The sequence below is a fragment of the Mytilus galloprovincialis genome, chromosome 6 (assembly GCF_965363235.1).
Source record: "Mytilus galloprovincialis chromosome 6, xbMytGall1.hap1.1, whole genome shotgun sequence".
Classification (NCBI taxonomy): domain Eukaryota; kingdom Metazoa; phylum Mollusca; class Bivalvia; order Mytilida; family Mytilidae; genus Mytilus; species Mytilus galloprovincialis.
In genome coordinates, this window is record NC_134843.1 from 64,117,509 (window position 1) to 64,189,597 (window position 72,089).

General features: G+C 31.5%; 3 protein-coding genes and 2 long non-coding RNA genes across 5 annotated transcripts in view; 3 read left to right on the plus strand and 2 right to left on the minus strand.

Annotated features, from left to right (window-relative positions):
• Positions 1-783: 783 nt before the first annotated feature.
• On the minus strand, positions 784-1,685 carry LOC143081001 (uncharacterized). The gene has a single exon (XM_076257233.1). The coding sequence runs from the start codon at positions 1,588-1,590 to the stop codon at positions 784-786; it is 807 nt and encodes a 268-aa protein (XP_076113348.1). The 5' UTR covers positions 1,591-1,685.
• A 21,093-nt stretch (positions 1,686-22,778) lies between these two features.
• Positions 22,779-25,338, minus strand: LOC143080090 (uncharacterized). The gene has a single exon (XM_076255772.1). The coding sequence runs from the start codon at positions 25,264-25,266 to the stop codon at positions 24,091-24,093; it is 1,176 nt and encodes a 391-aa protein (XP_076111887.1). The 5' UTR covers positions 25,267-25,338; the 3' UTR covers positions 22,779-24,090.
• A 22,733-nt stretch (positions 25,339-48,071) lies between these two features.
• LOC143080093 (uncharacterized) lies at positions 48,072-50,300 on the plus strand. Its single transcript, XR_012979614.1, has 2 exons — positions 48,072-48,165; positions 48,989-50,300. It is a non-coding gene; the product is annotated as an uncharacterized LOC143080093 (long non-coding RNA).
• A 5,865-nt stretch (positions 50,301-56,165) lies between these two features.
• Positions 56,166-60,833, plus strand: LOC143080091 (uncharacterized). The gene is made up of 3 exons (XM_076255773.1): positions 56,166-56,299; positions 57,739-57,806; positions 58,179-60,833. The coding sequence occupies exon 3, from the start codon at positions 58,185-58,187 to the stop codon at positions 59,073-59,075; it is 891 nt and encodes a 296-aa protein (XP_076111888.1). The 5' UTR covers positions 56,166-56,299; positions 57,739-57,806; positions 58,179-58,184; the 3' UTR covers positions 59,076-60,833.
• Positions 60,834-68,872: 8,039 nt separating this feature from the next.
• Positions 68,873-72,089, plus strand: part of LOC143080092 (uncharacterized) — a 3,416-nt gene continuing 199 nt past the window's right edge. The window contains exons 1-3 of the long non-coding RNA XR_012979613.1: positions 68,873-68,997; positions 70,182-70,249; positions 70,752-72,089. The exon at positions 70,752-72,089 is cut by the window's right edge and continues 199 nt beyond it. This is a non-coding gene — a long non-coding RNA (uncharacterized LOC143080092). The remainder of the gene's footprint in view (positions 68,998-70,181; positions 70,250-70,751) is intronic.

The window sequence follows — 72,089 nt, forward strand, 5'->3', positions numbered from 1 at the left end:
GTTTACCAATCAACACTACTGCACTTTCTTCAATGATAGGTAAAGTAATTTGAGTAAAAAAATACTTATGTTTTAAGTGTCTGCTTAAGTTATGTAATCGCAATTAATCAAGATGACTTATTGTAGATATAAATAAGATGAATAATGAAAGTACTGCATGCATTAATGATTTTCTATAGAAGTTATACTTTTCATTACATTCGAAAGAATTTTGAAAAAATCATTTGTAAAATACCGGAAAATTGACTATAAAATCCTTTACGTACGTATATACCCAGACAGTGTTATTATGAACATGCATGAACATTAATTGAATTAAACCTTGCATTTCAATTTACATTTTATAGTGTGTCTTTCTATGTAGTTTATATAGATTATACCTGTTGGTTTTTCTGTTTGAATGGTTTACTCTAGTCATTTGTGGGACCCATTATAGCTTGCTGTTCTGTGCTAAACAAGGTTCAGTGTTGAATACCGTACTTTGACTTATGATATTTAATTTTACAAATTGTGACTTGGATTTAGAGTTGTCTCATTGGCACTCAAAAACATCTTCTTATATCTATGTAATATGTTTTTGGAAGAGCTTTGTTGAACACTGCTTACTTTCTATTTCATGATATTTATGCTAACCTGAATGTTGGTTTAGATAAGTAAACAACAACGGCTCAATACTGCAGTTTTTTTTTATGTCACTGAAACCTTTACTTTTTATCATTGATATTGTACTTTAATCGTGAATGAATGATTAAATTTTCATTTACATAAATGACACATTTGATATCACAGTTGAATCTCGCTAGAGCAAATACACGGCTTTATGAACAAACGCTTAAATACTAAAGCTGCATCTTGGCGAAACTCGATGTCAAAAAAAGCGTAAACTATAGGGTTTACTATATTATGAAGAATGAAGATATGGTATAGGAACGTCACACCAGGTCTTTGTGAAGCTGATAGTGTTTCCCAAAAATCATTGATTCCTTCAAGGAATAATAATACCACTTTCGGAATATAACTAAGTAAAAATACTGTAGTTATGATCAAGAACATTACCGTAAGTTTATAGGTCAATCGACGATTTGTTGTTCTTCTTTGTTTTGTTGCAGCTGATTCGATATTATGTCGTGTAAGATTTGTTTTAGTTTGTAGTGCTGTTGAATGTTTTATTGTTTTGTCTGTTATGTTTACCATTTCTATACCCTTAAAACCATCAACGACCGGATTGTTTTCTCCCCTATCAGTCGTTTCGCTTCTTTTTTCATTACTTCGTAAATCTTTTTTATTAACTTGTAATCGACGAAACACTGTGCCTATAATTCTACCGTAAATAACAATAAGAGATGTTACTATTACAAATACGAACAAACCAGCTACAACTGAGTATACAGTCCTGACCAAAGGATGCCCATCTTTCAACCTTCCACATCTCATTCCGTAGATTCCAAAGTCAATGTTGTGGAAAGGAACGGTTCCAAATACAAATGGTAACGGTAAAGCGCAAATCAAGGACATTAAAAGTGCCAGAAACAATGCAATTCTTTTCACAGAAATCGACATGGGTTGTTTCCGTGGCCTACATACTTTCATATATCTTTGAATTGCAATGATGAACAGTATAAAGACCGAGTTATATGTAGTATTTCCTGCAAAAAACACGAGTGTCTTGCATAAAATGTTGTTTGAAAATATCGTCTGATTGCAACTCTGAAAAATATAATATCCTCCGACGTAAATAACTGCTATCATATCAAAGAAAGCTAAAATTGGTATAAAATATCTTTCTTCTGATGCTCCCCTCATTTGAAATGTATAAACCATTATAACAAGGACGTTTCCTATTGTACCAAGAGCAATATGAACGGCGAGAATGACAATGTTCGGCATTAGGTTGTTAGTTATGTATTCGTTCCATTCTGATAATGTAATATTATTGAGCATACTATTGATATCCATATCTAATCACTCTTGTTTGATATCCAAAAACAGAAATGTATTGACTATTTCCTCAACGGCAAAACCCAAAGGTTAAAGTTAATTTTGTACTAAAACCTTACTCCGGGAAGTCTTGCCTTTGTTTAAAAAACATTAACATGAAAATATTGCCATATGTCATTATTTCCGCAAATAGTAGAACTGTTAAAATTTGAAAAAAATCACGTAATTAAAAAATGAAACAGAAAAGGCGTACATGCCTGTAATATACTAATATAATATTCAAACCTACCTCCAATTTAGAAGAAATAAAAAGATAGAAAAGATCTTTCACTTGATTAGAGACCAACGCAAAACCCACCACATATTGTAATCGTCGGTTTGGAATTGAATATCATGGTAATGAATCAAAGTTAGAAACATGATATGGGGAAGTTTTTTCATTCCATAAAAAAAAAATGCAAACTAAAAATGTCCTTATTTTATTATCATTTGTACAAACAGATGAACAATTATAATCAATGAATTTGAATAAACAACAGTGAAATGAAAGTTTTAAAACTAAACAAGTTGATAACTAATTGATACACTTGCATAATGAAAATTCTGTATTGAGGTTAACAAAAACTACACCAAAATCACACAACATTGTATTGAGACTATTACTTGGAAAATAGCGCATCATACGGCTGAATTTGGATGACTCACTCGACTACAATATAACGAACACAAGCACAACACCCCGGACAAAGAAAGTGGTAATACCTTTTACTGCGAATAATAAAAAAATTGGGGTTTATTTCAATTAGATATCAACTCAGCGAAGCTAAAATCTTAAAAGTAAAATCACAAAAATACTAATCCCTAATCAAATGGCAAAATCAAATGATAAAATACATCAAACGAATGGATATCAACTGTCATATTCCTGACTTTTTACAAAAGTTTTCAAATGAGGAAAATGGTGGATTGAAACTAGTTTTATAGCGCTAAACCTCTCACTTGTATGACAGTCGCATCAAATTCCATTATATTTACAACGATGCGTTAACAAAACCGACATAATAGGTAAAATTGTCAAAATAGGGGCACAGCAGTCATCATTGTGTCATAATCTCAATTTAAAACAAAAAACAGACAAATATCCAAAGAATCACAAAAAGCATCTATCAAGTCTATCAACCACATCCATTGCTAAGAGTCGCGTGTTTGGCGTCAGAATTTAAACGTCAATTTTTTTCGTTCAAAGTATTATCAAAATTAAAATTTCACATGTGGAATGGTGGTAAACAGGGTTGAAAGATCAAAAGTTCTGTTAGAACTAATTTCAGGAAAAGACCGAGATTTGAAAATATCCAGAAGTTCTTTAGAATTTTTAAGAATCGAATGGTCAATACCACTACGCGGGTAAACGGTTTTACAGTATTTCTGAAGACCCTCTTTCACTGCGGACAGAATTTTAGTCAATCTAATGGACAATTCTTTAGTGGAACATGCAGATGAGCCGGCAATGTACTGTTGTTTGTAAAGAATTTTGTGAAGCGTAGGTATCCAATATAAACAAGGTAAGTCCTCCGATTTGTGGTTCAATACAATGTTCATTGAAGCCATGAAGGACTTATGATTCGCCAAAATCTCATCCTTGTCAAATGATATATTTTTGTATGTAAGATTACTCGAATGCTCATTTATTCCTGATACTTTTACAAGACAATTGTAGTAATACGATTAACATACAAAGACAATATTATTTGAAGCTTTTTCCGCAAGAACAACAACATAATTATCATGAAGAGATGAAAGACATGTCACAACCTCTTTGACTCTGAAAACGGACTTTGGTCGATCATTCACACATTTGTTCAACTTATGAATGCGACGTTTTATCAGAAACCTGATTGTTTTGACCCATTTTGACAAATTGTCCAGTTCAACTTCTACTAGCCCATGCTCTGGCGTAGTCCTCATTGGAATCCATAATTATTTAAAAGTTATGTTAGCTAAATCTACAAATTTTATTAGATATTATGAATTTGTATTACAATAGATTAACATGCTACAAGTTGGTACTATGTAAAAACTTATGAATTTGATCGACTCCTTTGTATTCAATAGAGCGAATGAAAATATCTACACACTAAAAAAGAAACAAAGTGACATTACAATTTTCTATGAATATTAGTGAATATTGGGTTTTCTACAATGAAAATCGCCGAAAATATTTTTAATTATTACAGTTTTTTCTTATTTCTGTAGTTATTTAAAATTGAGTTGTTAGTTTTCTCAATTGAATTGTTTCATATTTTTTTAAGGTCAATGACTTTCTTAGCCGACTATAAGGTATGCTTTTTTCCTCATTGTTGAAGGCCATACGGTTATCTATGACGGCCTAATCCACTTCATTTGAACTTTGGTTGATAAAAATCCTTCAGATGCTATCATATTCCTTATATCATTTAGAATAAGTTAACAAAAAAAGGATGTTGTATGATTTCGAATGAGGTAAAAATCAATCGGAGACCAAAAGAAAAGAATGAGCTCAAATGCGGGTAATTGTTTGTCCTACAATAATATTTAAAATGTAAAGTAAAAAATGTCATATGCATGCAAGATGTGAAACCAGGAGAATAACGAAAGACCATGAACTTTTTTTGCTTATCTTTTAATTGTTTTTCAATAGTCAGGATTTTACAATACCCCTTCAATCACCATCTGACTATGGTTTTGGGGTAAACATTGAAAGTTATATATAAGACTATCCATTTTGTTTTTTAAATTTATATTCATAATACAAGAATATAGTTATTAAAGAAAAAAAATAAATATAGCTGCTCACACTCACACTTTCTCTCACACAGTCACTGCAATCTTACCATAAGTATGCATGCATGTCTATATATAAAGTAAAAATCAAAATACCACTGCTCACTATAGTATAATTTAAAGTATAAAAGATATCATGAAAAAATTGTATGTAGTTTGGACCAGAATCTTCCATAAGATGGTGCTCTATTATTTTTGTTTGCAATATGAAATTCATTAGATTGGTATCGTTTTAATCTTGATTTAAGTCCTATAACACTAGGAGCTATATTTCTTAACTTACATCTGAATATGTAGTTTTTAGCTATTATAATTAACAAATTTATAAACAAACTCTTGGTTATAAATCCCAATAAAATTTCCGTCTTACTGATGCTGAATTGCTCATCAAATAATTTAATTTTCTGTAAAAATGACAACCAAAAATTGTATGTAACATTAAATAAATTCCTTATTACTGAAGGTACATAGACTTGTTTCCTTTTGCTTAATTCTATATAAAAATGTATTAGTAGGTATAATTCTATGTTTTATTTTATATTAAAAATTCTTTAAATATGTACCCCTACAACACCTTTTCAAAAGAGAAAAATACTTAAGACCATTCTGAGATTTCAGAATTTGTTACATCCTCCCATTTCAAAAATTTCTCATATGGGAGTTTGCATATTTTATCTACAAGATCTCTGTATACAAATTTTAACTTTTTATTTTCCAAGATCCTTTAAGAAAATGCACCAAAAGGAACAAAATTTTATAAGTCTAAATCACAATAATCTTTGATGTATTTTTGGATATATTTTGAATGTTAGATAATAAACTATATTATTTCAATTTTTTTTCCAAATTAAGTTTTTGTCTTACTTGTTCGAATGTTAATAGTGATTTACTTTGACTATCTACAATGTCCCTTATAAACTTTATACCATATAAAATCCATTTCATATAAACAGGGTATTCAGATATTGGTATAAAGTTTAAAATATCCAATGAAAAAAATTCTGGAACACATAACTTTATATAAGGCTTTGCCATGTGTAGACATGCAAATATGTATTTCCGAAATGGAGTTTTTAAGCAATTAGAAATTTCTTTAATCTTATCGTTTTGTAATGTAAAGACTCTGTCACCACCTAACTGTTTTAGTTCTGCTAGTAATAAATTCTGCCAAGTACCCTCTGAATTTAATAAAAATCTCTTTACCCAAGATAATTTAAGAGATGTACAAAAAGACTGCAAATGCACCATATTTAATCCTACTAGTATATACACAATTCAATTATTCAAATATACAAATGGTAATAAATGGCAATATTTGATATAGTTTGGTTAAAGGAAAACAATTTATTTGACTTGCATATAATTTTCAAGAAAATGATTATAACAATATTTCTTGAATAATTGCACATTACGACATTTATTTTTAATTTCGAGTGGTAAATTATTCCATACTTTGGTTGCAGAATAATGAAAAGATTTTTTATAAAAAATTGTATTTGGTCTTGGAACAAAAAGATCATTATTAGAGACAGATCGTAAGTTGTGGTGTTGCACATCATCAATATTTAGCATTGCTAAGTAATCAGGTGTTAGTCCATTTACAATTTTATACATTGGAATTAATTGTTGGTATTTTATTTACCATTTCATATATGGATAAAGCAATCTCTATTTAGAAAATAAACGTGGATGTGTATTTATAAAAGGAATGTTCGAAAATAATACAAATTTTGTTATGTTATAATTTGTTGATGACAATATTGATCTTTTAGCCAATGTTTAAAGGTTCGACGAGTTGAAACGGATCACATAGTGATTTCCGTGCTTTTAGAACAATATAATGTATATAGCCGTCAATATAGCTATTCAAGTGTTCTGGTACTTATACATCATTGGCTTTCAAATATCTGGCTCTGAGTGTTAATCTAGAAAAGCGCTTATGGTGCAGTAAAGAGTTGTTTTTACTTCTGTAAGTGCTCTAACATTACCAAACGTAGAAGAAGGGTGCTACATTACAATGAAACACTTGAAAAGATATATAATAACAAAAGCATCAAACAATAATATCACCAGAGATAAAATAAATTGCTTGAATAATTTTGCGGAAGTTCTATCCCTGAAAACGGAATACTAACCACACTAGTTATAGTTTTGATTGAATTGGAAAATCTCGATGTTTGGCAAGATAATATGGTATGACAAAGTAGATACAGGAACATCTTGATACAAATCAAAACCGCTCATCAACGACGTCAAAGGATTTTGTACAATTGAAATTGTTATTTCGCTATATTAATGACGTCTAGATAAGCACCATTAATATTTGTATTGTCGGTTAATTTAAGATAAAAAGAGAACAATCAATTTACCAAAATGATAGGTAAAAGAAAACAGACAACTTTATGGTAAAATAAGAATAACCATGATACAGAAACATTAAGGTTGATCAACGCAAAAAAAAAACAAACCCAGAGGGCACTACTATACATCGAAAGGGTTGGCAGTGTTTGCACTACAAGTGACATTATTAGTGAGTATCTGACGTAAAATGAATTTTAACGGGTGATTTGCTATTATACAAATTGAATTATCTCCAGTTTACCCTAAAATAAATCAGAAATAGAAAATAAAAATAAATATGTTCGTGTGTATTGGTTGGTCGTTGTATAATGCCGTACGGTGACATGTGTTTGTTAACATTCTTGTGCTTTGATCTTTAGCTGATAGGTGTCTAATTGGATTACAAATTACAAATGGGTACAACCTTAGTCTGGTTGGTTACTAGGCACTTAAGTAAAGTATTATCATTTGTCCGGACAATGTTGATATTTGAAAACGAGTCTCTTAATGCTTGTAAGAACACAAATCAGAAGAACTGAAATATGTGTACAGTAGCTGTATTCATAACTATTGAGTGGGTGCAGGTATAGAATGAAATTTATAAGTTTTCTTGTAGATTAGTACAATACAATACAAAGAAGTTCAGTCTTTTTTTTTAGACAAATATTCAAATACTTCGGTAGAAGTTGTCGATATGAACGTACTAGACTTTGTTATTTCAAGTTTAAGCATTCAAATATATTCGAGCATATATTCAAGTCAAACAAACTCATTCACGTTTTTAAAACAGGTACCGGATATTATATTTGAACTCATGTTTTCGAAGTCAAGATGCAATTTGGTCTAAATTGATGAGATTTCTTATTTCCACTACAACTTCTGAATCAACAGATAATTATATTATATTTATTATGATTCCAATACCTTCAAGTGAAAATGTCCCCTGCTTTCGATAAGTTAATATATAATCTATGATTTGCCAAATGTCTGTTGGCGAAAACGGTTTGTTTTCTCTATTGTAGGTTTTGAAGAAGTTTTGAAAATATACGATGAGGTTTATAGCTCCATTAAACTGCCATTCCACCTTTAGAATGGGAAATCCCATCCTTTTCCTATAAATACTTTTTTTCTTGTTTTGATAATTCTGTTGCTGAGGCAGAATGTTATTATGAAATATTGGTCAATAAAATATTAGATAGATTAAAGGCGGTACTTTAATTTCTAGAGAACCGATTTTCACTTTGGATTTGTGTGGAAGTTCCAGTTTGTTTGTGTTGTGATGTGTTTGAAGTTTTGAATGTTCTATTATATTTTACATTTCTGTTGTACACATTTTGTCTATACTCCTAGCTGTACTTTGAATACTGATTCTAATATGGGTACCTTACGTTTTTTCTTAGACAGGTGCACTTGATGGAAGCCATCTAGCAAAACAAGACCATATTGTTTTCACTTTTATTCATTCCTATTTTAATTTCACAAGGAACAAACAATATTAAAAATATGAATAAACGAGATAATTCTTCATATGAACACCTATTGTGTTTGATTTAATAAAATTGTTGAAACTGAAGAAGTCCATTTGTTGTGCAGAACTGATTCTCTAAAGGATTGTGTTACATCCTTGTTTTTTATTATATAATTTGTAAGCGTATTTTATATCCTTTAACTCTACTTTCCGATATATAGATGATGTTCTTTCACTAAATAATTCACAATTTGGTGATTATGTTGAACGCATCTATCCCATCGAACTAGAGATAAAGGATACTACAGATAGAGTTAATTCGGCCTCATATCTTGACTATCATCTAGAAATTGACAATAAGAGTCGGTTGAAAACAAAACTTAACGACAAAAGAGATGATTTCAGCTTTCAATTGTGAACTTTCCATTCCAAATTAGCAACATTCCAGCAGCACCTGCATATGGAGTATATATCTCATCCTTCTATAGATACTTTTGTTCTTGTTTTATCAATTATATAGCTAAGGAAGAATAATTTTATGAAATGTTGGTCAATAACAAATTAGATAAACTACAGACGGTACTTTCATTCCATGAGAACCGGTTTTCACCTAGGATTTTTAGTGTTTCAAGTTTTGAATGTTCTATTATTATTTACATTTCTGTTGTACACATTTTGTCTTGTATAATTCTTGCTCTATTTTGAGTAGTGATTCTGATATAGGTACTTTACTTTTTGCCTTAGACATGTGTCCTTGATAGAAGCCAACAAGCAAAACAAGGGGTTGCATGGGATCCCGCTAACATGTTTAACCCCGCCACACTATGTATGTATGTGCCTGTCCCATGTCAGGTGCCTGTAATTCAGTGGTTGTCCTTTGTTTCCAGTACATATTTATTTTTTGTTCATTTGTTTTCATTTAAATAAGGCCGTTAGTTCTCTCATTTGAGTTGTTTTACATTGTAATTTCGGGGCCTTTCATAGCTGACTATGCGGTATGGGCTTTGCTCATTGTTGAAGACCTACGGTGACCTATAATTGATAATTTCTGTGGTATTTTGGTCACTTGTGGAGAGTTGTCTCATTGGCAATCATACCACATCTTCCTTTTTATAAAGTTTTCTTCACTTTTACTCATTTCTATTCAAATTTCACAAGGAACAGAAATTATTAAAATTTGAATTTACCAGATTATTTTTCATATAAACACCTATTGTGTGCAATTCAATAAAATTCAATAAAATCGTTGCAACTGAAGAAGTCCATTTGTTGAGCAGAAATGTTTCTCTATAGGATTGTATTACATCCTGATCTTTTATTTTATACTTAACAGATAAAAGAAGTAAATTGTTTGTGTATTTCAATCAATTACAATTGTGCCGTATCAGCCATCCGTGATTATTCCAATATCAGGCACATTTGAAAAGGCTTAATTAAACCCCTAATCTGTATGTTATCATGTCATGGATAGCAGTCACGGTTGGAAAGGCTTTATAACCCTTATTAAGTATGATATCATGTCACAGATATCTCCCTCTCTATATATATATATTACTGTAGAATCTTTTCGTTGAAATACATTGAACAGAAACTTAATATAGTATTTGTTTTCCAAATCGAAGCTTTATTCATTCCAATGACCTAAACATATATTATAAATACAAATCTGTTCGAATGTTTGGTTAGGATCTTCAAATATGATTCAGGGAAGAACTTTAAAACTGTTAACTCGACCTTACTTTATTTTCATAATATAAATGGATAAACCGTTTGAAAAAAGCATCGATGATATGCATGATTTTACTTTTGGTCCTCCATTCGCTCGCATTTTGGTTAATAAGTCTTCCGAGTATGTCAATTTTTCACATTTATGTGATAAGCAAACAATCAAAGTTCACGACTGTACTTTATTGTGCAAACATAAAACGATCAGACGTTTTATACATGATTTTGAACTATATGATTGTACTTTGAATTAAACAACTAAATGAATCAAACAAACTATGAATTTGGGTCCATGAATTAAAAAAAAACACCTTGTTCAGTCCGCTTGATAGATACCCTGTTCCCACAATTTGTTGCGGACGGTTAGATTGGGAAAAATCAATCCATAACAAATTAAATTTATTTTAGTTTTTTCATATATTACACATTCGATTGAATTCTTTCAATGCAAAAACAAGTTTTAATGAACATGCGTTTCAACAGAATGGCTGCATTACCGCGAAACTCGATGTCCATAAAAGCGTAAACTATTGGGTTCACTATATTATTGATAATGAAGATATGGTATAGGAACGTCACAGCAGGTCTTTGCGAGTTGGAGAGATTTTCCCAAAAATCTTTGTGGATTCCCTCAAGACACAGGACTATCACCTTTGGTATGTAACTAAGTATAAATACGGTAGTGATAGTAAACAACATAAACGTGAGTTTATTGGTTATTCGACGATTAATGATTCTTCGATTTCTGGATACAGCAGATTCCGGACGACTTTTAATGTCCTGTTGCCCTACTGAGGAGTCTGGCTTAGTTTCTGACATCTCAATGTCACTACAACCAATATCACGACAATTTGCGTCTTCTTCATTTATTTCGATATCTGTTTTATCGCCACTTCTGTCATTTTTGTATATTTTTAAGCTACGAAACACCTTTTTCATAATTCTGCAATAAAGGATAACAAGTAATGCTACTGCGACAAAGACCAGCGTCCCAGTACCTACGGAATATAAAGTACTGATAAATGCGTTTCCATCTTTCAATCTTCCACATCTCTTTCCCACGATTCCATGCTTAATGCTGTGGTATGGAATTGTACCATATACAAATGGTAAAATTAAAGCAAAAAGCAATGATAAGATAATTGCCAGAAACAATGCAGTTCTTTTCATCGGAATCGACATGGATGGTTTCAAAGGCTTGCATACTTTCATGTATCTCTGAATTGCAATCAAGGATAATATTAAAACTGACGTATAAGTTGTATTTCCAACAAAAAACACAAGTGTTTTGCATAGAATGTTGTTTGAAAATGTCGTTTGATTGAAACACTGAAATATATAATGAACTCCAAGATATATTGTTGCTATCATAACAAAGAAAGCTAAAATTGGTATGAAATATCTCTCATCTGATTGCTTCTTCATCTGAAATGCATAAACCATCAACACAAAGAAATTTCCACAGGTACCAAGAGCAAGATAAACGGAAAGCATGACAATGTTTGGCAATAGGATGTTTGTAATTTCCATGTTCCATTCCGACAAAGTTATATTATTCGGAATAGTGTTATTATTCATTTTAATCCCTTTTTCCTGATATTCAAAACACTTGTAATAACAAATGAAGACGTATAATGTATTAACGGTTTAATGATTTAGTTTAAGTTTGTTTTTCGTAAAACAATATCCAGGATGTAGTTTCCTTTCTTAATAGAATTCATATTAAAATATCCATATCCGTTATTATCATTTCGACACGAAGTTAAACCATTATTATCAAATATTTAAATGATCAGTTATATGAAACCACACATACACAAAAACATGGCAAACATAGAAGTAATTATACTTTATTCTATTAATAAATTAAGATGGGGTACACTTCAATGAGACACTAAAAATCAAAGGACATCTACAGAATTATCATAATACACTTCAAATGATATCGGTGGTTAACACAAATGAAACACACAATAATATCACCAGGTTAATATCAAATTGCTTTTTAAATTCAAGATTTCATTTCTTGTCCACGTACAATTTTTTATAACTTTTATTATTAGATATTCGAAAGATACCAACAGAAGTCAATTTAGGAATACGATATACCAGATAAAAGATAACCCAAATTCGTTGAAATCCCTCGTAATATTTCCAACGACTCCAGATTACCTTCGTTATACAAATGTGAACAAATTGTAAGACAAACTAATATATGATCATAATAAAAAACAACAAATAGTAAGTTTGAATTTTGGCAATTTTTTTGTCACGGATTTATTAGGACAGTTCAACTATGTATCAACCGGCCAACGAATTTGCATTCATCGACAATTTCTCATTAATGTCCAAGATAAAAACATTGAAGGGCAACCATCATATGTTTTCTCCAAATGGCAACTGGGCTACCAGACGCCAACTGTGATAAATTCAGCCCTTCAGTAAAAGTATGTATTCAGTAAAAATTCTGTCCAATCCATGACGCTTCTTTTGGCAATATCTGAAAATATACAACAAACAGCAGAAAAAATATTCTAAAGGGTGGGATAGGGAGGGTTTTTGTGTTCCTTCAGAGTTCCAATCACGCAATGAACAAATCACGAAAAGCATGCAATTTTATACCAAATAAAAGCGGAAAACCCGCTTATGAAAAATGTAGGTTAACAAAAGACGCTTAAGTCCATCAAAATTAAAGAAAAGTTAACTCTAGTTTAGCAGACGATACTCTCAATTTATTAAATTGATTTAATGCTGAATGATTAAATCTTATTACTGAGGAAGGAATGGTAAGGAATTCAAATATACTTACGCCTACATTCATTATAAGACAATTTCATTGCTAAGATAATGTGGTAGTGTTTTACACAGAGTAGATATACCATAACTCACATTGGAGAAAATTGATATAAGGGAAGGACGCTTATGCAATATAAAACTAAAAATATGAAGTATGATTGCCGATGAGACAATTCTCTACCAGAGACCAAATAAAATAGAAGTTTACAACTGTAGGTTATAGTATGGCCTTCAACAATGAACAAAGCCATACCGCATAGTCAGCTATAAAAGACCCCGGAATGACACGTATAAAACAATTCAAATTGTAAAGCCCATCCATACCCTCATGCACTTTGAATTATCTCAAGTTAATTGTATACAAGAAATGAAGAAAAACAAATGAAATAATCTCAATTAAAAGATATGTTCGATACGTATAGGTTACTTATTGTCAAGTTATATCGAAGATTTACATACAAAAACTTGTTCTTTGAGTAAGTCAAAATTACAAACACCTTTATATATACATAAAAGATAAAGTCGTTTCAACCACATGAAAATATGGAACACGTAATAGGATTTGGGATGAGCTCGGCTCAATCCTGGTATCTTTTATTTTATTATATCAATACTAACGATAAATCGACTGACAATAGCATCGAGGATATGTAAATTTACGATTGGCCTTCCATACGTCCGCATTTTGATTAATTAAAATAAAGCTTAAAACAATTTTCCATATTTCTATGGTAACTTGTCATTCACATAACATAAGTAGATGTGATATAAGTGAAATGACACAACTACATGTATCCTCAAGAGATTGAATAATCAATTACAGGTCACTGTACACGGCGTTCAACAATGAGAAAAACTAACATATGTATAGTGTGCTATAGAAGATGCCGACATGAAAACTGTAAACATTTTTAAAGAAAAACTAACGGCCTAATTTATGACGATACAATTTACGAAAAAAAGTATGGCATAATTGAACAATGCGAAGTTTAATCTATGGTTTTTAAATGTTTGATGATTTTGCTTTGAACGTGTTAAACGAAGGTTCTTAATAAATTAAACGAACCACCAATCCAATGCATTAAATTAAACATCGATTTTGAAAAGTCTGTTTTGTATAATCAATTTCCCCTTCAAAGCATTGTTGGCAATTAGATTTTACTAAAAGCGATCCGTAACAAATTAATTACAGATTGTATTGTCATATTACATATTACTTAATATGTCTTCTCATACAAATACAAGAATGTATGATTACGCGTTTCAATAATGTTGCTGCCTCACTGCGAAACTCGATGTCCAAAAAGGCGTTAATTATAGGGTTTACTATGTTATAGATAATGAATATATGGTCTTTGGAAGGATGACAGTTTTTCCCAAAAATCTTTGTAAATTCCTTCAAGAAACAGTACAGTCAACTTTGGTATATAGAAAAATAAAAATACCGTAGTGATTATAAAAAAAACCAATCACTGTGAGTTTATGGATTATTCGACGATTGATTTATCCGTTTTGTAAATGCAGATGATTCTAATTCATTTTCTGTAGGACGAATTTTATTGGCCCGCTTTTTCGCTCGTGTCTAGCATAGTATCTTGTGTCCTTGATTGTTTTGCTGTTTGTCTGCTATGGGTGTCATCTTAAAATCGTTAAAGCCAATATCAGAACACTTGCATGTTTTCTTCATATGTTTTTTCGTTTTTTTTTCTTATCACCCGTTCTTTAACATTTGTTAACTTTCAAGCTACGGTACTCCTTTTTTTTAGAATTTTGCCATAAATGATGATTAATGATATTATAATGAAAAAGACGACAATTCCAGCTCCAATCGAATATAAAAAAGGGACGATAGATACCAGAGGGACAGTCAAACTCATAAATCGACAATAAACTGACAACGCCATGGCTAAAAATGAAAAGGACAAACAGACTAACAATATTACACAGAACACAACATAGGCAACTAAAAAAAATAAACAACACGAACCCCACCAAAAACTAGGGGTGATCTCAGGTGATCCGGAAGGATCAAGTCCTCATAAAAACATGGCCTTCTTTCAATCTTCCACATTTCATTCCCAGGATACCATAATTAGTGCTATGGTATGGAATAGTGCTTTACACAAACGGTAACGGTAAAGCGAGCATCAATGAAATGATAATTGCTAGCAACAATGCAGTTTTCTTCATCGATATCGACATGGGTTGTTTATGAGGCACACATTCTTTCATGTATCTCTGAATAGCGTTGACACTACAAGCACTTTGGAAATAAATATAAAGACATTTACTATAGTCCATTATTTCCTTATTAAAAAAAGCGTTTGGGTTTGTGACACAATATCCGGGAATTTTTTTTCCTTCTTGAACAAAACCCCGATCTATTAAAATGTCCGTATTATATAATTTTTTTACAGACAGGTGAACTATTTCATATAAAAGAACTAAAATAACAACCAATATGACATTATGAAAAAGAACAAATTCAATAACTATATATCATGTTCCTTTGATACTTGGAAACCACAAAATTGAGTTTAAAAAACCAAGTCAAAACCCGCACGCTCAAATATTGTATTCGGTGATGTATACTTGACTATCTTGATTTTGAATCATACGGCATTTTATTAGTCCTTCGCATTCAATAGAGCGAACACATACACAAATTGAGAATGTATCTGATTATGGATAAAAAGAGACGTTTCAATACTTCAAAGACCGGACAAAATGTTTGAACAGCTACAGTATATTCCTTTATAAATAAGCATATTTATTAAAACGAAAGATTGAAAGACAACTCATAAACCCATGACATACGAAAAATAGATGCATTGTCGCCATCATGCATAAATCAAACAAAACAGTAAAGACTCTTCCATATATGATAAGAACTAGATACACGGAAACTATGTTTGGCATTAAGCTGTTTTATTTTCTATTTCGATCGTTATTTCCTCAGCCTATTTATTTTATAAATGAGTCTACTGATTTGTTTTGGGAAAATAATATATATTCGCTGATTTACAGTGTGCAATTTGAAAGTAGGTGCTTGTTTTTTTCTGGCAAAAATAAGGACATGGTCAAAGAAATGAAATAAATAATCGTATTAAAGTTGATATAATGATATCTTGTTTGCCTAAAATCCAAACACTTGAAAAAACAAAATGAAAATTATATTCATTAACTATTTCTCATTTTCCTCGAAATCAAAGAGAACAGTTTTATTTATAGCAGAGTATTCGGGAAGTTGTTTTTTGCGTCTTTAAACTTGCAATATGAAAAGATGACCATGTGTTATTGTTTCTATATGTATACAGGTGAACAATTATAATCCCCATAGTCAAAGAATTGAAATAAACAGTTTAATGACATCATGAAACAGAAAAAGTTAAGAACTAGTTGAGGCATCAGTAATATATGGAAACCCTATTTTAGTTTGAAAAACTATATTAACAACCACACATTAACATATCCACAAAGAAGTGATAATTTAAATAACAAAAAAACATATAATGATAAGAAATCGATCAAACCACAAAAGGACATCGTATCTTGATATGGACGTTTCAATAGTTTTTCAAAAGCCCTTGATGTTGAATTAATGGGGCACAATTCTCAGCTTATAAGTATTTATTAATTTGTGTTATTTAGTGTTTAAGTATATAACTATTTTTGTTTACTATTTCTTAATTGTTGTAACCCTAACGTCAAAATAACATTTATATTATACACAATACACAATAACACGGTCTTGTGGAATGACTTTAACAAACTCGCAAACAGTTTGATAGATGAAAATCAAAACATTTTTTTCTATGACAATAAGACTGAATGAGGATTGGAAGTTAAAATTGAGATTTGATAAATTCTAGATAGGCAATACAAATAAACACTGCAATTTAGTCTTCTAAAGTATTTGTAAATATCACATGTATAAGTTTTTAGATTACGATGAAATAACTAGAATGAAGAGACACTTTTATTGACTGTTTTTAGAAAATGTGTTTTTAGTTAAATGCACATGATGTTATATAGCTGGTGATGGATTATTTATAACATTGTGGTGGATGTATACATTAACTATACTTTAAGATGTTTGCGAAACAGCTGTATTTACAAAGTGCAACCTATAAGGTCCCGACATGAAAAATATGAAACAATTCAATCGAGACCAACGACGTTCTCAAAATTGGTACAGCATGCATGTTCAAATGTTAAGTAAAATAGGAAGCTCTTTTTACCTTCATCAGGAATAATCATATCCAAATTATAAAAAAACAAGAATGTATAAATACCTAAAAATATGTATGTCTATATGGTCATAATAAAGACATAATAGTGTGACCAAAGTATGATTGAAGTTTTCATGTATCAGAACCTCGGTTGAATATTAAAATTTGATTAGATTCTTAGTGTCCTTAGATAGGCTATGTTTATCCACAACTTGTTTAGAAGTGAAGAATATTAAGGCTAGACGTGACGACGTTTTGCATGATTTAAGGACATTTCTGCATTCAATATCTATTCTTGGTTTAGTATCTTGTTTGTGTTTTGTCCCTGCGAAACCTATTTGATATTTCGTTTTATTCATATCAAAGAAAAAATGCAACTGCCAAAGTGGTTTCCAGTTCTTCTCAGGAGAGGATCAAAGTATATGGGGTTAGAATTGTCCTTTCAATATGTAATTTAGGCAGACTTTTAGTATTAATATTCTTTGGCTGTCCATGACGTTAAAATATTAAATCGCTGGGATGTGTTTTAGTTGATTTTAGTCTCTGATGCCTGCCTTTTGATTATTAACTGTTTTTGGATTTTGACCTGCTGTCAGTAACTGCGAGTACTCCTAAATCGTACCTTTTTGAAATTTGACCTGTTGATACTATTTGTAAGCTTTTTTTGTTATTTGATGTTTTCTTATTCAAGGCTATATCTCATCTATATAACAAATTTGATAAGTGTTTGATATGACTATAAATTTTCACTAATTCGTTCTATGAACAATAATATTATCGTAAAAAATATTTCCGTTTTTCATATAAAATGACATGAATTATCATTGATATGGTTAAATTTATAAATAAACTGTTTACAAATTTTTGAATTTTTGAAATACCTCAGGCATAGATTACCTAAGCTGGATTTGGCAAAACTTTTAGAAATTTTGGTCATCAATGCTCTTTAACTTCGTACTTTTTTTGGCCTTTTTAACTTTATTGGATTCGAGCGTCACTGATGAGTCTTTTGTAGACGAAACGCGCGTCTGGCGTATATAAACAAAAATAGTCCTGGTATCTATATTCATATCTTACAACACAATTATTTTTTTTCATTTATCTGTGTATATTATGTTATATGGCGGCTTTTTGTTCAAGGCTATTGCTGTTTTTTTTTTTAACATCTCACAGCATTTTACTACTGTAGCCTTTATCTATTCCTCCTTTTGTTATTAATTTTGAATTTACATTGTATCATTGATCGAATTTATTTGATTGAAACACTGAAAAATATAATATGGTCCAATGTATATAGTTGCTATCATATCAAAAAGCGCTAAAATTGGTATCAATTATCTTTCATCGGATGCTTCCTTCATGTGAAATGCATACATCAATAAAACAATGACGTTTCAAATTGTACCAAGAGCAATATACACGGAGAGAATGACAATGTTCGGCATTAGGATGTGAATAATTTCTGCGATCTATTATGATAATGAAATATTATTGAGGGTTATATTGATATCCATATTTAATCCCTCTTTAAAATTCAAAACAGTATTGCATTTACTATTTTTTCAATGATTAAAATCAATCATTAGAGTAAAAATTAACTAAAAATTCACTCCAAGTCTTGTTTTTATTTAAAAAAACAATTGACATGAAATACGTTCCATATGCTTTTATTTCCGCAAACAGTTGAACTGTTAGAATTTAAATAAACAGGTAAATGACATAATAAAACAAAACAAAAAAGCTCGAAGTGTTTGTAAAAAAAACTAAAACCTACCTTAAGTTTATACAAAAAGACACAAAAATCTACCAATTGCAAAGTTTATAACAATCAAGTTGATTATTAAATCATAACAAGGATATCGTGGTATTGTAAATATATATCAATTTTGAATAAATGCCCTATAGTATAGAACTACACAGCTTTATAGATAAAATAAGTTCAAAAATGATGTTGATTGATTTCAGACCACACCAACAACAAACCACATACTAAATGGGGATATCGACTCGCATAGGATGGTACTGAATCATATATAGTTGATGTTATCATTTGTACAAACAGCAACATTCCAGCAGTGCCTGCATACGGTCTATATATCCCAGTTTATACGATATTCCCTGTGTTTCCTTTCAAGATTTCTTGGATAGAGGGTTGCTGCTCACAAGAAAGCTTTTAAACAACGAGTTTCAAGTGGTGAAGTTGAAATCATTCATTCGTAAATTTTACAGACGCCATCACGAGTTTGTTGACCGGTATGGAATATCCGTTTAATAGATGATAGCAGATATGTTCTTATGTCGTAAATACAATCCCGTCCCTTCTGGTTAACACAAGGTCACTTCCGGTTGGCTTTTTTTTGTGGTCAAGTTTCTTGCAACGTAATGCAAAAAGTCCCTTGGCTTTATTATGTATACATATGAGGTAAAAGCAAAGGTCAAAATCTAGAACGTCAATTTAACCTATGATAATTTTCTGAGGTGCTTTGCTATTTTAATCGACAGATATATTTATAGTATATTTATTAGGATTACAATACCTTTAAGTGGATACATATTCCAATTGATACGATATTCCCGTTCTTGTTTTTCCGATCATGATTTCCTTGATAGAGGGTTCCGCTCGAAGGAAGCTTTAAACCAAGAGTTCCAAATGGTCAAGTTGAAATCATCCCTTCGTTATTTTTACGGACGCCATCACGAGTTGGTTGATCGTTATGGAATAACGGTTTCACAGATGATATCGGCTATGTTCCTTACGTCGTAAATAATCCCTTCCCCTTTCATGAATGTGACCTACCGAATTAGAGTATTTACCGGGTTTATTATAACATGAGCAACACTACGGGTGCCACATGTGGAGCAGGATCTGCTTACCCTTCCAGAGCATCTGAGTTCACCCTCAGTTTTTGGTGGGGTTCATGTTGCTTAGTCTGTAGTTTTCTATGTTGTGTCATGTGTACTTTTATTTGACTGTTTGTCTTTTTCATTTTTAACCATTGCGTTGTCAGTTCATTTTTGATCTATGAGTTTGACTCTCCCTCTGGTATCTTTTGTTCCTCTTGCCCTGCTTCCGATTAGTTAATATTTATCTGTGATCTAGCCGAAAACGGATTGTTTTTGTTGTTGTAAGTTTTGATAATACACAATAAGGTTCATAGCTTCATGAAACTGCCATTTCACCTTTAGAATGGGACACCCATTCTTCTATATATACTTTATTACTTTCTTGTTTTTTCAATTATGTTGCTAATGCAGAATATTTTTATGAAATGTTGGTATAAGCAAAATTAAATTAACTAGAGAACCGGTTCTGACTTTGGATTTGTGTAGAAGTTCCTAATTGTTTGTGTTATGTCGTATTTGAAGTTTTGAAATTTCTATTATTGTTTACATTTCTGTTGTACACATTTTGTCTTGTATAATACAATGTACCAGCTCTATTTTGAATCCTGATTCTTATATGGGTACCTTACGTTTTGCCTTAGACAGGTATACTTGGTAGAAGCCAACTAGCAAAACAAGACCATATTTGTATTCACTTTTATTCATTCCAAATGAAATTTCACAAGGAACAGAAATTTTTAAAATTTGAATATACGAGATAATTCTTAATATAAACACCTATTGTGTGAAATTTAATAAAATCGTTGAAACTGAAGAAGTCCATTTGTTGAGCAGAACTGTCTTTCTATAGGATTGTGTTGCATCCTAGTCTTTTATTTTATACTAAAAGTAGTTAATTGTTAGCGTATTTCAATCAATTACAATTGTGCTGTGTCATCCATCCGTGATAATTTCGATATCGGGCACGTTTGAAAAGGCTTAATCAAAACCCTAATCTGTATGGCATCATGTCACGGATGGCAGTCACGGTTGGAAAGACGTTATAACCCTTAATATGTATGACATCATGTCACTGATATCTATATATATATTTATGTAGAAATTTTTCGTTGAAATACATTGAAAAGAACTTAATATATTATTATTTTTCCAAATTGAAGCTTTCGTCATTCTAATTACCTAAACATATATATCACATACAAATTTGTTCCCACGTTTGGTAAGAAATCTTTAAATGTGATTCAGGGAGGAATTTTTTAACTGTTAAATCGAGTTTCTTTTTCATATTATTAATGAATAAACCGATTGATGTAAACATCGTTGATATGTAGATTAAATTTTGGTCCTACATATGTGCGGATTTAGGTTAATCAGTTTTTCGCGTATGTCAAATTTTCATATTTCTGTGATAATCAAACAATCACAGTCATGATTGCAGCTTGAATGTGCAAAAAATTAAACACGATCAGACGTTTTATATATGATTTCAAAATCTAGGATTTTGCATTGAATCAAGTAACTCAGTGGTTCAAACGAACTTTCACTTCGGGTCCATGATGTTCAAAACATATTTTCGTGGATTCCTTTAAGACACATGACTATCACCTTTGGTATATAACTAAGAATAAATACGGTCGTGATAATGAAAAACATAAATATGAGCTTATTGGTTATTTGACGATTGATGATTCTCCGGCTGCTGGATACAGCTGATTCTGAAGCATTAGATACAGGGTGACTTTTAATGTCCTGCTGTTTTACTGAGTCTGGCTCAGTTTCTGACATCTCAATATCACTACAACCAATATCACGACAATTTTCGTCTTCAACAATTTTTTTGATATCTTTTTTATCGCCACTTTTGTCATTTTTGTGTATTTTTAAGCTACGAAACACTTTTTGTTTTAGAATTTTACAATAAAGGATAACAAGTAATGTCACTACGACACAGACCAGCGTACCAATACCTACCGAATATACAGTACTCGTAAAAGCGTTTCCTCCTTTCAATCGTCCACATCTCATTCCAAAGATTCCATAGTTAATTCTGTGGTATGAAATGGTATCATATACAAATGGTAAAATTAAAGCAAAAAGCAATAATAAGAGAATTGCCAGAACAATGCTGTTCTTTTCATCGAAATCGACATGGATGGTTTCATAGGCATGCATACTTTCATGTTTCTCTGAATTGCAATAATGGATAAAATGAAAACTAACATATAAGTAGAATTTGCAGCAAGAAAAAACACCGAATGTCTTGCACAGAATGTTTTTTGAAAATGTCGTTTGATTGAAACACTGAAATTATATAATGAACTCCAAGATATATTGTTGCTATCAAATCAAAGAAAGCTAAAACTGGTATAAAATATCTCTCATCTGATCGCGTCTTTATCTGAAATGCAAACCATCAACACGAGAAAGTTTCCACAGGTACCAAGAGCAAGATAAACAGAAAGTATGATGATGTTTGGAAATAAGCTGTATGTAATTTCCACATTCCATTCTGAAAAAGTTATATTATTGGGAAAAGTGTTATTCTTCATATCAATCCCTTTTTCTGATATTCAAAGTACTTGTAATAAAAAATCAAAACGTGTAATGTATAAAGGTTTAATGATTTCTATGTTAAACAAAATGTAAGTTTGTTTTTTGTAACACAATATTCAGGATGTAGAAAAGAATGCTTTATTAAAACATCCGTATCCAATATTATCATTTCTACACAATGGTAAACAATTATTTTTAAAGAATTTAAATGATAACTCAAATAACATCACACATACACAAAAAGCCCGGCAAACCAAAATGTGGTTATACTTTTATCCTATTGATAAATGGATATGAGAGTAAACTTAAATGAGACAGCAACTCATCGACACTAAAATCCAAAAGACATATCTTCACAATTATCATAATACACTACACATTATATCGGTAGTAAACACAATTGCAACACACACTAATATCATCAAGTTAGATATAAATTGCTTTGATGATCTCTCTGCATGTCCTGGTATAATGTTTTAAAAGTTTAATACTGGAACAGAAATGAATGGTTACTACAACAAATATACTAAGCCTAGTTTCAGTTCAAGACAATTTCATTGCTAAGATAATGTGGTAGAGTTTTACACAGAGTCGATATATTATAAATTTCATTGAGGGAAATTGATACAAGGGAAGGACGCTTATCCAATAAAAAACTAAGAATATAAAGTATGATAGCCAAAAGAAACAACTCTCTAGAGACCAAGTGAAGAAGAGGTTAAGAACTATAGGTTTCCGTACGTCCTTCAATGATGAGCAAAACCATACCGCATAGTCAGCTGTATACGGCCCCGAAATGACACGTATAAAATAATTCAAAATGTAAACCCCACCCAGACCCTCGTGATACATTATGCAGTTTGAATTATCTCCTCCAGTATACTAGAAATGAATCAGAAATAAAGAAAAATAAAATAAAGTCATAGATATGTTCGATACGTATATGCTGTTCATTGTCAAAGGCCCTGCAGTGAACTGCATTTGTTTTCATTCTTGTGCTTTGATCTTTGATGGGTCGTTGTCTCATTGGCAATCGGACAAAACCTCCACATTGATATATTACTCGCCCATAACAAATGCATTATACAGGTTTCTTCAAGTATTTTAATGAACCATAGTTCACCACTACAGCTTTATTGTACAAAATCAAAGGATCAAAAGTTTATTTTATGATCTATAAATCAATAATTATGCTTTGAATAAAAAAAAAAAAAAAAAAAACGAAATGGAAATAGAAATTAAAAAATGTCCAGTTCAGGAATAGAAAATATTTTGTGTTTTGTACACTAAAATCCATCTTCCCCACAATTCGTTCTGAACGGTGAGATTAAAACAAACCCTGTAACAATGTTATTTTTTTTGCATCTATTTATTTTATTTTATGCACGAATTAAACATGCGTTTCAATAAAGTTAATGCATTATCGCGAAACTCGATGTCCATAAAAGCGTAAATCAGAGGGTTTACTATATTATTGATAATGAAGATATGATATAGGAACGTCACAGCAGGTCTTAGCGAGGAGGACAGATTTTCCCAAAACCCATCGTAGATTCCTTCAAGACACAGAATTGTAACCTTTGGTATATAACAAAGTACAAATACTGTCGTGATGATACAAAACATAATTGTGACTTTGCGAGTTATTTCATTTCGTGTTCTTCGTTTTCCAGATAGAGCTGATTCCACAGTATTTGCTACAGCGCTTTTACTGACGTGCTGTCCGACAGAATCTGACGTAGTTTCCGGAATCATTGCCTGTTTAGCTGCTTTTGCTGATGTGATGCTCACCTCTGTTTCTTTACAACTGCTATCAGGACGACTTTCGTTTTCATCTGTCTTTTCGATTTCTTTCTTAGAACCAGTGGTGTCACTTTTGTGTTCCTTTAAGTTACGAAACACAGTTTTTAGAATTTTGCTGTAAATGATGATAAGTGTTGTTACTAAGGCGAAAACGTACATACCAAATCCAATCGAATATAAAATCATGAAAACACCATTTCCCTCTTTCAATCTTCCACACCTCATTCCTGAGATACCATACTCAGTGCTTTGGTATTTAACAGTGCCGTATATAAATGGTAACGGTAAAGCGAACATAATGGATAAGAGAATGGCCAGAAACAATGCAGTTTTTCTCATCGAAATCGACATGGATGGTTTTTGAAGCATACAAAGTTTCATATATCTCTGAATTGCAATAATAAATAATATGAAAACTGAGTAATAAGTAGTATTTGCAACAAAAAACACAAGTGTCTTGCACAGAATGTTGTTTGAAAATGTCGTCTGATAAAAACACTGAACTATATAATGAACTCCAAGATATAATGTTGCTATCATGTCAAAGAAAGCTAAAATTGGTATGAAATATCTTTCATCTGATGCCTTCTTCATCTGAAATACATAAACCATCAACACAAAGGCGTTTCCACAGGTACCAAGAGCAATATAAACGGAAAGCATGATAATGTTTGGCAATAGGCTGTTTGTAATTTCCACGTTCCATTCTGATAAAGTTATATTGTTGAAATTAGTGTTAATATTCATTTTGCCTTGAAATCAAATCACTTTGAAAAATATAATGTCCTACAATCTACTAACGATTTCGTATTTCTATGAAACTAAGGGTTTAAGTTTGTAATACAATATCCAGGAAACTTACAAAAAAAATGTCCTGGTGACATAATCATTTCTACCACAAGGTATATCTTTCCAAATGAAAGAATTTAAATAAAAAGGTAAATACGATTATGAAACAGAAAACAAATGTTGGGCATGCGCCTGTTGAATAAGGAAACATTCATTTAGTTAAACAAAACACACAAACACCACACGCTCACATATCTTATTTCATGGTATTTACTTCAATATTAAGTAATAAAATTCACGGTTGACTTTAGGCGTCCCATAATAACTGAAAGTTACTAAAAACCAAAACGTCATCTATAGTACGGTGACCAGACCCAATATTTTTAAAATTTAATCGTCAAACATACTATATGGCTATATCATATATCATTGGATTCGGAAAAATTAGTACTTTGGGAATATCGATGTCGTCAAACAGAAATGTGGTAACAGTTTTGCATAAATTAAGGTCAAAGATCAACATACTGTTTTCTTTTTTTCTTTCTGTATCTTAACAATTGAAAGATATCAGCAGCATTTTGTGTTAAATTTCAAATCAATTGAAAATGAATTATCTCGAAACTGTAAAAAAAAAAACAAAAAGAAGGAACATATTACTTAGTAATCGGTTAATTCTGAAAATTGGCGTTTTTCAACACTTGTTATATTATACAAGATCAATACAAATTCCGTTAAAGTTACAGTAGTTACCTAGCCGGGTGACATTCAACCTCAGCAATAAAAGATAAATGTTGTTTTCAAGTAAAGCCTTCTACCCTGAATGTTTATTTTGAAAAAACTCATGCATGTAATTCATTGCAACCAAAAACCACTAATTAGCTCGAAGAACATTAAAAAATCCAATCAAAATGATCAGAAAACAGATTTCATCCAGGAGTATCTTCTGGTTCATCTGTCAAGGAATTTCTACATAATTCTTACCCTTGAAAGGAGCAAAGATCCGTACATGTAAGGTTTTGTTGTGAACAAACACTTTCACATGAAGATTTTCCCTAACATGAACACAAAAGATCCTGCAAGAATTCTGCTGGAATTATGCCCTTTAAAATAAACGGGGTGTAATGAAATAATTAATTTTCGCCAACCGTATTCTAAAAGTGACGAAACAGGGGGTTTAACAATGTTTTATGCGGTCAAAATTTCCGCTTCACAGAGGGGTAATCTGACTAAACATACTTTTTTACTGGTGGCAAGCTTGACGCGAATTTTATTAATATCGTGATGGAATGGTTTAAAGAGATCATTCCTCAGATCATACATCTTCGAAACTAAATTCTTACACAAACAAGGGCTTCTACTTCGTCAGTACTCCCAAAACTCTCTAACTACAATGGTCATGTGTGTCCTTTCAAGTCTTTTGTAAAAACAATTCAAACGAGAAAACTAGCGGCCTCATTTATATAAAAAAATGAACGAAAAACAAATATGTAACACATAAACAAACGACAACCATTGAATTACAGGCGCCTGACTTGGGGCAGGAACATACATAAATAATGTGGCGGGGTTAAACATATTAGCGGGATCCCAACCCTTCCCCCTAACCTGGGACAGTGGTATAACAGGACATAATAAGATCGAACTATAAAAATCAGTTGAAAAAGGCTTAACTCATCAGATGGACAAAAATACAATTGGACGTAGCCGGCTACTTGTACATCAAAACAACAAAAAGACACTAGGAACAGATCTGAGAGTACTCGCAGTTATCTGACAGCTAGTTCAAAGCCACCAACAACTAATAAATCATTCATGTAAGACTAAACTAGCAATCCGTACACATCCAACTGCGCCTACAACTCGCATGCATGTGTCATTTGTTTGCAGTAGTGAACACACAGAACAATCAGAGGTCCTTAGGATTATTCTGTCGCTCTTTCCCTTTTCTGTTAACTTCATGTCAAAGTATAAGGCACTAATTAGCATGCGAGTATTGGCCATTGGTGAGTGCTAAGCAAGTTACAACAGACATTAACATTATTGTCTGAAATAACTTCGACAATTTCGGATTTACAAACGTTCCAGCTGAGTAAAGCTCACTATAAGGTGAAATCATAGGGGATTTGTCATAGTTTTAAAAAAGAAAAGCTACCAAAGAAATTAGGGAGAGCCTGTTGGTTTTCTTTAACAGAAAGAAAATTCTTCCAGTCAGTATCCTTCTCCCTTCAATAATCTGATACACTTTGGTTGAAGGTGTACTCTTTGTAATGCTTTCCTTTTCAACAGACAACTTTATTGAGCTTTTCATGTCGTAGCGGTAAAAATATGTCTGCTACAGTGTGCGCTAGCGAAAAGCATTGGGTCATATTTTTATAATAGTCGCCTGCAAGGTCACCATTTCTTTTGCTTTTTTGTTATCATCAATACATTTAAGCAATGCCATACCACCTCTCAGATTGGTGTAAGTTGTGAGTGATGGGCCAAAGGAAGGTAGGGAAAGTGCACACGAGGCATCAGAATTAAATTGGTTCATCAAATCAGGTTCAACAAACGACCCATACTCTTCAACACATTGCTGGCAGATTCCATCATTTAGTCTTTCAACAGAACTTAAGAAGCAACGTTTACTCTTTACAGTAAAGGAGGTGACTAATTCAGTACTTATTCTCTGTCATACGATACAGTTTTCAAAATTAAAAGCCATGTGTTGCCTTTTTTAACTACTAGAACCTAATCGTAACTTCCTAGTTCAAACATTTTCCAGATAACTATACGTCCAAATTCAGACTTGGTTCTTAATTTTTGAAATGTATAAAAAGAAAAAAACCCATATCAAATAAACATACGAAAATATGAAATCTTTTAAAAAGACATAAAAAACACGATAACCAACACGAAATGGGACCATAAACTATCAAAAAAAAAATCGTATTGAACAAATGTTAGCAATGAAAAATCGTTGTGATACAAAATATAATTTATAGATTAGAATAATAGTATCGGTCCGGTTCAATTTTTTTTACAAGTCGAATTTCAAGTGGAAAACCTGTATCTTCAATTTGTAGTGTATATTTTGTTTCAATGCATGAGTTGAAATAATGCTTCTGAGATAAATGATTTTGAAAGTGTTGTTCAATAAAGGTTTGAAATATCATATAAATGTTGTTAATTTTACATTTTGGGGGGAAAAAAGATGAAAATGAATTGAAACGTACTCTATTAAATGCAAAATATTCGTAGTATTCAATTTTTACAAAAACTTCTCAATAACAGATTAATTTTGCTAAACTTTGTTTGAAATTGTTAAAATAATGTGTTACAACAATGTATATAATAACAAAAAGCATACCCCGAATGTTCTTTTAGAATGTTGGCCAAAAATCTTTTGAAAGTCTGTTTTTCTTTAAAGTAAGGGAACGAACTTCAAAGCCCATTTTACAAAAATTGCACCGTACGATTTTTTGACGACAAGTCAAAATGTAAAGTGTAACCTTTGAACTACCAATACTGTGATTTACAGCCGTATAGTCCGAATGACGATTAAACTCCTTAAATAAGCGACTTTTCCTTACTTGGTCACCGTACTAGTACGGTGACAAGACCCAATATTTCTAAAATTTAATCGTCAAACATACTATATGGCTATATTATATGTCATTGGATTCGGAAAAATGAGTACTTTTGTAAATATCGATGTCGTCAAAAAGAAATGTGGTAACAGTTTTGCATGAATTAAGGTCAAAGATCAACATACTGTTTTCTGTCTTTTTCTTTATATATTTTCAAAATTGAAAGATATAAGCAGCATTTTGTGTTAAATTTCAAATCAATTGACAATAAATTATCTCGAACATGTAAAAAAAAAGGAATTTATTACTTAGTAATCGATTAATTCTGAAAATTGTCATTTTTCAAACACTTGTTCTATTATACAAGATCAATACAAATTCCATTAAAGTTACAGTAGTTACCTTGCCGGGTGACATTCAACCTCAGCCATTAATGATAACTGTTGTTTTCAATTAAAGTCTTTTATCTAGCCGAACGTTTATTTTGCAAAAGAGCATGCATGTAATTCATAACAACCAAAAAACACTTATTGCCTGGGAAAATCCATTCAAAATGATCCAAAATAAAGATTTCATCCAGGAGTATCTTCTGATTCATCTGTCAAGGAATTTCTACGTAATTCTGACCCTTGACAGGAGCAAAGCTCCGTACATGTAAGGTTTTGTTATGAACAAACACTTTTTACATGGGGATTTTCCCTTACATGAATACACAAGATCCTGCAAGAATTCTGCTGACATATGCCCTTCAAAATAAACGGGGTGTAATGAATTAATTAATTTTTGCCAACCGTATTCTAAGGGTGACGGAACAGGGCCTTTAGCAATGTTTGGTGCGGTCAAAATAGCGGCTTCACAGAGAGGTAACCTGACTTAACCTACATCTTCACTGGTGGCAAGCTTGACGCGCATTTTATTCATAATATGATTTAAAGAGATTCTTCAGATCATACATCTTCGAAACTAAATTTTTGCACAAACAAGGGCTTCATCTTCGTCAGTACTCCCAAAGCCCTGTAACTACAATAGTCATGCGTGTCCTTCAAAGTCTTGTAGACTATTTTCACTACTCCAAACAGAGACGAAGCTGTGTCGCATCCGGCAAGAGTATGTACAGCAGGAGGCAGTTTATAAATTGTTGGGGGAAAGCAAACACAGTCATAGTTGGTGAATGGGTAAAAATCTTCGCCCATCCTTTACACTGCTTATGTTCCCCATCTGCACCTACAACTCGCATGCATGTGTCATCTGTTTGTAGTAGTGAACACACAGAACAATCACACCCGTATCAGAGGTCCGGATGATTATTCTGTCGCTCTTTCTCATTTCTGATAACTTCATGTCAAAGTATAAGTCATTAATTATCATACGAGTATTGGCCGTTGTTGAGTGCTAACTAAGTTACGACAGCCATTAACATTATTGTGTGAAATGACTTCGACAATTTCGGATTTACAAACATTTCGGCTAAGTAAAGTTCACTATAAGGGGGAATCATAGGGGATTTGTCATAGTTTAGAAGAAGAAAAACTACAAAAGAAATTATGGAGAGCCTGTTGGTTTTCTTTAACAGAAAGAAACTTCTTCCAGTCAGGAATCATTCTTCCTTCAAAAATCTGATACACTTTGGTGGAAGCTGTAGTCTTTGTGCGGCTTTCCTTTACAGAAGACAACTTTTTGGAGTTATTCATGTCGTAGCGGTAAAACAATGTCTACTACTGTGTGCGCTAGAGAAAAGCATTGGATAATAATTTTATGATAGTAAGCTGAAAGTTCACCAAATGATTTCCTTTTTTTTTCTTTTTTTTTATCATCAATACATTTAAGCAATGCCATACCACCTCTCAGACTGGTGTAAGTTGTGGGTGGTGGGCCTAAGGAAGGTAGGGAAAGTGAACAAAAGACACCACAATCGAATTGGTTCAGCAAATCAGGAACTTCAACAAACGACTCATACTCTTCAACCTATTGCGTCATTAAGTCTTTCAACAGAACTTCAGAGGCAACGTTTACTCTTTACAGTAAAGGAAGTGATTCAGTACTTCTTCCCTGGCACATAATACACTTTTCAAAATTAAAACACATGTGTTGCCTTTTTCAACTACTAGGACCTAATCGTAGAGGACTTCCTAATTCAAACATTTTCCAGATAACTACATGTCTAAATTCAGACTTGGTTCTTAATTTTTGAAATATATAAAAAGAAAAAAACCCATATCAAATAAGCATACGAAAATAAGAACTCTTTTAAAAATACATAAAAAAACACGATAACGAACACGAAATGGGACCATGAACAAACAAAAAGATCGTATTGAACAAATTTTAGCAATGAAAAATCGTTGTGATACGAAATAGCATTTATAGATTAAAATAATAGTATCGTTCTGGTTCAATATTTTTGTACAAGTCGAATTTCAAGAGGAAACCCTGTATCTTCATTTTGTAGAGTATTTTTTGTTACAATGTACAAGTCGAAATAATGCTTCTGAGATAAATGATTTTGAAATTGTTGTTTAATAAAGGTTTGAAATATCATATAAATGTTGATTATTTTACATTTTGCGTAAAAATAAATGATGAAAAATGAATTGAAACGTACTTTATTAAATGCAAAATATTCGTAGTGTTCAATTTTAACAAAAAAACTCTTCAATAACGGATTAAGTTTGCTAAACTTTGTTTGACATTGTTTGAAAAAGGTGTTACAACAATGTATATAAAAACAAAAAGCATATCACGAATGTTCTTTTAGAATGTAGGCCCAAAATCTTTTGAAAGTAATTTTGTCTTTAAAGTAAGGGAACGAACTTCAAAGCCCATTTTACAAAAATGCACCGTACGATTTTTTGAGGACAAGTCAAAATGTAAAATGTAACCTTTAAACTATCAATACTGTGTTTTATAGCCGTATAGTCCAAATGACGATTAAAGTCCTTAAATAAGCGACTTTTCCTTACTTGGTCACCGTACGAATAGTATTGATGTAAACTGAAAATAAGCGAATAGATATTCTTTCTCCCAAAAAGACCAGGTTCAATGTATGAACAGCTATAATAAAATCCTTTATAAATAAGCTTATCTTCTCAAATAAAAGATTTCAAGGACAATTCCAAGTCAAGCGAAACACTGAAATATATATATTGTCGCCATCATATCAAAGAAAGCCGAAATTGGTTCGGAATGTCTTTCACCTGAGCCTGAGGACTACATTATCTTAAACGCATCTATACTATTAAACGAGAAGACCTCATTTTTGTTGTCGCTTCTCTTCCTTCCCCAATAAATTAATCATCATGCCTCTGTGTCCTATAGGTACCATGGATAGTCGCATTTGTCATCCATTCTTATGATTATTCAGTTTGGGTTATTTTAGGAGAAAAACGAAGAAAAGGCGTCCGAATATTGTTTCCATCATCAGACCGACTTTTAAGTCATACCCAAAACTTCTGTTTTTAAACTTTAAAATAGGGGGTAAAGGATTATTTTCGTGCAACGTGTTTTGCCACTTTTTCTTTCACGCGTAGCCGTGAAAAAGGTTCGTTATTCACAGTGTTTCATGAAATCGCTAAAATGTTCAACGTGCAAGACATTTGTTTGTTCGTTCATCGTGAAATGGCAATTTTATTTCGAGTTCTTCCGTGCAGATATCGGCCCCCTTTACTCCCCTCTTTAAACATTATTTTCATAACTTGATTACTCGGAGACAGGAACATTATATTCGCGTTATTCTGCATACCATAATTATGATCCTATAATATATAGAGACTCTCTATATAATATAGCAGTGATCGCCGTGGAGAAGAAACTTGAAAATTGATAGTTAATAGCAAATCTGTGACACTTTATTTATATTAAATGTATGTTCATAGTATACAGAAACGCGAAAATCATAGAATTTAACAGAAAGCAAAAAAAATAACGAAATATCATTCTACAACAGTTTTCATACATAGATTCAAACAAGCTCTAAATACCCACGATTTCACGGTGTGTTTTAGTAACATATTAAACCAACAACACAAAGACGTTGCCATAGGTACTCAGACTAAGATAAACGAAAAGTATAGTTATGTTTGGCAATACGCTGTTCTTTATGACGTTAATTAGTATTAGCTCATACATGAAACATACAATTTTTTTTAAAACTATTTCTCAATTTCCATTAAATTGAAAATTATTTAAATATACAAATGTATATATACACATGGAAAAAAGTATTGCAACACCAAATTGAAATTCAAATTAAAAAAAAACTTTTTATTTTTTTGTTAAATAATTTGTTGAAATAGAATTAGTTAAACAGTATTTAAATATCACCTGAGTTTAATCAATAAATATCGACTCTATCAGTTCTTATCTGCACATGCAGCTACTGTACTCGTAAACACTAAAACAGATGTTTTAATCCTCATTGTTTTCAACACATAAAATAACCAAGTTTAGAAATGTATGTTATTGACACCTTGTAATTGGTCATCTACAACTAATAACTGCAGCAAGATGGCAGACATTCAGCATGAGGGAAGCAGGTATGTCGCTGTGATAATTGCACGTATTGTTGGTCATCACCATTCCACTATTAGTCGTTTTGAGAATAAAAATCAGGAAAGAAACAATGTTAAAGACCTTCCGAGGTCAAGAAGACCCCCTATAACATCTTCTAGGGAAAATAAAGCATAATGAAGGTTGGTCAGAAGGAAACCCATTGCAAACAATACAATCCTAAAAAGAGAATGATGACCATACATGAGCCTTTAAACAAGAACTGTTCGAGATCGGCTCATCGCTACTGGTTATCGTGCGATAATAAACTTTAGGTGATCTTTGCCTACGAACAGACACACAGATGCCCGTATCAAATATAGTGCAGAGCTCGCCAAAGTTGGAAATAAGCGTCGTGGAGGAAGATCCATTGTTCCAATGAAATTCGGTTTATCTTCCTCGGCCCAATCGTAGCCCGAATTTGGACCATATCGAGGATATTAGGGACACTATTGGGCGTAAAGTGCATGTAAGGACACCCCATTTCAAACAAGTCATGAAATAAGCAATACCCTTCGTCAAGAATGGTTACTGCTAACTTAGCAACAAATTAGTCGACTTATGGCAGGAATCGGAAGACGTTAAGATGCGGTTATCCGTTTGAATGGAGGCTGCGCACAAAGTACTAATTCTTTTGCGTATAACGATCAACCATGATGTGAACAATCATCTAAAGATTTATTTTGAAATGTCTGACATTGTAAAGTTCGACTACAATAAAAGTTGTAAAATACATTTTTTTGTACAAAAAACACTTCATTTTGTTATAATTACATTAGATGTAAGTTTCATTATAATACGTTATTCTGATTGGCTAACATGTTATTCCGTAAACAATTGCATCAGACAATAACATTTATCATGCATGATAACACGAGGTCCCACAAAAAAGTGCACAGGTGAATTAAATAAAACTGGATAAAAATCGTGTTTTCATGATTTTAGCTAAAAAAATGTAATTATAAGTATTGAATACTTCTTTTTGAAACTTTATAGGGTTGTAAAGGCGTTGACCGTGCGTACATTTTTAGAATGAAGCGCTTCCGCGCTTCATACAAAATGTACTTCGGTCAACGCTTTTACCACCCAATAAATTTACAAAAAGAAGCATTCAATTCTTAAATAAAAATTGTGGTTACTTATAACTTTTTTTTTCATACATTTTTTTATCGTTTTAAAGCCAATGTTATCATAAACTACGTTTCAATATTATTTTACAAATATTTTATCATATTTCATCCAAAATAAGAGACTGATTTTTCAAGTTTTAAAAAATCAAGGTGTTGCAATACTTTTTTCCATGTGTATAGATTGTACTATCAGTATTTCGATTTTAATCGACTTCTGTACAAAACGTCGAAACTTTTCACTATGTTTCAATACAGCTGGCATTTTGATGTTTAACTACTTATAAAAACAAAAATAGACTTTTTGACAAACAAACTTTATTTCCTCATAATCTTAAATATTGAAAGTATATATTTCAAATATTTGTCACTGTCTAAGCATGTCAATTGATGCAAAATGCATATCTTCTATGATGCTCAGGATTCCGTCATCAAAAGTATCTTAGTCTAAGCATATATATCGCGTGGAAACAGCCAGTATCAAATCTGTTTAAAGTGATTTAAGAGTATAAATGTTATCAACCCGCCTTCAACTGTTATTTTAGGGTCTTTTTATCCGTACTATCAGCACCCCAACTATGTGTCTTTCAAGAAGATAATAATGAAAAATAATCCTCGTTTGGGTCAATGGCAGCAACAGCTACTATATATCCTCTCTTTGCGTGATCTGAAATTTCAATTTCATCCTCAGATTTTGTAATGAAAACGGCAGTTTGGAATTTTTTAATTTTATTTAAGATTAAAAAGTGATCTACAGTCCTTGAATTAGAATAAGTATTTTCACATTCGTCTGTTTGTCGGATGCATGGAAATGACTGTACTAGCATAAAGATGTCTGTTACTATAGGTTCCAAAGTAGAAAGGTTTGATATTAGAGAAAACTTATTATTTATCAAAAACTTTGACTGCTTTAAGATCAGCACATGGTTTACAAAACTTGATGGAAGTCAAATTTTCTTTTTGATTTATTACCTTTTAACAGAAATTATTAAAATTATCACTAACAAATATATCATTACACAGAACGTGTAAAATGCTAAAGATACAAACATGCTTTTCTTTCAGTCAAAGGAAAATAAAATTATACATATTACGTTACATGGACGTTCCGTGCAAAAAACGTTCAATTCGGACGTGGTAACATGTTGGGGAGACACGGACAATTTGATGGGACTTGATGAAAAATTTAGCGTTTCTTTAACATTGAAGGCTTAATCTAATCTTTTTAAAAAATCACATTTCTGTAGTAACATTTGTTTTCATAGTTCATTTGTCTGTCACAAATTTAAAATACCCTAAATTATCATGGTACTAAAAAATCTTGAACAATGGCTCTGTGGTCACATTTAAGGGAGACATAGAAAATACTGAAAATAAAATAAAATGAGAGAAGCTGTGTTAGAAATTAAAATGTATTCGTAAAATTCAATAAAATCACATTTTCATGTAGAGGGGGCAAACCTTTTCTATGATTTATGTGAAAATATTGTAATGTCAAAGTGCTTACTTTCATTTTTGTATACTCGAATTTTCAAATCTTACAGCTCAATGGAATTTGGAAAATGACCGCTAGATGACGAACTGCTATGATATTCATTGTGACCGCGTCACACTATAAATATGATTATATCATATCCCACCTGTACAAATTTCGTCGAAATCCATTCAGCAGTTTGCATTTTTTCTTCTTTTTTTTTTGCTAAATTATGTAATAATACATAACATTAAATTTATTAAAATCAGGTTTTCTTTTATTTCGATTGAAATGATGAATCAAGACAAGTTACTGTTTAATAATACGCAGAATTGATTTGTTTTTGTCCTACTTATGATCAAGAGATGGTCAAATGAAACATAGACCGAATACCGTGCGTAACCTGTTAAAGCATTTTATTTTGTGTTTTTTTAAGCTAGATTTTAGTTTATTCTTTTATAAAAAGGTATAACAAAAACTACAAGGCAAAGTCAAACGGTGAAATCCATAAAAACAGACAAAATCCGATATGGTTTCAAGAATAACATGAATAAGGCGGATGGGTATTGCAATTGTTGCATACAAAACAGGAATGATTACCATATTGATATTTTTGAAGTACATATAAGTCCTTCAGCTTTTAGTTTTTTCCTTGGTTTTATCTTCGTGATAGATTTATGAAATTTGAACATTTAAAAAAAAAACTGCAGCCTCCTCTAGTTTCTAAAATCAATATACTAGTTCTACGTATACAAATGAAATTCACACACTTGAAAACACATTCATTATGAAACTTGTTTTCAGACAATTAATACACAATGATTTAGTAGTGGTTTCTCTCCTCAGATACTAGTTATAACAGAACATCTGTCGTACACTTGATTGAAATCAAATATGTTACAGAACTTAATTACAAACTGAAAAAAAATATCTAGTGCCGTAAGCTTCTTTTTTCAATGATTTCAAAGATTCTTTTCTATCAATACACGTGTTAATCACCTGCATGTATGCAGTGTTTATCGGTTTCGTGTTATGATTAAATATCAATAAATGGACAGAATGTGTATATGTAAATATTTCAAATTCGGTCTTTGATTAATAACCTCGTTTTATTTTTATTTTTTTTTATAAAAATGCTTCACATCCTGTTTAGGTGCTAATTTGACAAATTTAACAAATGAAACATAAAAACCCCTTCTTAATTGTAATATACTGTTACATGATCTTATAAACATGTCTGTAGATGCTCAGTGTAGATGTGAATATGTTTTGTTATTTGAAATAAAAGAATGGACATAACAACGTTTAAACCTAACACGATAAAGTGTATATGTGGGCTTTATAAGATTCTATTTCTTTTGTTTTATCATGGCATATCATCTTTCTTTATTTTTAAATGTCTTTGAATTTATTTTTAAAAAGTGCGTAACAGATAAATACGAAACATTTTAATCTGTCATTTGACATTAACTTTGTCCTATACTTCTCTGAAAGTTTTTAATTCTATATGAATATTTTGAAAGAAACTAAAATATATTATATCTTCGCTAATTGTTTTAATCTCAGGAGGGTAGAAATCTGTTTTTTTTTAATTACAACATGTAAAGAGATAATGACTTAAAACATGAAAAGGATAGCTCATTACTGTCCTTTCTTGTTTGAACAGTTGTACTTAAGGATGTACTTAGGTGAGGTTAGGTAAAAATTAAGAAATTAAGAAATTAAAATTAATACTTTAAGCTGGTAGGGCATCAATTTAGGATAAAGATAAGCTAAAAATATTGATAGGTCATGGACCTCCTTTTCAAGATATTTGAGATTTAAAATATAGCGGGAATCGGCTGACTCGGACTTTTACTTTATATTTGCATTGGTACTATTTGGGTCTCAAAACAAAAGAAAGAAAACCAAGAATCTTCTAAAATTTTAGTAAATGACCTTTAATGAGCTGTTAAGTCTTATATTAAAAAATAAATGGGTGTTATGGGGCAAAATATTTTACATTGTATTGTATGGAAAAACACCAAGGAGTCCGAACATTTGACACAAATTCCAAAACCTCACCTAAGTACATCCTTAAGATTTTTTTTAAAGATATACACTTGCGATCAACGTAGCGATGTATTGATTTAGAGTATGGATCTTCTACAACAAATACACGGCTTTCTAAACATACAGTTCAAAAGTATTGCTGCTTCATTTCGAAACTTGACATCCATAAAAGCGTATATTATTGGGTTCACAATGTTATTGATGACGAACATATGGTACAAAAGCATCACAACCGGTCTCTGTAAGATTGATAATTGTTCCCAAAAATCTTCGTACATCCCTTCAAGAAGTAAAATTATCACTTTTGGTAGAAAACAAAGTAAAAATACTAAAGTTATAACAAGAAACATAATTGTGAGCTTATGGCTAACACGACGATTGTGTTTTCTTCGTTTCTTGGATGCAGTTGGCTTTTCGTTCGTTTCCATTGGACGTTGTCCGTCATACTTATCTTTAGAAAGATTTGATGTTTTATCTGTTGTGGTTGACATACCGTCATCTTGAACCTCTGTACTAACGCCTTCAGAATTTGTTTCGATATTTTTTTCATCTCTAGTAAAGCGTTTTTTCATTTCTAAGTTACGAAAAACTGTATATCCGATTCTGCCATAAAGTATGGTAAGTGTTATTACTATAACAAAAACTAACACACAAGCCACAATCGCGTGTAAATTACTCATGAAAGCATGCCCTTCTCGCAACCTCCCACATCTCATTCCTGATATTCCATACCTGACGCTGCGATAAGGAACAGAACCATACACAAACGGTAAAGGCATGGCGTAAAGTAAGGAAACGACGTTTGTTAACACCAATGCCATTCGTTTCATTAAAATCGACATAGATTGTTTAAAAGGGACACATATTTTCATGTATCGCTGAACAGCAATAATTACCAATATAAATACCGGATTGGTGGTAGCAAGGCCAGTGATAAACACGAGAGTCTTGCATCCAAAATTGTTTGAAAAAGTAACTTGATTAAAACACTGGAATATATAATTCACTGCAAGGTACAATGTTGCTGTCATGTCAAATGTCGCTAAAACTGGTATAAAATATCTCTCTTCTGATGGTTCCTTGAACTGAAAACCATACACCAATAAAACAATGAAGTTTCCACATATTCCAAAAACGAGATAGACAGAAAGTACGATTATGTTTGGTATCAGGCTTCTTGTTATTTCATCATTCCATTCCGAAAATGTAATATTACTGCCAATATCGCTAGTATTCATATCTAGACATTGGTGATATGATCACAATTAGAATTTATGTCATATTAACATATTAATTGATTAATACAATATAATAATTTTTTCCGGTTAAAACAGAAACAATTTTCCTGTATAATTTTTAAAACGTTTGAAATCAGTTTATAAAAGCACATTTGGAATAAAATTTTTCCTCATTAACAATGAATTTAATCAAAGTAGGTTACGTTTCCCGGATATTTTTCAAATTTAAAATACGTTTGAAATCGCACACAAATGGTCTTCTGATCTCAATGCACCATGTTCAAAACGGTGAATTTTAAGTGATTGCTCATCATTGAATGATGGATTAATTTTGTCTAGTTTATACTATGACGATGAGAAACCTTCACTAATAAGGCGGTAGTTTAATGTCATTCTGCTTTTCATTTTGATCGGGATTTTTCATTAAACATCAAAAAGGAGCAAACGATTTCCTGCATATTTATATTTGAATTCATCAAAGTTAGGAATTGATTTTTGGGAAATGTGTTTATCCGATTGCTAAAAGGAATGTTACCTATTTAAATAAACATCCAAAATATATAACCCTGGGTAGGTCATGTAGGTTGATAATGACTGCCTCATATTATTATTATAAAAATATAGATTCCTACACTGCAACAAGTGTACTACGATATTTTCCACTCGAGACAGTTAAATTTTATTATTTAATGCGCGAGGCTTGTGACGTCACAATAGGAAAATTTAGAATAAAACAAAACATTTTGACGTCATAATCAAATTTTGACTAATCATTTGCCGAGAACAGATTTTTCACTTGTGAGGAGAAATATCTTAAATTCTCACACCGGTCAGGAAATGTGAAAATAGCACAAAAATAAGAGAAAAATTGTTTCCATCGCCGAACAAATACAAATGATTGAAAAAATATATGAATCGTCAGTAAAATATTGAAGGTCAACCGTGTGAAAAATAATTTTAAAATTGAAAAATTCCTGTACGTTCCAGTAGGCGTTCTCAAAGATTTTCATTTTCCAAATACTAGTACTGAATTTCTTTAAAGTTGTATTATTCTTTTTCTTATAGAAGAAAACAATACCTAGGTTGGACAAAGTACTCCCTGCTTCTCAATCCTGCCCATTCAATAACATTAAAACTACCATTTTTGTGTCTGCACCAGATGCACATTTAGACAATACATATATGTTCCCATGATTATTCCTGTTATGTTTGTTATTTTATGCATTTTCAAGTTGCAATTGTTTAAAGACATATTAAAACTGCAATTTTAATAGCATTTACTAATTATGAGTATAAAAAAAATTGTACAAAACAAACCAAACCAATGCTATATCCGACTATCTTCGCATGTGGTATTTGAGCTAGTGGCCTAATAAAATTTGATCAAGTCTTAAATATAAAGAACATACTAACATTGGTCTATAGAAAAACAAATGCCAACAATAACAACTTGTAAGCTTTTAATGTGTTTAAAGAATTTATTTCAATCATCTATTGAAACCTTTCGGAATTTCCCTCAACACTGTGTTGTTTTTTAAAAGGGACGTAATACCAATACTAATCGTGTATTGAAATAAAACACGCCTACAAACCCCATACAAAATATACACGCAATTCCTTTTATCCAATCATATTCCTAGAAATGTATAGGAGGTTAAATAAAACATAGTACATGGCATCTTTAAACTAACCCTTGTAACGGTATATATTTCTGTGACAAAAATAGGATAATGTCATGTCTTGAATTACTCATTAGATTTGATTTACAGGCTTGGAAATTATATTGAAAAATATCCTTGATAGATAAAGGCGACAGAAGTTAACCGATGTTCAAATCGCGTAAATTGTTAGAAAAAAGCCATAAAGGCAACAAAAATATCCAAAGGAACCGAATAAACTCCAAAAGGGAGTCAGAGTGGGTGCGTCGAGAGGCTAAGCGCCTTGTGATATGCATGCACCACTCGCCATTCATGTGAAATCACACGCAGTCAAAATGTCTTTAACTAAAAATAAATTTAAAGTTCGAAGTCACAATAATGATTATACTTTATTTACGATACGAATTTTGTTGTACAACTCTCCGTCGCAGTGAAGTTTCGTATTAGGTGACTGTTTTTCTGCTTTTTTGATTGTGGTTGATAATTCTGTATCAATACTTTCACTTTCATAATGTGTTTCCATAACTTTTATTTTACTCTTATGTCGCTCGCCTTTAATTATTTTTAGGTTACGGACATTTTTTCCATAAAAAAAGGTTATTACTTTTACTATTTCTGCAAAGAACACACACGCCTCAACTGCATGTCTGTTTCTTTCCAAAACATGCCCACCTTCCAATTTTCCACATCTGATACAAGATATCACATACTTAACGCTGTGATAAAGAACGAAGTCAATTAAGACGAAATTTTCTGTTTCAGAGAAAAAGTATTTTCATTTATCGCTGTACTGCAATACTTACCAATTTGTAAACGGGATCACAAGTACTAAATCCAGCGAAAACACCACAGTTTTACATAAAGAATTGTTTGAAAATGTAGCTTGATTCAAGTCTGAAATATATATATATCGCATTTAAAGATATATTGTTGCTATCGTATCAAAGAAAGCTAAAACTGATATGCAATAGTTTTCATCATAGACCAACAAAACAAGTACACATGTACTAAGACCGAGATAAAGAGAAAGTACTATAATATTTAATTTGGCTTCCTATTATGTCGTCGTTCCATTATGTATAATTCTTGATGATACTGTTAGTATTCATATCTAGTCCTCGAAAAAATAACCAAATCATTCATTTCATACTAAGAATTCAGAGTTGTTTTATTAAAAAAAAATCCGACTTGAATCAGAAGTCATTCTTCCTGTTTATCATTCGAAACATTAATTATAAAAAAGAAGATGTGGTATGATTGCCAATGAGACTACTATCCACAAAAGACCAAAATGACACAGACATTAACAAACAATGAGCAAAACCCATACCGCATAGTCAGCTATAAAAGGCCCCGATAAGACAATGTAAAACAATTCAAACGAGAAGACTAACGGCCTTATTTATGTAAAAAAATGAACGAAAAACAAATATGTAACACATAAACAAACGACAACCACTGAATTACAGGGTCCTGACTTGGGACAGGCACATACTTAAATAATAAGGCGGGGTTAAACATGTTTGCGGGATCCCAACCCTCCCCTTACCTTGGACAGTGGTATAACAGTACAACATAAGAACGAACTATAAAAATCAGTTGAAAAAGGCTTAACTCATCAGATGGACAAACATACAAGTGGACGTGGCCCGGTACTTATAGCTTATTAAGAATACAAAATAATGAAATACTTTTCTATCACTTACAGTCGAGTGAAATTTAAAAACAATCTTATTTAAAGACGTACTTCATATTGTGATGCAACAACATAACACACAGCATAATACTATAACAAACAAAATCTTATTATCTGTAATTTTTGATTTCATGGTGGTTAACAAAACCTACAAGTTAATTTTCGTTAAGGTCAAAGGTTCAAAGGTGAAAGGTGAACATTTAAAACATACTTTAAAAATGATTATTTGCCAATGCGTAATAATTATGGAGAAGGTACGGTCATTAAAAATGTGACAAGATACTGTCAAATTCGTAATAAAAAAAAACCAAGCTTAATCAAGAAATATTTACAAAAAATTGCGAGTTTAATTTTTTTAAGGGCAATTGTTGACGAAGGATTAAGATATGCAGAATACATTTGTATGTAAATTTAAACTTGAGGGGTTTGGTCTAATGGAGCACCAATTGTGTTCTCCGCGTAAAGAGAACAAATTTATGACTAATAACATTGTATCCGAGTTTAATATTGTCTTGTTTACTTGCATCATGGTTTTTTATACAATGCAGATCTACTTTGATGAATGTTTAGCGTAACAATGACGTCAACATCAATTTACAGTTATGGGAACAGGTCATCGGACATCTTAGATCATAACGTATTTTCAACCTGCAGTTAAAAAAAAAATATATATCATACCATTTTAGACAAAATTAAATGTAATTTCCATTCATATCAGTTAAAAGGAGCTAACAAAATTAGTAATCAAGTACCATTTCTTTTAATAAATAGCCTCCAATTTTTTCTATGTGTAATATTGTCTATCGGGACATTTTATTGAACAGAGGAAAACTGTCGATGTTTCGGTAGTTATATAGTGATATGTACCATTTTTCTTCAAGTGTGTACAATACTGTTGTAACCGTTTATAAAATTTAACCTACTATTTAATGACGTTAAACAGGCATCGAAATGAGCAACGCAGAACATTGATATCTATTGTGTAGGAAAGCAGCCTGAATGCTAAAAATCCGCTAACTACCTCATCTTTTTAACGAGACACAAAAAATTACGCAACGGCTAAGTTCTTCGCATATTTAAGTTTTATACATACTCATTTTCAAATATTTTGGAGGGAGTATTCCTGATGAAGAAATATCTAGAACATTGTTAGGGACGCACGAGATTTACAAAGTATTTTTTTTATTTACTCGCACTGGATCGATACAAAAGAAGGACGAAATTAATTTGTTACTCTAACAAGAACCCTTTGGAATATTTTTATAACTGTTTTGCCCTGTAAAATTATGTCTGAATGTAACCGCTATAATTTAGTGCTAAATTGTACATGCAAGTACACCAACAAAAAAAGTAGGAGTGAAATTTGTTTTGTACCTCTTACAGTTTTCAATAGCGAAAAATGATTTAACAGATCAACCCTATTTTTGCTGAAATAAACAATTTGTTTATTAGACTTCATCTTTGATGGATTTGACTGGATTGTGTCTTTACAGTTCGTTATCTGATAAAATAAAGATTTGTCTTCGTCTGATACCGATACAATACTATGGTACAAAATGTAAAATTAACCAGAATTTCAGCCATGGAAAATACTGTAACGTAAGGGGGGGGGGGGTGCAGGTTAGCATGTGAAAGTCCTGCTTATTTTTCTTATTTTAGCAGCCATCGTTGGTCTTAAAGACCTTTGAAAGGAGATCATGAGATATCGATAGTCTGTACTTAAAAAAAACTAGAAGAAATAAAAACAAAATCAAACGCAATCTCAAGAATTATTTTCATTTCATTTATCTATATATAACATATCAGGCAAATGAACATCACAAAACAATCCGTTATATAGAGACATAAGATTTAGATTAATTCTGTGAGTTGGTGTTTGAATGTAAATCAGCGTTTAAAATAATCTGTTATATTTAGTTTTTTTTTTACAATCATTCGATATCTCGTAAGTTTGAAATTTTCTGTTAAACTGTGCAAAGGGGAACAATTCTATTCAAATCAGAATCCTTGATTTTGATTGAAGCTTTGCTTTGTTTATTGTCAGAAACGATTGTTTCATCTATACCGATTGATTACACGAAATAGAAACGATAAACAACGTTTATAGTTATTTAGATACGCGTTTGCATCTAAAAAAGGTTTTTGACTTTTAGAGTTTATATTATAAGAGACCTAGGCTTAAGGAATACGCGAAAAAGAAATTGAGAGCCTTGTTCCCGTGTTTAAGCACTTGAGACCTAGGCTTAAGGAAATCGCGAAAAAAAGAATTGAGATCCTAGTTCCCGTGTTTAAACACTTGAGACCTAGGCTTAAGGATTACGCGAAAAGGAATTGAAAGCCTAGTTTCCGTGTTTAAACACTTGAGACCTAATCTTAAGGAATACGCGAAAAAGGAATTGAGAGCCTAGTTCCCGTGTTTAAACACTTGATACCTAGCCACTAGGAATACGCGAAAAAGGAATTGAAAACGTGTCAGATGATAAAAAAAGTACATCCCTAAGATGTTTAAATTTTACACCCCTCAGAAAAGACCATCCATCCCCCTTTAGCAGACATTAACTGGAAAGGCCCAATACAACCAAATGCAGTTGAATTCAACAATAAAAAAATGTTAATCAAAAGATGACTGAAGAATCACAAATATGATGAACAAATGGGCTAACCAAAGATAATAGGAAACAACAGGATCTGCTATTATTCAACAGAGTTTTTGAGAGTCAGATATAAAAAAGTTATTCATTAGAAAAAAACCTTATAATATAAATTAAAATTTAAGATATTAATGTTCAGTTGAAATTTGTACAGTTCAGTGATTACTGTGAATACGAGTGAACTGATTTTGACATACATCGTACAATCTGTTAATTAGCCGTACATTTGTTACGTTATATATTAATATACATAAGGATTGTCACAGTTAGCACCCTTTATTTCATTTCATTTAACATTTTTTTCTCATACAAAATGTAAGAAATTTTATAGCTAACTGAACATAAAAAGGGTAAAGAATAATAAAAAAAAGTAATATGCAAATGAAAACAAAAAAGTTGGATCTTCATACAGGTATATATTGCAAATTGCAAAATGATAAAAGACCGGTGAGGTAGGAAATTTTCATTGCAATAAAAAGCATAAATTTTCTTTGTTAGTGTTGTACTCTTACCTAATGAAGGTTAACTGAAGGGACGAGTACCAACCTTTCCCAGGCATTGGTTGACAGTGGCGTCCTACCCGATGGACTGTGGTGTCGCACAGCCCTGAAGGAGTAGAACTCCTGTACTGTTGTAGCCATTTGGAATGTCTGTCATATTGATATTTCTCATGTGGATGGGAAACAGTCATATACAGAGCAATCCTGGGAGAGGTTTTGGCTCATGTATAGGTGGAAGGGTTAAGTTTCGTGTAGAGGAGTGTTAGAGTTTGTGACTTATATCAAAATATACTAAATAAATAAAATATCCACGTTCTTTGGTTCAAAACCATGGTCACTGATTCAACATCCGGGTTGTTTGGCAACCAAATGTATTGGTTCTACTCGGGTTCTTTTCTGATGTTATCGTTGAACTTTGAAAAGATATCTGCAAGTATCCGAATAAAATGATAAAGTGGATCAAAGATGCTTATCTTTTATCTTTAAAAACAAAATAAATCAATTCTTTCAGATTTAAATATATAAACATAATTTATAAACATAAAGGGTTTGAAGACCTTAGATATAAATCAATGTGCAAAATGAACTTGGAGAACGTTTTATTCTTATTTTGATTGCAAAATACGTTATTTATACGTATTTCGCCTTTTTCGTAGTTGATAATTGGTCAGATTAAATATAATCTCAATTTAAAAAGCAACTAGTCATTTCTAATAAGAACTTTTTTTTAAATATTACAAACACAATTTTGTAAAATGTTTGAAATTGTTGTCCTCATACTAACATATACTGTATAAGTTTCGAACAACACGGTTGGTAACAAGACTTCAGTCCAGTTGTGCTGGTGTTTATATGTCCAGGCTGTTGCAGAAAACAGCGATTTTCGACGACAGGACCAATTCGCTTGTTCGTCTATCCATCTATCTGTTCTTTATTTTTTCCACATTACTCTTAGTTTTTGTTTTGTGCGTGCTCTTTGGCTGTAAAATATAAATAAATAAAAATAATTTTTTGGATGTTTTAAAAGAGTCCAGTGGCAAATATTTCATGAAAATCATCCTCACCTTCGCCATTATTTGCTGTTACAAAATGATAGAAATTATCATAAATTAAGGAATGTATCTCCCTCATGCAAAGCTCTGATTCCTTTCATGGATTTGGCTATACTTTTTGGACCTTTTGGGTTATAGCTCTTCATGTTTTATATAAGCTTTGGATTCAAATATATTGGCCACGAGAATCACTGAAGAGACATGTATTATCGAAATGCTCATCTAGTGCAAGAAAATTGGTACCGTTAATTTTATTATTACCACTGGGTCGATGCCTCTGCTGGTGGACTATTAGTCCCCGAGGGTATCACCAGCCCAGTAGCCAGTACTTCGATACTGGCATAAAAATACGGATTTTTTGTGTAATTAAAATTTGCTGTTGCAAAATGATATAAATTAAGGAATGTATCTCCCTCATGCAAAGCTCTGATTCCTTTCACGGATTTGGCTATACTTTTTGGACCTTTTGAATTATAGCTCTTCATCTTTTATATAAGCTTTGGATTTCAAATATATTGGCCACGAGCATCACTGAAGAGACATGTATTGTCGAAATGCGCATCTGGTGCAAGAAAATGGGTACCGTTAATTTTATTATACCGCCTGCTCTATCGTTCAGAATTCAAACGACAAAATACAATTTACACCATTCCTCTTTGTCATGGTTTTAACAACAAAAAAAGATACAAGTGTCAAATTTATAGATGCAAAATCGTTCGAAAATCACGTTTTAGTACTGCTAGCCTTTATCAATCAATAGGAGTGAGTAAAAAATCGTACGTTCAAACGATTGGATGAAAGCTAAGTCCCTACTATTAATACTGTTAATGCATTTCTACCGCAAATTTTGAAACCTTATTTTCGATATGTTGTCTGTCCTGGTGATAAACAAAATGGTATTATATAAATTTGATTGCATTGCTACATAAATTCTTTTATCCGTTGTATCATAAAATATCAAATCAAAACGATAATTTGTGTCCGTTTCCTAACGTTAATATTGCGAAAGATAATAACACATAGAAAAGAAAATCAATGGCAGAACATATACCCATAATCGAGGTACACGTTTCGCAAGTAGAAATAGCTCTGTTTTTTTTTTGTAATACCAGAAATACCAGGTGTCAGTAGGTATCATGTGTTAAATGAAGTCATTTCGTTTTACATGTTTCTATTTTGGAAATATATATTTCATCACTCACTTTTGTTCGCCCATGACAGTTACAAAACAATGGGGTAATCTGATTGTTGAACAACTAATTCTACCATAACGAAGGTGAAATTCGAATGTATGAGTGAGTATTTTTTATAAACTATGTATTGATTTAAATTACTGAAAAAGCATGAAAATTCTTCGTATTTTATAAAAATCTAGCTTAAATCCAATGCACTTTTCGAATTTTATTTTATGTGTAAAGAAATAGTATGTTTTTGAGAGTAACTAGGAAAGTTTCATTTGGTGAAAGGTAGAAAAACGTTGATGGTTTACAAATTGATTCGATATGAAAGAAATTTTGTTATTGAGTTCTTGCCAAACATAAGAAATCATCCCGGTTTTGTCCATGTAGTGCCATTAAACAAATTTTACCGATACCCCTTATTTTTCTTTTCATAATTTGATAACATACAGTTTAAAAAGCCGTGTCTGCACATTATATGAAAGAAAAAGGATATCGCTGTCAAATCTATAAAAATTCTAGAGACAATTAATTCCCGCCAAAATGTCAATGCTTATATCTCGAAAACAAGAAAAAGGACCCTTTTTCCGCGTTTTCAGTTCCTTAATTTATATACTATCAATTTATAACAGTCATCTGATAAAAATGTTATTTTGAAACGGAGTAGCGGACATCATAAAGAGGCACAAACTAATGTTCCGCACTTTTAAACAAGCCGCTCCGTTACGTATTTGATAAATAAACAAAAATTATATGGAACGAATAGTTGATAGAGGACCGTTTTATATCGAAAATTGACCATTGACGTACAAATTGAAATATATGTGGAAACAATTTTTGCGTCCAATGGCTTGTTTTATTATGTATAAACTGATTTTAAATTTGATTAAATATACTACTCAAACATATAAAGTTGAATGTTTTTTTATTATCTGATTAGATAATCAAGTAATATAGAACACAGGAAGTTGTTTGGACAAGCACTAGTAAAATATGAAGTCGATAATTTAACACTTTACCAAAGAGACAAATTCCAATGATGAACAACAACAATGCATTCTTTTACTCCTCCAATTTGAGCAACTTCTTGCATATAAATAGTGACAACGCTTCAGCGTATTATCATCAACTATGTTTGACATATAATAAATCAGAGTATTTGTCAAACCCTATATATGGGTACGTGATTCCTATCATAGCATTAGTTTTGTTGGTTCTTAACTCATTAGCCATCACCGTGTTCATGACAACAAACCGGAAATCACCAACAAATATTCTACTGACCGCACTTGCGCTTTCAGACAGTTTAGGAATATTAGTTATTAGTCCAACGTTTATTCTTGTCTATGGATTTGAAAACAATTTCAAAGTTATGAAATATCCGTTTTGTATTTTCCACGATCTTTCTTATTATTTAGCCTCTATGTTTCATTGCATTTCAAAATGGCTGACAACAACATTAGCAATACACCGTCTTATCGTGGTATCTATGTTATTCAGTGGTCGAAGGATTGCAACCATGAAAAATTCAATTCTGGGAATAGTGTTCATAGTAATATTTTCTGCTTCAATAAACATCATACCAACTTTACACAGCAAAATATATCGCTCTATCACACTATACAACACAGACGACAATGAATTCATCAGCAATATTTGTGTGTGTAGTGGACGGGGTACATCAGAAGAAGAAAACTTAGTTGTAACATGGATGAAAGATACAATAGGAACAATACTGCCCTGTTGCATCCTTACTGTGGTCACTGTTGTGCTAATTTTCAAGCTTAAAGAAGCAAAGAAGGAAATGGCAAGGCTCCAAACTGAGACTGCTTCAAAGAGACGTAAATTTAGATACATAGACAGAACTAATAAAACAATTATTATTATTTTGGTATGTTTCTTGGTAACGGAACTACCATTTGCTGTTGTCTATACATGGATAATTGTAGAACCCGACCCAACACGATCAGAATTAGATATAGAGAGCAGATTCATATCCGCCACAATCCTCAACCTAATCGTATATATAGGATTTTTATCTAATTTCTTTATATTTATGACAATGAGTTCCTCTTTTCGACAGAGGCTTAGAGAAATTTTACGTATTCCAACGAAAAGAAAATCAGCTGCTCAGACTCTCATTCTCCTCCATCAAAAGATAAGTACGAGTATAGAAGTTAGAGAAAAATAAGTAATATAATTTTTTGCTTTTTTTGTAATACAAATAAGGATTAAAGTTCTTATGATGATTTGAGACGAGTTATTTTGATTTTAGATTTATGCTCTGAGAGTGTGCAAGACTTTTCAAACGTTTGACCCGATGTATAGAAACAGCGACTCAAAATCATTATATGATGTATTTCAAAAACCTCTGACATCAGAACATTGTTAAACACTATTATATCATCGCCTTGTCACCTCTTTTGTTATCGATTCATAGAGAATAGTAGTCGGCAATATACAAGTATATGAATAGTTCAACATTACCTGCCTTTTCATTTGCTTAATTCATTCCAGGAACCTCATCATTAGTGTTTGTTTTATTTTAAATTGTTATCTTCTCTATAGTAGGAATTTGGTGTATTCCACAATACTCTAGACCAGTTACAACGTTTGTCGATTCGGTTCGATATTGAGCGTTACATAGTTTATGAGGAGAAAAATACTTATCTTACCTCCTATACCATGTTGTATACATTTCTAAGAACATGATTGGTTAAGAGCAACATCGTAGAGACCGTGTATATTCCATATTAGGTTAGTAATATTGGGTTAGTAGTGGAGTTGTGTCCCTTTATACAAACAACACGGCGGTGAGAAAAATTCTTAGTTTCAACACAATTAAATGGATAATGAAGGATTAAAATTAATTCCTTACAACACATTTAAAGCTAACAAGTTGTTATTGTTGGCATTTGGTTTTTAATATGGTTCATAATACTAACAATATTGAAGACTTAATCACTTTTATAAGCCACTATTCTAAATATCACATGTCTAGATAGTCGGTAAGATAAATTCGTTACATAGTGTGCTAGTGACCTAATACGATATATGGTTCAGTAAATTCCATATGGGGATTCGAGCTCATATTTATCGTAGTAGGTCACTAGCGTTCTATGTAACTAATAATATAGATTCTACCACTGCATCGAGTATAATACGATATTTATTCACTCGAGACAGTTAAAATTTCAAATTTAAAATACAAGAGAGAATAATTATCATCTTGCACGAGTCGGTGGTGGAATCAGTTTCTCTAAAAGAGGCGTTGAAATACCAGGGCAAACTCATAGATCGAAATTAAACTGACAACTTCATGACTAAAGAGAATAAAAGAAAAATAACAGTACACCAGACACAATATAGAAAACTGAAGACTAATTCCCTAATGATTTTTAGAAGAAAGGCAAACAACACAATCCTTTCATGCGAATTATCTGCAAAAAGTTGCGTTTCTTTTATATGACGTCATCAGACATGGTCCCCATTTTCTCATGAAGTCACAATAGGAAATTCAGAAAAAGAACATTTGACGTTGTAATCGAATTTTGACCAATGACATACTGAGATCAAACGAACCACACATTGATTAAATACAAATAATCAACAGGTCGGGAACAGAATAAATCTGGTAAGAAAATTGGATGTGCGAGTACATGAGTCAAACAAATCATGACAATACCATGGCAATAAAAAAAAAAAAAAAAAAAAAAAACGAAAAAGGGCAATAAAGAAACAACATATGAAGGTAACATAAGACTGAACAACACGAACCCCACCAAATATCAGTGTGATGTCAGGTGCTTCGAAAGGGTAAGCAGATCTAGTTTTTTCTACATGTAGCATCTGTTATATGTTGCGCATGTAAGTTCACACCCGGTGATATGTATAATTCGGGAGGTTACATTCAAGTAAAAGAGGACGGGATAATATTTGCGGTTGCAACAATTAAAAGCAATGACACCAATCAATTATTTATTGAAGATCGCATGATGACTTAAAACTGTCAATTGAATTATTTGCTCGGAGTCGGAACATGTAGGTAAATTAACTTCCTGTGAATTGTTACTTTGTAAACTAGTACAGTAAAACATAACACAGCCGCCGGGTGCGGGATGTGCTCGCTTTGTTGAAGATCCCTTGATGGCCTTCGGCTGTTTTCCTCTCTTTGGTCGGGTAGTTTTCTGTTTTGACACATTCCATATTTCCATTCTCAATTTTATTATATTCATATTACATAGACATGTTCTCGTCGTTATTTAAACGTAATATTTGGCAGTGGACATTAAACACAAATTGACCCTTCTTTGTATCCCATTAACTCATATTCAATGCCAGTTAAGTCAATAGACCTTCGAATTGCTAACGTTAATTCAATGAATTATTCTTAACAAGAAGAGTTGTTTCTTTGTCGATTTGTGCAACACGGTTATTTCCCCTAATGCACACATTCAAATATGAAACTCAAACAAAATCAATAAAACATGAATGAGAAAAGCTTAAGATTTTGGTTTACACCCATGTAACTATATAAAAGATTAGCTATCAGAAAAAGGCAAACACATATCACAGCACTGATACAAATTATGAAAAGCTGAGTACTTGAACTGATATTGTTCTGCTTGGTGATATTGTCACTGTCATTTAAAATATTTTTTACTGAACATATACTTATACTATATAACTTTAATGCCCCTTTTTAATCATTTTAACAAAAAATTCATGCACGTATGTAAGGTTGTCCTCGAAAATGTCATACAGATAGGGATAGAAAAGAGGGGCGAGAGAGACCAAAGTGTCATTTAAGCTCATAGATCGAAAAAAAACTGACAACGCCATTGCTAAAAAAAAAAGACAAACCATTAAAAGTACACAAGACAGACCATAGAAAACTAAAGACTAAGGACACAAACCCTACCAAAAAAAAAAAACTGGGGGTGTTCTCAGGTACTCCAGAAGGGTTAGCAGATCCTGCGCAATATGTAGCATCCGTCGTGTTGCTCATGTTATTATAAATCCGGTAAATAGGCTTATTCGGTATGTCACATCCGTGCAAAGGGAAGGGGATTGTAGTAACGTCATAAGGAATACATCCGATATCATCTATAAAACAGTTATTCCATAACAATCAACCAACTCGTGATGGCGTCCGTAAAATTACGATGGAATAGTTTCAACTGCACCATTTGGAACTCATAGTTTTATAGCTTTCTTCTGAGCAGCAACCCTCTATCAGGGAAATCATAATAAGAAATAAAAACCCGGAAATATCGTAGCAATTGGGAGATAGATACTCCGTGTGCAGGCGCTGCTTGAATGTTGCTACATAGAAATGGAAAATTCTAAATTGGGAAGCCAAAATCATCTCTTTTGTCGTAAAGGTTTTGTTTTCAACCGACCCACATTGTCAATTTCTAGATGTAATTGAGCGTCACTGATGAGTCTTATGTAGACGAAACGCGCGTCTGGCGTATAAAATTATAATTCTGGTACTTTTGATAACTATTAAGATATGAGGCAGGACTAACTGTATCTGTTGTAAACTTTATCTCTATTTCAAAGAGATAGATTCATTCAATAAAGTTACAAAATTAGGAATTATTTAGTGATTAAAATTCATCTACACGTATGATATACCGGAAAATAAAGTTAAAGGATATTGCTAACTTCTTATCTTTCTTCCCAATAAGTTCCTGTGTGAAGTCAGCCTCATAATAGTAAAGAAACAAGTCGGCAAGAAGACAGACACAATTGGTTCTCATTGGAATAAGCTTATAATCTCTTATATGTTGTCACGAGTCAGGAAGATTTATGTGTACTTTGACAATTTTTTTAGAAGATCCTTGCAATTGTATTTGCATATCAATCTGCCAAAGTGTCCATCTTTTCATCAATCCCACTTGGTTTTTTTTCACAATTTATCTAATTATGTAAATCCACATTGAAATAACTGTACACCAACTGCAGATTTTTCATATTCAAACCTTTTCTCTCAAATGTTAGATTGAAGATAAAAGAGTTGGTTAATAAAGAAATACGTTTCATTTTTTTTTTACATTAGAATCAGTATTACTTAGAATATTTTCAAGTATCGTAATATGTTTCACAGTTTTCCCACGTCTTCTTCCAAATGCATAGTTAAATGCTAAATTTTTTCTTTACTTTTAAGTTCATTTCGTCATTCACGTATTCACGTGAATATATATGATTGTCTTTACATTGTTTTAATTTGAAAATGATTGTTAATTAAAACGCGCTTCAGACGCACCAAACTTTCAAATAAGTTAAAAGAGGCCAACAGAAATGATTTTACTATTACATAGATATGTCGTCTTTACTGTTTGAGTTTTGTATATAGTTTTACATCACATGTAGATATAATAAACACCTATTTATTTTTATGTTCTACTTAAATTGTTCACAACGCAATATAGGAATTTTACTTTCATAAATGATTTTGCGAAAATGAGTATCCCTATACATAATATGGATATTGTTTAAAAGTTGTAACACATATATATGGGATTTGTATAAATGTAGGCAACAGACTAAATAGTTGATTTGAGCAAAAAATAATCCGGGAAAGAAACTTACAAACTAAACTCGATGAAAAAAATAAACTATTACATGTAGCTACTCAATGATGTTATATGACATTTTCAAGAAATGTCGAATCAGATTATCATATCTATAAATGTTATTAATCAATTATTCAAATGTGTTCACACAAATCTAATGTTTATTACATTTATAAATTTTTCACAGCTGTTGTCGTTGGTTTGTGGTCTCCGATTACTAAATCATTGAATAGAAAATGTTGGACCTTAAAAACACTCATGTCAAACACAAAAACCTACTCATTGATGAGTCATACTTTTATCTCAAAGACTTGCATCACTTTAATATTTTTTGATGATTAACGTTACACACTAAATCACTATTATATCTATCGATTTGAAGCAACCAATATTAATTTAAAGACAAAATTACTACTCGTACCTATATTTTGTTTTAATTGTCGACACAAAAGTGCATCCATGAAATGTTTTGTTTGTTACTGATAATAAATATCTTTTATTTAATTTTATATTATTACCAATATTCATTCACTCACCAATTATCGTTTCAATTATATTTTACAATTGTTCATTTTATATCGATTCAACATGATAAATAATAAACCGTTTGTACAAAATCATAAATTTTATCAAATCAGTTCATAGAAATGAAAATAAGGTTGAATGGTATGATTGTCACTGAGAAAACTACCAACCAGTGACCTACGACCGAGAATATAAACATGGTAACCAACAGTTGGTAAATCGTTTTCAACATTGAACAAACACATACTGTAAAGTAAGCTATAGTAAAAGCTCCAGTATGACCAGATGTGAATTTACTCAAAAGTAACAATCAACAGCGGTCTCGTGCAAGTTTTAAACAATAAACGAAATATAAATTTGACAAAACTTCCCTGAATAACACGCTTCTGACGTAGGAAGGTACACAAAGAACACCTCATGTACAAATAGTTTTAAAAACAGCTTTGGAAAATTAAAAAAAAATACCACTTTACAAGTTCTACGGCTTACATCATTATTTCATCATTTCAACTGGACTGCCTTTCATTTTTGATAATTAATTCAGAAGTAGTTCATAGCTATCTTACTGGCGGACGTGACATTTAACATCTTATGCATTGTGCACGTACAGAAGGTCACTCTGACTCTGTTTATTCATAATATACTACAAACTGTTTATAGTCCTATGTTTATCTTGTTTCTTCGTAATACTGGAATAAACAAACGAATCTCAACGTTGAATTGTGTGATTTTCAACGTTTTGAACGGTTACTCTTGAATAAGTATAAATTTCTTTCCGCATGTAAACAAATATTCTTATTATTTTTATCTTAAACCTATATGGAAGAACGGTTATTTGTATAACAAGATTTCAATACACACCTATCCGTCTAGGTAGTTATTAAATCAATCTAAAACATTCTAGAAGCTAGTATATGTAGTAAAACACATATATATATATATATATATATATATATATGTTTTATATTCATACAAAGTTATTTTCCGATCCAGGTAAATCCGACATCTATTTTTAACCTTGATGATGAAATCTATTTATATAGCTGAAAGTTTCCGAAAATCTGTATTAAAACCAGCCATTGTGCATGTTAATGCGCAAATTCAGTTCACCATTCGAGGATCATACATAATAAACGTTGTATAAGGTAAGTGTTCAAACTTTATCACGATGCAGATATTTTAAAACGGTTGAGTTTGTTTTAAAACATATCGATTCCAACCGTATCTGATGATAGTTATTCCAGGAAAAAGTAAGAGAAATAGTTGCCTTTGCTTATTGTTGAAGGTCATACGGTGAACCACAGTTTATTTTATATCATTCAGTCTCTTACATGTATGAAGTTTTTTCTCATTGACAATCATAGCACATCTTCTCTTTTTTTCTCTAGGCGTAGATAAAATGTCTTTTTCCTTCGTGTCGTGTACTATGTCTTTGTCTGTATAATAATTGCAAGATTAGTTTTTGGACGTGACTGTAATTGAGCTGGATATTCCCGTACATCATATATTATAAATATTTTTATGATTTATTATATTAAAATTACTTGTAACCATTTTATTATGTCAGTTATATGCTAAAAGGTCAAAACTTGAAACTAAAAACATTTGATTTTTTGTATTTGATAAAAAACGAAAAACATTTTTAAACTACATCTTGTTATGAGGAAATCCCATAAGAATTATTAAAACAATGAATATAAATTGAATTTAATATAAATAAACTCCGAATACCTCTCAATTGCAATATGTCCATCAGGTATGTCATTTGTACTGTCTTACAAAATATATATCATAAATCAGAAGTCATTTTTTCAAAATTTGTCTTTTTGTCACTAATTTAGAATGCATAACAATGCTATCATAGAAGGTCATGGGGTGGATTGAATATTTTGTTATCTCTGTTACCTTTTGAAAAAAAATGTATTATTATTCTTATGTTATCATGGTAATAATGAACTTTGTTTGGTGGAAATTTCAACACCTGATATGCTTTATATATTTGGATCGATATGTATGTAACATACATTTCTTATTTTCAGAAAATGTTAGAAGTTGGATTACTATTAGTGCGCACAAATGATTTTGTAATACATATGCGATATATATTTTAAATATTTGAGAGACAATATACAATTGATATGAGCCGTTTGTTTATTTTTATCAGAAAGAATTCTAGATGTTTTGCAATTCAGGTTATTAATAAAATAAAAATACTCAATTTATCAATGACCAATTAGCAAGGATTAATACTTTACCCCTTATGTTTTTCAGTCAAATTTTTAAACATAAATATTTCTTATTTATTGTTCCTTGCATACTAACAAGTGCGTTCAAAAAGAAAGTAAATATTTGAACTTAAACATTTTTTAAAAACTATTTATCATAATCAAGTCAATGAAATAATTAAAAAAGCAGTTAATTATTATTATTATACGGAAGTCAAACTCTTGGAAAAGTAACTGATATTTCAAAAAATTTAAAATCAATCTATAAAGAAAAAAAATTAAAATAGTATAAGACCAACTGTTTTAAATTTAATTTGGAACCTTAGAAACTAACTTCATTTTTTTTAATGTCATTTCAGCTAAATATTGTGTTATCAATTTGACGAACAAAATTTCAACAAAGATATCTTTGAAGAATAGTAAGAAGGTAAGCAAAATATGTCATTAGGATTATAGTATTTTTTATATGTGCGAAACTATATATGATATTAAAATGAAATAAGACTGTATAGAAATAAATTTCAAACATATTATAATATATACTTAACCTTTACATGTTTTGCATATCCGCTTATATTACTGGCCTACATGTATATTTTTAATCGTGGACTTATTGAACTGCATGCCATTGATCTGTTTATGTATTTTACTACATTTTCTGAAAATCGGTTTAAAGAAATTAAGGGCAAATGCTTATTTACACTACAGTACACTATGGATATCTAAAAAAGTAGCTGCATGTATATAAAAAATAAAAAAATAGAAAGCTTTATAACAAACGTCATACTTACCCTTTCAGACAAAAATGGGAAGAGATACAGATAGATTAAGGATTATCAGCATGAATGCTTCTGGTAGGAAAGGAAAACAGTATCAAAACTATCGGCATTCTTACCTGAACGAAATTATCGGACACGATGAGCCCGATATATTATTTTTGCCAGGGGACAATCCTGATATGTCGTCACCAGTCCTAACAGATTATCGTCAAGCACAAGTCGCTCATAATCACGAGACTGTACTTTTGTACGATACGAAGAGGTTGCAATTGAAAACCCCAAATTGGTACGATATGATACCATCCTTAGTTGTTCCAGGCATCTCACTAGGCAAATTAATGTATCCTCTAGTCCACATCCTGGCTCCGAAACCGACACAACATATCGTCAAACAGTTCCATTGTGTCAGTTGGCACTGGGAGCTGACTCCAACTGCATCAGATTTACGTTATAAGTTTGCATCTCGTTACCTATGGTTGGCTCAGTATCTTGGCTGGATTTCTGGAGTGGAAATCCTGATAGGAGGTGATTTTGATTTACCAATTCAACAGATACAAAAGCTCATAGATGAACATAATACACTCGTCCGAGAAGCACTTGAAGATGTCAAACCATTTTTTCGGGACATGGGGTACATGGATGAAATGACAGATAATATTAATCGACCAGGACGACGGCTACGACAACTTAAACTCCACAAGTGTAGATCTTCTTTAGGAGTAAACAAGGAAACCGACTATTTTGTTGCATCAAAGGAAATGCAGCTATGTAATACCGAAATGATGACGACTTCGACCCTTCCAGGCAGATGTGCTAATCTAACTGTAACCAGGCCCGCTGTACATCAATACTGTCCTGCACCAACGAAGACAGAAATGTGTATTCCTGCACGGCCACCAAGACACAACGGAGGTTAAAATCAATCCTACATCGCTTTTTTATAAAATCTTATTTATATTGTTATATAGTGTGCGTATTTTTTTTAATCATTTAATTATCATTTAATATATTGAAAAAGTGAGGGACAACCCGCGCCCCCAAAAAAAAAGAATAAAAAAAATTAAATAAAACATAATAAATATTTTAATTCTTCACCTTTTGGTTTTTGAATGATGTATCGATATTTTTCTCTTACGTAGATAGATTGAAAATGTGTTAATTTACATCGAGTTAAACTAATTGAAGTTTTAAAAAAATACCCCCTTGTCTGCGAGGTTTTATTTTCTTTTTTCGAGTTCCCGGATTAGATTTTTCTTAAATAACATATTAAATCGAGGGAACAACTTTTCGTTAAGTTCAAGAAAATAAACAACACGCGAAAAATCTTTACCATAGATGAAAGTGTAATTTATTTGTTAATATGCAGTTGTTGTTTTCAATATCACTAAGATACATTTTCAAACCTCAACATCCCTAAGGATGCAAAACACAAAGTTTAAGTATAAATACCTATTCCACTACTTTTTTGTTTTAAAAAAAAAATATTTACCTTTGTGAACTGATACATTTAGTTGTTACTTTTGTTGTTTACTCTTTTGTGTTCATAAAATGGATTATTGCCTTATCATGATAATGTTCATTTATTAGGCTGTGACATTCAATTTAACGGCTTTGAAACAATAATTTGCAATTTGTTTTTATATGGTTATTTCCTTCATTATCTTTAGACAAATCCATTTCAAAATGCCATATACTTGTTTACAGGTTTGATGTTTTACATTTTTATGATACATTTGAATGTACATCTTTAGCTATATGTGCTATTCATTTAGTAATTTATTTTGACTGTAAGTTATCACTTATTTACATTATCATAATTTAATCATTTGCTCTTCCAACTCTGTGGAAAGTTCTTTCGAAGTACTGTATATAAACCCTTAAAATATATTAAAATTAATAGCAGATAATGTAGAGGTAGGCTAAATTTTCTTTTCCTTTTTTCTCTATGACATATAGTCATTGAAATGCGAACAAGCAATCCTAAATTTTGGGAAAACTACAATTCATAATCAATAGTAGAAGTGCATGACCTAAGAACTAGTATCATTGTTATGAGTCACTGCTATTTACATAAGTTTATGTATATCCTTTGTATCAATCATAACAATAATGTTAGCATCATGGTATTAGTTGGTATACATTGATGCAAAAATAAGAATATGAAATAAAAAAAAGAAAAAAAATCAGCATGAAAAATACAAATCAATAAATAAGTTCAAAGTCCTACATTCGATAGTTGTTTCCTCTTCAAAGTGAATGAATACTATGTACCCGTCCATCCTGGAGCGAAATGTTAAGACCAAAGGTTATATATATATTGATGTAAGCTGTGAATATTTACTGACAAGTTTCGTTTTGTTGATGAGATGAATTTTCGAAAATGAATCTCCTTTGAAAATATATCCATTATCTGTATTTGCTACTTTATTAAGTAATCACAAGTAAACAAATATTTGATGTATTGGTTGATGTATGGAAAGACAGATAAAGCTTATATATGTTACAAAGCATTTGACTCATTTCTAAAATATAAGTGGCTTATTCTACATGTGTCTTTGTTAATCATTTCTTCACATTAGAACCAAAAGGACAAAAGCTTTAAATACATTTGTAATAATATTATAACTATTATTTTTGTACCATCTTACATTGTAAATAAATCATATTTCATTGTTTTCTGTTATCATTATTATTCTTCTCCAATTTTACAACAAGGATTTGCAGTTGAAAAAGTCCATCACAATATAAAAATCCGAAGATTTGGTATAATTATATCAATGACACAGCTATCAACAACGAAACTGAAGGACAAAGATAATACCACATGCAAAGAAATGCTTACAGAATAAAACTTAGTACAAGCTAGATTCAATTCCATTTGTGTGATTTACAACACTTGTTTTGTGGTAAAAAATAAAACTAGAGGCTCTTAAGAGCATGTGTCGTTCACCTTGGTCTATGTGCATATTAAAAAAAAAACCAGATGGATTAAAGACAACATTGTGTTTTGGTGATGGTGATGTGTTTGTAGATCTTACTTTACTGAACATTCTTGCTACTTACAACTATTTCTATCTATAATGAACTTGGCCCATTAGTTACAGAGGAAAATATTTTGTTAAAATTTACAAAAATTTACAAAATTTATGAAAATTGTTAAAAAATTGACTGACAAAGGCAATAACTCCTTAAGGGGTCAACTGACCAATTTGGTCATGCTGACTTATATGTAGATCTTACTTTTTTTTAAAATTATTGCTCTTTACACTTTATCTCTATCCATAATAATATTCTATATAATAACCAAACACGGCAAAATTTCCTTAAAAATTATCAATTCAGGGGCAGCAACCCAACAACCGGTTGTTAAATTCATCGGAAAATTTCAGGGCAGATAGATTTTGACTTGATAAACAATTTAACCCCTTTTCCGATTTGCTCTAAATTCTTTGGAGTCAGAGTTATAAGCCAAAATCTACATTTAACCCCTATGTTATATTTTTCGCCATCTCGGCCATCCTAGTTGGTTGGTCGGGTCATCGGACACATTTTTTAAATGATGATTGTGGCTAAGTTTTATCATATTTGGCCAAGTAGTTTCAGAGGAGAAGATTTTTGTAAAAGATAACAAACATTTACTAAAAATTGGTAAAAAAATACTATAAAGGGCAATAACTGCTTAAGGGGTGAACTGGCCATTTTGGTCATGTTGCCTTATTTGTAGATCTTACTTTGCTGAACATTATTGGTGTGTACAGCTTACCATAATCTATAATAATATTCAAAATATAACCAAAAAACGGTAAAATTTCCTTAAAATTGCCAATTCAGGGGCAGCAACTTAACAACCGGTTGTCCGATTCGTCTCAAAATTTATATTATTAAATGATAATCCAACTTCGTACGTTTTTCTGAAAATAAGAAAAATATGTTACCTTTGATAACTATTTACACCACTGGGTCGATGTCACTGCTGGTGGACGTTTCGTCCCCGAGGGTATCACCAGCCCAGTAGTCAACAGTTTTGACATGAATATCAATAATGTGGTAATTTTTATAAATTTCCTGTTAACAAAACTTTGAATTTTTCGAAAAACTAAGGATTTTCTTATCCAAGGCATAGATTACCCGTATTTGGCACATCTTTTTGGAATTTTGGATCCTCAATGCTCTTCAACTTTGTTCTTGTTTTGCTATATAGATAGTTTGATATGAGCGTCACTGTAGAGTCTGATGTAGACCGAACGCGCGTCTGGCGTACTAAATTATAATTCTGATACCTATGATAACTAGTTAGATACGGATTGATCTAAATATATATATATATATATAAATATATATGTATATAAAGTGCCTAGAAAATCAACCTTACGATGTTAGAGTAGATTTGATTCGTAACTTCCTCCATTTGCAGTTGTCACTACACACAGGCAGACATATATACATACATATATATATATATATATATATATATATATATATATATATATATATATATATATATATATATATATATATATATAATTATTTTCTGTGACTGTATCTTACATCCATTTGTAGGATCCTTTACTAAAGATAATTTAGCTGATCTGTAACAATAACATCTTCATGCCTTATATATCATGTACTGCAGTACGCCGCTAGATTAAAACTGACGTGGAAAGGTAACACACGGCCAGCGAAAGCTCTTTTTTTGAGAGCCCAGGTGGTCGTGTGGTCTAGCGGGACGGCTGCAGTGCAGGCGATTTGGTGTCACGATATCACAGTAGCATGGGTTCGAATCCCGGCGAGGGAAGAACCAAAAATTTGCGAAAGCAAATTTACAGATCTAACATTGTTGGGTTGATGTTTAGACGAGTTGTATATACATTATGTACACAGCCATGTATCACCATCATTGATGGCGATCCGATGGATACATCTGTTGTAGGGTTGTCACTGACTCAGACGTACTTATAAAGATAATTATTTTCTGTGACTGTATCTTACATTCATTTGTAGGATCCTTTACTATAGATAATTTAGCTGATCTGTAACAATAACATCTTCATGCCTTATATATCATGTACTGCAGTACGCCGCTAGATTAAAACTGACGTGGAAAGGTAACACACGGCCAGCGAAAGCTCTTTTTTTGAGAGCCCAGGTGGTCGTGTGGTCTAGCAGGACGGTTGCAGTGCAGGCGATTTGGTGTCACGATATCACAGTAGCATGGGTTCGAATCCCGGCGAGGGAAGAACCTGCAGTACGCCGCTAGATTAAAACTGACGTGGAAAGCAAATTTACAGATCTAACATTGTTGGGTTGATGTTTAGACGAGTTATATATATATAGATATCATAACAGGTAATTGAGCTAGATATTCCCGAAAAAAAATATGTAATGAATATCATATTTGATTTTTATATTATATTAAAATTACGTGAAACCATTTTATCATGCCAGTTATATGATAAAAGTTTTAAATTTGAAAATGAATACAACATTTGATTTTTGCATATGATATGGAATGATAAACATAATTAAACTGTACATTTTGTTGAATGGAAATCCCAATAAAATTACTAAAACAATAAATATAAAATGAAAAAGATATACATAAACTCCGATAACCTTTCAAATGCAATATATTCATCAGGAAGGTCAATTGTGCGGTCTTTTGTCATACTTCAGAAGGCATTATTATAACATTGGTCTATTTGCTACTAATTTAAAATTCATAACAATGCTATCATATAGAAGGTAAAGAGGATCGATTAACAATTTTGTTAATTCTGTTACCTTTTGAAAAAAAAATGTATAATTTATATTTGTATGTAATAACACACTTTGTTTGGTGGAAATTTCCATACCTGTTATGTTAAATATATATTTAGATCAATACGTATATATATGTAACATACATTTCTTATTTTCGGAAAACGTTAAATTGAATTACTATTAGTACGAATAAATGATTTTGTAATACATATACAATATATGTTTTAAATATTGGAGAGACAAAATACAAATAATATAAGCCGTTTGTTATGTTTTTTTTTTTTTTTAGTTAATTCGCTGTTCCAACTTAGTGAAACATTTCTTTTGAAGTACTTTATATAAACCCTGAAAATCAATCGAAAATTTTGTTAAAAATAAAATTCATCAATCCAACAAAAGCTTTAAATATATGTGTAATAATATTGTAACTATTATTTTTTACCATCTTTCATTGTAAATAAAACATATTTCATTGTTTTCTGCTATCATTATTATTCTTCTCCAATTTTACAACAAGGATTTGCAGTTGAAAAAGTCCATCACAATATAAAAATCCGAAGATTTGGTATAATTATATCAATGATACAGCTATCAACAACGAAACTGAAGGACAAAGATAATACCACATGTATATATGTTTTAAAATAGATGAGTTTATTTTCGTTGAAAAGATCCTATGGGTGAATCAAAAGTAATACCACAATATGCTTAATTTATTGACCTGACAACAGTATATCAACGATATCCCTTCTAAATAAGTCTGTTTTATGGTTTGTGTATTTTTTTTAAGGTAAATGCCGAAATGTTTGTGCTTTGTAAAGAATATTGCCAAATAAACTCGGATGCGAAATACCTAGACGTAAAAGATGTCTTCTTACTGATTTTGTTTTATAAATGGTGTCCTTGTACCGATGATTACATTTAGTAAATGTTTTGACTAGTTTGTGATATCGAAAACCCTGTTGAAATAATGGTTCAGTTATACAGAGATTTCTTTATTTAAAATCAAAGACGTTGTTATACACACAGTCATGTGCAAATCGAACAAGTTAAGATATATAAACATTATAAGACGCTGACAAGGAAACGTCATCATTTAAAAATCGATAATTAACAAAAAAATCGTCAATTTTATCTCACATTTTGGAAATCAGCTTCCCGTTGAAGATAAAGATATCAAGATACAGGAAAAGGCAGTGTTAATTATTAATATACGCTTTATAAAAGTTGAGCAGAATAAATCAATTTGAAATAGTCTATCATTTATGCCAATTGTCTCGTCTTATTTTACATTTCAAAATTCAATTTTACAAATCAGTTGATTTCATAACATGAACTATTTTGAATTAAGCTTAAACTATAAAGCCAAACAACACAAGTGTTTGTATTCATTTATGCAATATAAATACAGATCAATATGTTTGTAAAAAGTAAAATCACTAAAAAACTGAACGCCGAGAAATAGTAAAAAAGGAAAGTCCCTAATCAAATGGCAAAATTAAAAGCTCAAACACATCATACTTTCTCTTGTTTTAAACTGCAGAACTAAAATTACTTTTGTTGTGCAATATTTACTTTAAAAATGTGTAAAATGTGAATTCAAAAAGTATTTCATAGACACAAGAAGGTAAAATAACAAAAAAACTGAACTCAGAAAAAAATTCAAAAATGAAAGTCCTTCATTAAATAGCAAAATCAAAAGCTCAAACACATCAAACGAATAGATAACCACTGTCATATTCCTGCCTGGAGGCATTTTTTTCAGGTAGAAAATGGTGTATTGAACCTGGTATTAAAGCTAGTTTAACCTCTTACTTGTATAACAGTCGCATCAAATTCCAGTATATTGACAAAGTTGCAAGAACAAAACAAACTGACACAATCGATAAAAATGTCAAATATAGGGGTACAACAGTCAACATTGTGTTATCATCTTAACCACTATAAAAACAAAAAATGTAAGAAAGAAGCACAAAAGGGCATACATCAAATTTAACAATTTTATTTTGCTCAGTAGATGCTGGTCAGAATAAATAAAAATAAACTACTAAAGATTTACAGATAAGCATCCCGGAAACCCCACATTATGCATTCATTTCCTAACTAAATTTCCGTTTAGGCTTTTGACTGTGCATTAAATTGATTCGATTTAAGTCAGTTTCAACTGCTCTGAAATAATTTAAAGATTATGTAGTTCTGCACAGATCTCTTAATCGTAAGTCGAAATATGACATCGCACCAAAATAAACTAAATCAATAATGCAGAAAAGAAAAATAAATAGAGACAGAGTAATGATAATAATGATGAACGTATGTGGTTAAAAAGACAATCAATATAAGAATATAAGGAATTTAAGGGCAAACGATACAGTTTTGATCCCGTATTTAAATTTTGATGAAAATTTGCCTATTATTTTTGTCTAATTTTTTGTGTGTGTAATGTACAGTACAAGTCCCAAAATAAATGCAATTTTCAGAAACATTGCATGTTTACATCATACAAATTTGACCAATACACATCCATAGCCTTAAAGGCAAGTCAAGAGATATTTCGAAAAGTGTAAATATTACTTTTATGCACTTGGCTTAATCACTCTTTCCTCAAAATCAGTAAAAATAAAACATTCAAAAGTTTATTTGAGCTCTCTTCTTTCATTTCCATCCACGAAAAACTAAGAAATGTATGAGAAAGGGAAAGAAAAAACCCCACTATAATTAAAGAGAACTACATTCGTGAACAACGAAAAGCGGGGTCATAAATTATGGGCTTGGGCCTATATGATTGGTTAATAGCGTCCGCATGGAAACCGTGTATATTCCATATTAGGTTAGTAGGGAGGTGGGGCTTCCACTCCATATGGAATTTATATCAGGTCACTAACCCACTATGTAACTAGTAGTTTGATTTATAATGCAAGCGGAAATAAATGATACATTGCGAATACAACATTGCTCATGAGAAACAGCGTATGTGTAAAGAATTGAAAACAACACGTTTAATAATTTCTTGCGTCCGAAGCGCTTTTCTGTATTTACCTTCATCAGGAACGCTCAAAGCAAACATTTGAAATCCGCAGATGTATAAGTACCGAAACCGTTGAAGAGCTATGTGTCAAAAATACCTAAAATAAAGCCAACTTTGCCTGAGGGAGTTGAAACCTTAGTTTCTTAAAAATTTCAAAATTTAGTAACGTTTGTTAAATCATGTCAGTACCGAAGTACTGACTACTGAGATGATAATACCCTCGGGGACTGATAGTCCACCATTAGAGGTATCGACCTAGTTGAGTACAAAATTGAAAACATGACGTTTAATAATTTCTTGCGTCCGAAGCGCTTTGACACTTTTGATTATTTTACAAAAAAACTATTTAAAATTCTTCAAAGATGTTATATTTTCGGTACTTTTGTCGACTGCTTTTATCCCTATTTTGACATTTTTACCTATTTTGTCTGTGTGTTTCTATCACACATTGTTGTCAATATAATGGAATTTGATGCGAATGTCATACAAGTGAAAGGTTTAGCTAGCTTTAACACTAGGTTTAATCCATCATTTTCTACATTAGATAATGCCTATACCAAATCAGAAATATAAGGTGTTATCGTTTCGTTTAATATGTTTGAGCTTTTTACTTTGCTATTTGATTAGAGACTTTCCGTTTTAAATTTCCGTTGAATTTCAGTACTTTGTGTGATTTAACTTTGAATGATATGAATGCTTTTGATTCCATTAGAAAATAAAGTAATTAGAAATATACTTAAGGTCAGAGGTTCCCTACTTGGAACAGGTATAAAATGCGATGGGATTAAGCAGGTTTTGTGAGATATCTAGTTCTACCTCAGAAACCAATTTAGAAAAAAAAACATTACACACAGCAGTTTGAACAATAAAACAGTTTAAAATTCCGATGTATGGTTAACGGAAAAAAACAAAGCAGAATGACAATGATAAATACGTTAACAAAGAACAACTAGCAGTTTCGAACATTCCAGCTTCAGACCTAAAATAAAGTGATTGATCATGATGATAGAGTATGTCTTAACGGTTAAACCCTTCAATGTTAAAGGTCATATGGCAATACGTTTTTGTTTTTTTTCCCAAATGATTTGATACCGGGAAATTACTTTAATTTAAACCATGTCAGCTATCTAGTTTTATCCACAGGCGCTTGGGTATAAGATACAGATTTTTTTGATTTTTTGTTGTTGATTAATATAGTCAATTTTCTTATTCATAATACACATCTGTCACTTCTGTGCATGTCTCACCTATATATAGCTAGTTTTGAGTGATTTAAACGACTCACAGAAAATATCCAATTTTACAATCCATACTAAAAAAAATTGGTTATTTTCTCCGAGTCGTTTAAATCACTCGAAACTAGGTGAGACATGCACAAAAGTGATAAATATGTATAATTAATATAGAAAATTGAATATCTTAATCAACGAAAAAATAGAAAAAAATATCTGTATCATATGCCTGTGGTTTTATATACAAAAAAGGCATTTTTGTATTCTTTGATATCAAGTTCAATTTTCCATACAGAAAAGACATTTTTTTTCTGTGTCCAGTAGCATCGTTAAGCATATTCTTAAAATATTTTCCCGCACAATATCTGGACATCGGTGGACATACATCATTGCAGACGTTTACAAATAAGAATCAGCACTTAGACTATAGTCATAAAGTAGGACAACAAAAGAACAAAAGACACACCCGAGATCATGCTTCCGAAGTGATTGTCTAGGTTTATCTTCAGAATGAGCGCCCAAAGCTTAATAGTTGAAGCTAATTGCATATATTTTTAACGAAACAGTCGAAGTGCTATATGACTGTAAGGCACATAAGAAATCCACATATCTATAAATTATCATCCCATCGTAAATGATTTGGTATATTGATGTTTTGAATTTTATCAACTCGAAAGCTATTTTTATATACGTGGAAAATCCCCAATCTATTTCAGGCTCATGATCGAATACTAAATTCATCTGAAAGTTTTCAGAGATTCCATTTAATAACTGCGCACATTATTAAGTATTGCAGTTGTGCATTCGACGACAGAACTAAAGGTTAGTGTTTCAAATTTTACATTACTAGTAGCGTTACTGTTGAGCTAAAAGTATATAGTTTAAGTAAATTCCAAGCAACGTTTGTTTATTGTGTCAAATTCAAATAGTATGAAAAATTTATTTCTTTGGTCTTGTAATAATTTTTCGATGCGAAGTAAAAATGAAACAGAAGTATTACTAATATATGAAACAAAACACTTTACTGTAAAATGTGTTCATTATCAAAAACACAATATATACAAGTTATAGAAATATCAATAATAAATGATTTAAAAAAGGAATAGTGTATCACTTCATACAAGAAATGATAAAATGTAGTAAACGATAAAAAGTGTAACAAATGTGTATCTTTCTATAAGATTTCAACTTTTTTTCAAAATAATTAAACCTGCATTTTATTAACATAATTGGACATGTTTTGTTTTTAAATTTTAAACATATCTGATTGATAAACACCTGTTACATCAATTCCTTGGTTGCCCAGGGAAGCAACCAAGGGGCCTCCGATTTTTACAGGCTGATTTGTCGGGAAAAAAAATGAGAAAAAAACCCTTCCCATTTTTAATAATCATGCAACATCTATCTTTATAAACGAATATAATTGGGCATGTTAAACAAAAACCATTACGTAATCTCTGCACTTGGATGCATGTTTGTGAGCATATTCTTATATTCGTTTTGTAATGTAAATTTTATAATATTTATTACTAAATAGTGATATCTATTTATAGAATAGTTAACTAATCATATCACTTTATAAGAACATAATGCCTGTCTAAACTAAATATTCTTACGTCGTATTACAGTAACTTACTAATAAAATTGACGGTACTATTTTTCTTACACCAGATGCTCATTTCGACAATACATGTCTGTTCAGTGATGCTCGTGGCCAAAATATTTGAAATCCAAAGCTTATATAAAAGATGAAGAGCTATAATCCAAAAGGTCCAAAAAGTATAGCCAAATCCGTGTAAGGAATCAGTGCTTTGCATGAGGGAGATTCATTCATAATATATGAAATAAGTGCATTTATGACAGTAGTTTTCAAAAAATCGTTTTGATGATAGTGAAAGTAAAAGTTAAATCGTGAGTTCACAAACAAGAAATCGATACAAAATGGACTGCAAGAATATAAAAAAATATATTCATGTTTGTAAAATAAAGAATTTTCGTTTTTTCAGAAATAGCGCAACTTTCAAACCAAATAAAGAAATTAAAAGAACTACAATATAAAGAAGGTCAGAAAAAAGTAAGTAGTAAGTTGTTATTATCTCATTTCATGTCCCATATGTAAACAATACACCAACATACATTTGTACAGTTAACATGGTTAACTATTATTCAAATCTCATTCTTTCATTAACAAGAGTAAACAGACAAAAATGAAGATAAAAGTCGAAACCAGCAGGAATCATATGAATTCTAAAAGGAGAGAGCCCTGATGCATGGAGAAGAAAACAAAAATTAAATTGAATAACACAAAAAAGTAAATAAACCATACCGACAGCCTTTGTGTAAATATATCCAGATACATGCACAACATGTCTATTATTTATTTCGTGTGTAAAGTTATGTAATCGATCTGAGGTTTATTTTTAGATAAGTTTATATTTTCTGAAAATAAGTTCTATCAATTTATGGACGCGTCAATAGACACGACCTTTTTCTTGGTGTATATTCTAGTTGATCTATGCATCAAGTATCAAATTTAAATCTAAGTCATTAACATGATATTTACAAATAAATTACAGAAATTAAAATGGGACGAGACACAGACAGACTTACAATCGTTAGCATGAATGCTTCTGGGAGAAAAGGAAGACAATACCAGAACTATCGAAAGTCTTATCTTAACGATATAATCGGAGACAATGAACCCGATATTTTATTTTTACCGGGAGACGATCCAGATATGTCGTCACCAGTTTTAAAAGATTATCGACAAACACAAGTCCACCACAACCACGAGACTGTTCTGTTGTACGATACTAAGAGACTACAACTGCAAACACCAAATTGGTACGATCTGATACCATCTTTAGTAGTTCCTGGCATCGCACAAGGAAAACTGATGTATCCCTTAGTTGACATCCTGGCTCCAAAACCTACTCAACATGTTGTGAAGCAATTTCATTGTATAAGTTGGCATTGGGAGCTGACTCAAACAACAACACAGGAACTCTATCAGTTTGCTTTTCGTTACTTATGGTTGGCGCAATATCTTGGGTGGATTTCTGGAGTTGAGATCCTGATTGGAGGCGACTTTAATTTGCCTATTCAACAGATACAAACGCTCCTGAGTGAACATAATACACTTGTCCAAAAGCAAGTTGAAGATATCAAACCATTTTTTAGGGAAATGGGATACATGGATGAAATGACTGACAATGTAAATCGTCCTGGACGTCGACTCCGACAACTTAAACTGCATCAGTGTAGGTCTGTTGCAGGTATAAACCAAGAAACGGACTACTTTGTTGCGTCAAAAGAAATGCAGCTATGTAAGACTGAAATGATGACAGCCTCCACACTTCCTGGAAGATGTGCAACACTAACTGTAACCAGGCCCGCTGTACATAGTTACTGTCCTGCGCCAACGAAGACAGAAATGTGTATTCCATCAAGGCCACCACGACACAACGGAGGATAAATGCATTTCCTATTTCTTATAAAATCACATGTATCAAGTATTATTCGTTTAATTTATCTTTCTTATTTATCTTATTGTTATGTTTGAATTTTGTATACCAGTATGTATATATGTATAATTTATGATTACAAATTTAGAAATGAAAAATGGCAAAATATTGTAAAAAAAAAGAATAGAAGTTGTTTATTCGAAACGCGAAGCCCTTTAACAATTGTGTATATATATTCTGTAAAAAAATCTGTTTACTATATTAGTCAAAATTTTTCATGTGTCCATTGTATGATTTCATTTTCAAAGCTCTGATGGATTGTTGACGATGACATTGTGTTTGCACTTGTAAACCTTATGTGACTTAGTATAGACTTACACAAACACATGTTAATACTATAAACGTGTTTGATGTTCTTTCTCCACTGTGTGATAATATAACAGACGACTA

Bases quoted from the DNA above. Each gene is read 5' to 3' on its own strand.
- LOC143081001 (XM_076257233.1), bottom strand. From the start codon at position 1,590: ATGAAAGTATGTAGGCCACGGAAACAACCCATGTCGATTTCTGTGAAA.
- LOC143080090 (XM_076255772.1), bottom strand. From the start codon at position 25,266: ATGAATATTAACACTAATTTCAACAATATAACTTTATCAGAATGGAAC.
- LOC143080091 (XM_076255773.1), top strand. From the start codon at position 58,185: ATGGGAAGAGATACAGATAGATTAAGGATTATCAGCATGAATGCTTCT.